The 72,089-nt window shown below is 45.8% G+C and overlaps 2 protein-coding genes across 2 annotated transcripts; one reads left to right on the forward strand and one right to left on the reverse strand.

Annotated features, from left to right (window-relative positions):
- Positions 1–17,816: 17,816 nt before the first annotated feature.
- On the forward strand, positions 17,817–22,121 carry LOC125516186 (testis-expressed protein 2-like). The gene is made up of 7 exons (XM_048681668.1): positions 17,817–18,104; positions 18,423–18,673; positions 18,985–19,654; positions 19,735–20,047; positions 20,421–20,503; positions 20,859–21,053; positions 21,142–22,121. Exons 1-7 carry the CDS (start codon positions 17,922–17,924, stop codon positions 21,784–21,786), a joined length of 2,340 nt encoding a protein of 779 aa, XP_048537625.1. The 5' UTR covers positions 17,817–17,921; the 3' UTR covers positions 21,787–22,121.
- A 68-nt stretch (positions 22,122–22,189) lies between these two features.
- Positions 22,190–24,098, reverse strand: LOC125516648 (patatin-like protein 2). Its single transcript, XM_048682010.1, has 3 exons — positions 23,892–24,098; positions 23,311–23,670; positions 22,190–23,195 (listed from the first exon to the last, which is right to left on the reverse strand). Exons 1-3 carry the CDS (start codon positions 24,096–24,098, stop codon positions 22,485–22,487), a joined length of 1,278 nt encoding a protein of 425 aa, XP_048537967.1. The 3' UTR covers positions 22,190–22,484.
- Positions 24,099–72,089: the final 47,991 nt, after the last annotated feature.

Raw genomic sequence — 72,089 nt, forward strand, 5'->3', positions numbered from 1 at the left:
TTGGGGCACTCTTTGAGGTTCTATGTGTTGGTTGAATAGATGAATTGAGATTGTGTGATGCATATCATATAATCATGCCCACGGATACTTGAGGTGACAATGGAGTATCTAGGTGACATTAGGGTTTTGGTTGATTTGTGTCTTAAGGTGTTACTCTAGTACGAACTCTAGGGCTGTTTGTGACACTTATAGGAATAGCCCAACGGATTGATTGGAAAGAATAACTTTGAGGTGGTTTCGTACCCTACCATAATATCTTAGTTCGTTCTCCGCTATTAGTGACTTTAGAGTGACTCTTTGTTGCATGTTGAGGGATAGTTATGTGATCCAATTATGTTAGTATTGTTGAGGGAACTTACACTAGCGAAAGTATGAACCCTAGGCCTTGTTTCAACACATTGCAATACCGTTTACGCTCACTTTTATCACTTGCTACCTTGCTGTTTTTATATTTTCATATTACAAATACCCGTATCTACTATCAATATACCACTTGTATCACCATCTCTTCGCCGAACTAGTGCACCTATACAATTTACCATTGTATTGGGTGTGTTGGGGACACAAGAGACTCTTTGTTATTTGGTTGCAGGGTTGCTTGAGAGAGACCATCTTCATCCTACGCCTCCTACGGATTGATAAACCTTAGGTCATCCACTTGAGGGAAATTTGCTACTGTCCTACAAACCTCTGCACTTGGAGGCCCAACAACGTCTACAAGAAGAAGGTTGTGTAGTAGACATCAAGCTCTTTTCTGGCGCCGTTGCCGGGGAGGTGAGTGCTTGAAGGTATATCTTTAGATCTTGCAATCGAGTCTTTTAGTTTCTTGTTTTTATCACTAGTTTAGTTTATAAAAGAAAATTACAAAAAATGGAATTGAGTTTGTCTCATACACTTCACCTTTTTAATATCTTTCGTGAGTATGATGGAAAGGAAAATTGTGCTCAAATACTAGAAGAAGAATTACATAGAATTCTTGGCACCAAATATTTGAATGATGAGCATGATTGCAATGTTGTTAGTATGAATTCCTTGAATATCTATGATGCTAATGATATGCAAAGCCACAAGCTTGGGGAAGCTATGTTTGATGAAGATGATATTTTTTGTCCCCCAAGTTTTGATGAGAAAATTTATTATGATGAAAGCATGCCTCCTATCTATGATGATTATTGTGATGACACGTATGCTTTAAAGAATAATGATAACAATGAAACTTGTCATCTTGATTTCAATTTTCAATCCCATGATAGTTTGCTCCCACTATTATTCATGAGAAGAATTTTGCTTATCTGGAGAGTAGTAAATTTTCTATGCTTGTAGATCATGAAAGGAATGCTTTAGGTGCTGGTTATATTGTTGAATTCATTCATGATGCTACTGAAAATTATTATGAGGGAGGAACATATGCTTGTAGGAATTGTAATAATATCAAGTTTCCTCTCTATGTGCTTAAAATATTGAAGTTATGCTTGTTTTGCCCTCCTATGCTAATTGATTATTGTTCCCATAAGTTATTTGCTCACAAAATCCCTATGCATAGGAAGTGGGTTAGACTTAAATGTTCTAGTCATATTCTTCATGATGCTCCCTTTATGTTTCAATTCTTATCCTTTATGTGAGCATCCTTGAAATCATCATGCCTAGCTAGGGGCATTAAACGATAGCGCTTGTTGGGAGGCAACCCAATTTTATTTTAGTTCCTTGCTTTTTGTTACTGTTTAGTAATAAATAATTCATCTAGCCTCTTTTTAGATGTGGTTTTATGCTTTTAATTAATGTTTGTGCCAAGTAGAACCTTTGGGAAGACTTGGGGAAAGTCTTGTTGATCATGCTGTAAAAAACAGAAACTTTAGCGCTCACGAGAACTGATGCCATTTTTATTTCGAGAGTGCTATTTAGTTAATTCTTTCTGAAGATGATTAATAAATAAATTCCTCAGGTCCAGAAATTTATTTGAAAATTTTATGAGTTCCAGAAGTATATGTTTGATCCATATTACTACAGACTGTTCTGTTTTTGACAGATTCTGTTTTTCATGTGTTGTTTACTTATTTTGATGAATCTATGGCTAGTAAAATAATTTATAAACCATAGAGAAGTTGGAATATAGTAGGTTTAATACCAATATAAATAAAGAATGAGTTCATTGCAGTACTTTGAAGTGGTGATTTATTTTCTTATACTAACGGGGCTTACGAGTTTTCTGTTAAGTTTTGTGTTGTGAAGTTTTCAAGTTTTGGGTAAGGATTCGATGGACTATGGAATGAGGAGTGGCAAGAGCCTAAGCTTGGGGATGGACAAGGCACCCAAGGTAATATTCATGGATAGCCAAGAGCCTAAGCTTGGGGATGCCCCGGAAGGCATCCCCTCTTTCGTCTTCGTTCATCGGTAACTTTACTTGAAGCTATATTTTTATTCGCCACATGATATGTGTTTTTCTTGGAGCATCAATTTATTTTGTTAGGATTTTCTTTCTGTTATTTAGAACAATGTTTTGCATCTTTTATTTCAATAAAAGCGGCATTGATAGCCTTTACTATGCCTATGTTACAAGTATACATGTTGATGTTTGAAAACAGAAAGTTTACCGCTGTTGCAATAATTCCCTAGAAAAGTCAGAATGTGATAAAATGTTGAAACATTTTGCATATTAAGCTCTGATAAATTTACTACAGTGGGAATTTTCTTTCATAAGTTTTGGAGCTAGGAAGTATGGATGTTGCAGCATTCTTTACAGACTATCCTGTTTAGGCAGGTTGCTGTTATGTTTGCATTGTTTGCATATGTTTGTTTCTTTAATGATTCTATTTGAGGATGGGACTATTAAATATGCATAGGTATTTAGTATTCAATGTTGAATAATAATTTTAGTGATTTGCTACAGTAGAGTATGATAAGGTTTTCATCAAGAAGCTTCTTGAGCTATTTTAGCTTGCAAAGATAGATATGAACTCAAAAGGTTATTAGCTAAATGGAATAAGCAATCTCTAAATGCTAGGATGAGACCTGACCCTACTTTTGCTACTTCACCTATCTGTGTTACTGATAAGGATGATGAATTCTCTATTGATCCTGATATAATTACTTTGGTTGAATCTGATCCTTTTCATGGTTATGAATCTGAAACTGTTGTGGCACATCCTATTAAACTGAATGATATAGCTACCCTGTTCACTAAAGATGAGAGATCTCGCTACTTTTATATCCTTAAAATATTTCCGTTCTCATTAAATGGTGATGCTAAAATATGGTTTAATTCTCTTGATCCTGGTTGTGTGCGTAGTCCCTAGGATATGATTTATTACTTCTCTACTAAATATTTTCCTGCTCATAAGAAACAAGCTGCTTTAAAGGAAATATACAACTTTGTGCAAATTAAAGAAGAAAGTCTCCCACAAGCTTGGGGGAGGCTTCTCAAGTTACTTAATGCTTTGCCTGATCATCCTCTTAAGAAAAATGAAATACTTGATATCTTTTATAATGGACTAACTGATGCTTCCAGAGATTACCTGGATAGTTGTGCTGGTTCTCTTTTCAGGGAAAGAACACCGGATGAAGCTGAAATCTTATTGAATAATATGTTGACAACTGAAAATAATTGAGCACCTCCTGAGCCAGCTCCTGCTCCAATTAATGATCCTATTCCTAAACCAACTCCGAAGAAGAGAGGTATTCTATTTCTCAGTCCCGAAGATATGCAAGAGGCAAAGAAATCTATGAAAGAAAAAGGTATTAAAGTTGAAGATGTTAAGAATTTACCTCCTATTGAAGAAATACATGGTCTTAATTTACCCCCTATTGAAGAAACATATCATCTTAATCCTTTATTTATTGAAGAACCTCCAGACCTCGACAACCCGACACAGGTAGTAAAGGTAAATTCTCTCTATAGATATGATAAAGCTGTAATCCCATTTACTAAAATTGCTAGCCCATGCTTAGATGAGTTTGATAAATTTATGGCTAAGCAAGAAGACTTTAATGCTTATTTTGGTAGACAATTAAAATACAATTCAAATATGCTTGGACATTTGGGTGATTATATGGCTAATGTCAAAGGTGAACTTAAACTTATTAGTAAACATGCTTCCATGGTTACCACTCAAGTAGAACAAGTACTTAAAGCCCAAAAGGAATTGCTCAATGAGATGAATAGTAAGGAAAATAATTATGCTGTTAAAGTGGCTACTAGAACTGGTAGAATGACTTAGGAACCTTTGTATCCTGAAGGCCATCCTAAGAGAATCGAGCAAGATTCTCAGAGAAATAATATTGATGCACCTAGTTCTTCTAAAAGGAAGAAAAAGAAAAATGATAGAACTGTGCAAACTTCTAGTGAACCTATTGCTGAACCACCTGATAATCCAAATGATATATCTATGTCTGATGCTGAAACACAATCTGGCAATGAACAAGAACCTAATGAAAATGTTAATGATAATGTACATAATGATGCTCAACCTAGTAATGATAATGATATAGAAATTGAACCTGCTGTTGATCTTGATAACCCACAATCAAAGAATCAACGTTATGGTAAGAAAGATTTTGTTGCTAGGAAACATGGTAAAGAAAGAGAGCCTTGGGTTCAGAAACCCATGCCTTTTCCTCCCAAACCATCCAAGAAAAAGGATGATGAGGATTTTGAGCGCTTTGCTGAAATGATTAGACCTATCTTTTTGCGTATGCGATTAACTGATATGCTCAAAACAAATCCTTATGCTAAGTATATGAAAGATATTATTACAAATAAAAGAAATATACCAGAAGCTGAAATTTCCACCATGCTTGCTAATTATACTTTTAAGGGTGGAATACCAAAGAAACTTGGAGATCCAGGAGTACCTACTATACCATGCTCCATTAAAAGAAACTATGTTAAAACTGCTTTATGTGATCTTGGAGCCAGTGTTAGTGTTATGACTCTCTCTTTATATCGTAGACTTGATTTGAATAAGTTGACACCTACTGAAATATCTTTGCAAATGCCTGATAAATCAACTGCTATACCTGTCGGTATTTGTGAGGATGTGCCTGTTGTAGTTGCAAATGTTACTATTTTAACGGACTTTATTATTCTCGATATTCCCGAGACAATAGTATGTCTAATATTCTTGGAATACCCTTTTTGAATACTGCAGGGGCTGTTATTGATTGCACTAAAGGCAATGTCACTTTTCATGTTAATGGTAATGAGCACACGGTACACTTTCCGAGGAAACAACCTCAAGTTCATAGTATCAACTCTATTGGAAAAATTCCATCAATTATATTTGGAGGTTTTGAATTTCCTCTTCCTACTGTTAAGAAGAAATATGATATTCTTATTATTGGGGATGTGCATATCCCCGTTGAGGTAACATAGTGTTATTCGAAATTTCTCCGATTCCATGTTATTCGGAATGAGTTCGTTAACAAGACTTGATCAACCTTGTTAGTGGATTCCTTTTGATGAGCATGAGATGGATGAAACTAGAAGCACAACCTTCTGTACCCCACTTTTACTTTCTGTTATTTACATTAAATAAAATAAAAATAAATATTTTTCTGTCTGTAATCTAATTATCAGTGCAATATAAAAATACCTCAAAAATAAAAGTTCTCCAAATGCCCTGAAAATTAAATATGATTTTTTCTAGAATATTTGAGCATTTATGGAACAGAGTACACACTGGGGGGCCAACCACCTTGCCACGAGGGTGGAGGGCGCGCCCCCTGCCTCGTGGGCCCATGGTGGCCCTCCTCCACTTATTCCTGCACCCATCCTCTTCTTCTTCCTCCCACAAACACGAAAAACCAACTCAAGCATGAGTTCCAGCCCTCTTTGCTGCCATTTTCGATCTCCTTGCTCAAAGCACCTCTCACAAAACTGCTTGGGGAGATTGTTCCTTGGTATGTGACTCCTCCATTGGTCCAATTAGTTTTTGTTCTAGTGCTTTATTCATTGCAATTTTTGCTGCTTAGGTGACCCTGTTCTTGAGCTTGCATGTCAAATTTATATGGTCAAAAGTAGTTTTGATGCATGATATAGGCCCTAGGCACTTGTAGGAGTAGTTGCTATCAATATTATTGAGTTTGGTTTACTTTTATTTTGAAGTTACTAATAATTTTTAGAAATTTTCAGAGAAAGAAAAATGCTTAGGAAAATGTTCCAAGGTGGTTCCTCAAGGAAGCAAGGACCCAGGCTTGCAATGCGTGATGCTAATGAAGAGCCACCAAGAGACGCTCTAGTGCGTCCTTGTGAGTGGCCTTCTGAAAATTTTATGGATCGAGCGGGAATTAAAGAAGAATTTAACGCATATTTGCATAATGCTGGTCTTGAGGACTTTGAGGCAGACAAATGCCCCCAGTATCATGATCTCACAAGTTCCTTTGTGAGGAGGTTTGAATTTTCAACTTCGCGTAATTCTCCTTCAGTCATGTTTGATCTTTATGACAAAACTTATACCATGGACTTAGAGGATTTCACTTTTGCTTGCAAACTTCCACAATGGGGTAGTGTTAGGGATCCCCCTAAATCTGAATTTAGAAACTTTCTTGCTAGTATAACTGTAGGGGAATCTAGAGATATAACGCAAGCTACCATAGGGAGCATTCACTTTCCTGCTATACATTATTTTGCTCTCTTCATAGGTAGGTGCATAAATGCTAAGGATGAAGCATGTCACATGTGTGTCCCTGACCTTAGCATTCTCAGGAGTGCTGTGTCAGGAGACCAATCTTATCATATGGGAGCCATTGTAGCTCGTAGGTTGCATCTAGGGCTGGAAAAAAAGCTCGAAGCTCGCGAGCTAAACGAGTAGCTCGTGACTTGGCTCGAATCGACTCGAACTCGAAGAATAACGAGCCGAGCCGCGATTCAGTTTAAGATCGTTTACATACCAAGTTAAACGAGCCGATCTCACGAGTACTCGGGTAACTCGTTAAGCTCGGTAAAAAATCAATGTTTTTTAGGGGTAGTAAAATACAACCACTAAACACCTTGCGTCCCAGCACAAGGCCCAGCCGCTCAAGGCCGAGCCACCCAGGAGACTCACACGTACAAGACCACATATGCACATGCTAAGTTCTCAGTTAATATTTTTATCGTATTTGTAAGGTCTAATGTTCATATCTTTAACGAGCTTAACAAGCTAAACGAGCCAGCTCGCGAGTTATACGAGTCGAGCCAATCTTGGATTTGAGCTCGTTATAGTAACAAGTCGAGTCGAGCTAGCTCGTTAATGAAACTAGCTTTAGCGAGTCGAGCGGCTCGAATTCCACCCCTAGTTGCATCATAATAGATATAATGGAGATTTCTTTGGAGGAATTTATGCAACCCGCTTAGCTAAATTTCTTGAGATAGACGTTCATGAAGGAGACATGGAGTTGCCTCCTGCTTATTTAGATTTTGATTCTATGGTCTCTCACTGTTTTGTCGAGAGGAACTAATCACCTCTCCAGTACCGACTAATCTTTGACAGACGCCGTGCTGTCCATATTACTCTCCCTGCTCCTGCTTTCTTTGATTATCAGGCAAAATGAGGATATACTATTACCAGAGAGGAGGCAGATGAGTATGAGAGGAGAGCAGAGGCCGTTCGTCGCCACGCTGTAGCTCAGGAGGCGATAGCCGCTGCATCACAATACGACCCCAACAACTATTATTATGGATATCAGCCAAGCCAGCCGTGGTCATAAACCAACTTAGGCCAAAAGCCTAAGCTTGGGGAGTATGTATTTCTCACCGACATTACATTTATGTTCACACACACTCATTGCTAGATGTCGGTGCTCATACTTTTTCATTGTATCATCCATGCTAGTTTATTTCCTTTTATGCTTTCTTCTTGTGTGTTTAATAAACCTTAAGAAAAAACCAAAAAAATTAGTAGTAGTTTACTTTTCTTGCTGTAGTAATAATTAAAAGGAAAACCCAAAAATATTTCCTGTTCTTGTTTTGCTTGTTGGGAGCTTTCCCGTGTAAATAGTTTTATTTCTTTTCTTTCTTTGGGGGTCGATAGGAGAAGACCATAATTAAATTATTGAAGTGGCTCTTATATGCTTTATTGTTGATTTAACCAAGAGCCCATATTGCTTTGTCTTCTCCTGTTTATTAAATGCTCGCAGATTCCAGCTTAGTCCAATGCACGTGCACTCTTATTATTATTCACATCATTCGGTCGTGCAAGTGAAAGGTAATTATGATGATATAGGATGGACTGACTGAGATGAGAAAAGCTGGTACGAACTCAACCTCTTTTGTTTTTGTAAATATGATGAGTTCATCGTTCTTGATTCGGCCTGTTATGAATAAACATGTTTGCAATGACAATTAGAGATCATAGTTGCTTGTGCCATGCTTGATAAGCTATGAGTTATAATGGTTTACCTTGCGTGCCAACATGCTATTAAAATGGTTATGATGTGGTATGATGAGGTGGTATCCTCCTTTGAATGATTTAAGTGACTTGACTTGGCACATGTTCACGCATGAAGTTGAAACAAATCAACATAGCCTTCACGATATTTATGTTCATGGTGGATTATATCCTACTCATGCTTGCATCCAATGTTTATTAATTTTAATGCATGTACATGGCTGTTGTCGCTCTCTAGTTGGTCGCTTCCCAGTCTTTTGCTAGCCTTCACCTGTACTAAGCAGGAATACTGCTTGTGCATCCAATCCCTTAAACCCCAAAGTTATTCCACATGAGTCCACTATACCTACCTATATACGGTATCTACCTACCGTTCCAAGTAAATTTGTATGTGCCAAACTCTAAACCTTCAAATAATCATCCTGTTTTGTATGCTCGAATAGCTCATGTATCAACTAGGGTTGCCTATATCTTCCATGCTAGGCGGGTTATTCTCAAGAGGAGTGGACTCCGCTCCTCACTCACGAGAAAATGGCTGGTTACCGGGATGCCCAGTCCCATGCTTTATGCAAACTAAATCAAAAATAATTGCAAAACAAAACTCCCCCTGGGACCTGATGTATGTTGGAGGCACTCGTTGTTTAGAGCAAGCCATGGATTGATGTTTGTTGGTGGAGGGGGAGTATAAACTTTACCATTCTATTTGGGAACCGCCTATAATGTGTGTAGCATGGAAGATATCGCCATCTCTTGGTTGTTATGTTGACAATGAAAGTATACCGCTCAAAATATTATTCACCTATATTTCAAAACCGAGCTCTGGCACCTCTACAAATCCCTGCTTCCCTGTGCGAAGGGCCTATCTATTTACTTTTATGCTGAGTCATCATCCTCTTATTAAAAAGCACCAGTTTGAGAGCACCGCTGTCATTTGCATTCATTACTGTTAATTTATATTGGGTGTGACTATGATTGGATCTCTTTTACCATGAATTACAATGTCTAGTCAGTCCTTGATCTTTAAAGGTGCTCTACATTTATGTTTTGCGGTCTCAGAAAGGGCTAGCGAGATACCATCTTATTATATCATATTATGATTGTTTTGAGAAAGTGTTGTCATCCGAGATTTATTATTATGGCTTGCTAGTTGATTATGCTATTGATATGGGTAATCATGAGACCTGAGAATTATTGCAAATATGGTTAGTTATAATCTTTGCTGAAAACTTGAATGCTAGCTTGACATATTTACAACAATAAGAGCAAACATAGTTTGTAAAAGTTTTTCTTTATTTATTTCAGTTTGTCAACTGAATTGCTTGAGGACAAGCAAGGGTTTAAGTTTGGGGAAGTTGATACGTCTCCGTCGTATCTACTTTTCCAAACACTTTTGCCCTTGTTTTGGACTCTAACTTGTATGATTTGAATGGAACTAACCCGGACTGACGTTGTTTTCAGCAGAATTGCCATGATGTTGTTTTATGTGCAGAAAACAAAAGTTCTCGGAATGACCTGAAACTCCACCGAATATCTTACAATAAATAATAATAAAATCCTCGCCAAAGATGAGGACCAGGGGGCCCACACCCTTGCCACGAGGGTGGGGGGCGCACCCCCTACCTCGTGGGCCCCCTGGAGACCTCCCGACTCCAACTCCAACTCTATATAACTGCTTTCGGGGAGAAAAAAATAAGAGAGAAGATTTCATCGCGTTTTACGATACGGAGCCGCTGCCAAGCCCTAAAACCTCTCGGGAGGGCTGATCTGGAGTCCGTTCGGGGCTCCGGAGAGGGGGATTCGTCGCCATCGTCATCATGAACCATCCTCCATCACCAATTTCATGATGCTCACCGCCATGCGTGAGTAATTCCATCGTAGACTTGCTAGACGGTGATGGGTTGGATGAGATTTATCATGTAAATCGAGTTAGTTTTGTTAGGGTTTGATCCCTAGTATCCACTATGTTCTGATATTGATGTTGCTATGACTTTGCTATGCTTAATGCTTGTCACTAGGGCCCGAGTGCCATGATTTCAGATCTGAACCTATTATGTTTTCATGAATATATGAGAGTTCTTGATCCTATCTTGCAAGTCTATAGTCACCTATTATGTGTTATGATCCGTTAACCCCGAAGTGACAATAATCGGGATACTTACCGGTGATGACCGTAGTTTGAGGAGTTCATGTATTCACTATGTGTTAATGCTTTGTTCCGGTTCTCTATTAAAAGGAGACCTTAATATCCTTAGTTTCCATTAGGACCCCGCTGCCACGGGAGGGTAGGACAAAAGATGTCATGTAAGTTCTTTTCCATTAGCACGTATGACTATATTCGGAATACATGCCTACATTACATTGACAAATTGGAGCTAGTTCTGTGTCACCCTATGTTATGACTGTTACATGATGAACCGCATCCGGCATAATTATCCATCATTGATCCGATGCCTGCGAACTTTCCATATACTGGTTTACGCTTATTTACTTTCCCGTTGCTATTGTTACAATCACTACAAAATACCAAAAACATTACTTTGCTTTCGTTACTCTTTTGTTACCGTTACCATCACTATCATATTACTTTGCTACTAAACACTTTGCTGCAGATACTAAGTTTCCAGGTGTGGTTGAATTGACAACTCAGCTGCTAATACTTGAGAATATTCTTTGGCTGCCCTTGTGTCGAATCAATAAATTTGGGTTGAATACTCTACCCTCGAAAGCTGTTGCGATCCCCTATACTTGTGGGTCATCAGGTATCTACATGCCGTTCCAAGTAAATTTGCATGTGCCAAACTCTAAACCTTCAAATAAACATTATGTTTTGTATGCTCGAATAGCTCATGTATCAACTAGGGCTGTCTGTATCTTCCATGCTAGGCGTGTTATTCTCAAGAGGAGTGGACTCCGCTCCTCACTCACGAGAAAGTGGCTGGTCACCAGGATGCCCAGTCCCATGCTTTATGCAAATCAAATCAAAATAACTGCAAACAAAACTCCCCCGGGACTCTTTTAGTTGGAGGCACTCGTTGTTTTGAGCAAGCCATGGGTTGATGCTTGTTGGTGGAGGGGGAGTATAAACTTTACCATTCTGTTTGGGAACCGCATATAATGTGTGTAGCATGGAAGATATCGAGATCTCTCGGTTGTTATGTTGACAATGAAAGTATACCGCTCAAACTATTATTCATATCTATTTCAAAACCGAGCTCTGACACCTCTACAAATCCCTGCTTACCTCTGCGAAGGGCCTATCCATTTACTTTTATGTTGAGTCATCATCCTCTTATTAAAAAGCACCAGTTGGAGAGCACCGTTGTCATTTGCATCCATTACTGTTAGTTTACATTGAGTATGACTTGACTGGATCTCTTTTACCATGAATTACAATGTCTAGTCAGTCCTTGATCTTTAAAGGTGCTCTGCATTTATTTTTTGTGGTCTCGGAAAGGGCAAGCGAGATACCATCTTGTTATATCATATCATGATTGTTTTGAGAAAGTGTTGTCATCCGAGATTTATTATTATTGCTCGCTAGTTGATTATGCCATTGATATGAGTAAACATGAGACCTACTCCCTCCATTCCGAATTACTTGTCTTAGATTTGTCTAGATACGGAGGTATCTAGCACTAAAATAAGTCTAGATACATCCGTATCTAGACAAATCCAAGACAAGTAATTCAGAACGGAGGGAGTAAATGTTATTGTGAATATGGTTAGTTCATAATCTTTGCTGAAAACTTGAATGTTGGCTTTACATATTTACAACAACAAGAGCAAACAGAGTTTGTAAAAGTTTTTCTTTATCACTTTCAGTTTATCAACTGAATTGCTTGAGGACAAGTAAAGGTTTAAGCTTGGGGGAGTTGATATGTCTCCATCGTATCTACTTTTCCAAACACGTTTGCCCTTGTTTTGGACTCTAACTTGCATGATTTGAATGGAACTAACCCGGACTGACGATGTTTTCAGCAGAATTGTCATGGTGTTATTTTTGTGCAGAAATAAAAGTTTTCAGAATGACCTGAAAATCAAGGGAGGATTATTTTGGAATATATAAAAAAATACTGGAAGAAGAATCCACGTTAGGGGGGCCTCCACCTGTCCATGAGGGTGGGGGCGCGCCCCCTGCCTCATGGGCCCCCTGATGCTCCACCGACCTCAACCTTGACTCCATATATTCATTTTTGGGGAGAAAACAAATCAGAAAGAAGGATTCATCGCGTTTTACGATACGGAGCCGCCGCCAAGCCCTAAACTCTCTCGGGAGGGCTGATCTGGAGTCCGTTCGGGGCTCCGGAGAGGGGAATCCGTCGCCATCGTCATCATCAACCTTCCTCCATCACTAATTTCATGATGCTCACAGCCGTGCATAAGTAATTCCATCGTAGGCTTGCTGGACGGTGATGGGTTGGATGAGATTTATCATGTAATCGAGTTAGTTTTGTTAGGGTTTGATCCCTAGTATCCACTATGTTCTGAGATTGATGTTGCTATGACTTTGCTATGCTTAATGCTTGTCACTAGGGCCCGAGTGCCATGATTTCAGATCTGAACTTATTATGTTTTCATCAATATATGAGAGTTCTTGATCCTATCTTGCAAGTCTATAGTCACCTACTATGTGTTATGATCCGGCAACCCCGAAGTGACAATAGTCAGGACCACTCCCGGTGATGACCGTAGTTTGAGGAGTTCATGTATTCACTATGTGTTAATGCTTTGGTCCGGTACTCTATTAAAAGGAGGCCTTAATATCCCTTAGTTTCCAATAGGACCCCGCTGCCACGGGAGGGTAGGACAAAAGATGCCATGCAAGTTCTTTTCCATAAGCACGTATGACTATATTCGGAATACATGCCTACATTACATTGATGAACTGGAGCTAGTTCTGTGTCACCCTAGGTTATGAATGTTACATGATCGATCGCATCCGGCATAATTCTCCATCACCGATCCATTGCCTACGAGCTTTCCATATATTGTCCTTCGCTTATTTACTTTTCCGTTCCTATTGTTATCATCACTATAAAACACCAAAAATATTACTTTTGCTACCGTTACTTCTGCTACCGTTACCACTACTATCATATTATTTAGCTACTAAATACTTTGCTGCAGATATTAAGTTATCCAGGTGTGGTTGAATTAACAACTCAACTGCTAATACTTGAGAATATTCTTTGGTTCCCCTTGTGTCGAATCAATAAATTTGGGTTGAATACTCTACTCTCGAAAACTGTTGCGATCCCCTATACTTGTGGGTTATCAAGAATCTTCTCTTCTTTTGTAAGGAGTCGCACACTCATTGGAGTAGTGTCCGGGTCTTCCACAATTGTAGCAATCTCATTCATGACTTGAAGATCTCTTGTCATTGTAGGACCTTGACTTGGAGCTTCTTTCCTTGCTTCTACTCTTGTAGAACTTGTTGAAGTTCTTCACCATTAGGCTCAATTCTTCATTGAAGGTTTGTTTCTCACTTGATGATGTGGGAGCTTCACATAAGGCTTTGTAAGCACCACTTGACTTGTTGTGGAGCTCTTCCTTATCCTTAAGTGACATCTCATGAGCAACAATTCTTCCAATGACTTCCGTTGGCTTGAGATCTTTGTAATTGGGCATCATTTGGATCAATGTGCACACGGTATCATATTTTCCATCCAAGGCTCTTAGGATCTTCTTGATGATGAATCTATCGGTCATCTCTTCACTTCCTAAGCCGGCAATCTCATTTGTGATGAGAGCAAGTCTAGAGTACATTTCAGCGACACCTTCACCATCCTTCATTTTGAACTTGTCAAGTTGACTTTGAAGCACATCCAATTTGGATCCTTGACGGAGTCGGTACCTTCGTGCATATCAATCAAAGTATCCCAAATTTCCTTTGCATTCTCAAGACGGATGATTTTGTTGAATTCTTTGGGGCATAATCCGTTGAAGAGAATATCACAAGCTTGAGCATTGTATTGCAGCATCTTCAACTCTTCCGCAGTAGCTTCATGGTTCGGTTCTCTCCCATCAAAGAATTCACCTTGCAAGCCAATACACACAATAGCCCAAACGGCGGGGTTATGTCCAAGAATATGCATTTTCATCTTATGCTTCCAACTAGCAAAATTTGTACAATCAAAGTAAGGACCTCTACGGTGGTAATTTCCCTCGCTAGACACCATACTCTCCTAGGTTGTGAAACCAAGGCTATGATCACCAAAGGCTATGGAAATCAAGGCAAATGGAGACTAAAGCTCTGATACCACTTGTAGGATCGAAAGTATGCCTAGAGGGGGGTGATTAGACTACTTGACCAAATAAAAATCTAGCCTTTTCTCAATTTTAAGTCTTGGCAGATTTTAGCAACTTAGCACAAATCAAGTAATCAACCTACACATGCAATTATAAGAGTATAGCAGCGGAATGTAAAACAATTGCATATGAAGGTAAAGGGAGGAGTTTGGAGGGAGCAAACCCAATGTAGACACGGAGATTTTTTATCCGTGGTTCCGATAGGTGGTGCTATCGTACATCCACGTTGATGGAGACTTCAACTCATGAAGGGTAACGGTTGCGCGAGTCCATGGAGGGCTCCACCCACGAAGGGTCCGCGAAGAAGAAACCTTGTCTATCCCACCATGGCCATCGCCCACGAAGGACTTGCCTCACTAGGGTAGATCTTCACGAAGTAGGCAATCTCCTTGCCCGTACAAACTCCTTGGTTCAACTCCACAATCTTAACGGAGGCTCCCAAGTGACACCTAGCCAATCTAGGAGACACCACTCTCCAAAAGATAATAGATGGTGTGTTGATGATGAACTCCTTGCTGTTGTGCTTCAAATGATAGTCTCTCCAACACTCAATTCTCTCTCATAGGATTGGATTTGGTAGAAAGATGATTTGAGTGTAAAGCAACTTGGGGAACGCTAGAGATCAAGATATATGTGGTTGGAATGGAATATCTTAACCTCAACACAAGTGTAGGTGGTTCTCTCTCAGAAAATGTATGTTGGAAGTATAGGCATGTTCTGATGGCTCTCTCCACGAATGAAGAGTGGGTGGATGGGTATATATGGCCTCCACACAAAATCTAACCGTTACACACAAATCACCAAACTCGATGGGACCGAATTATAAAACTCGATCAGACCGATTTAGTTCAAAATGTGAACGTTAGGATTTTTGGTGGGACCAACATGTCAACTCGGTGGGACCGATTCCATTAGGGTTAGGGCATAACATAATCTCGGTGAGACCGATTACACAAACTCGGTGGGACCAATTTTGGTAATAGACAAACAGAGAGTTGGTCAGGCAAACTCGGTGGGACCGATTCGCTCATCTCGGTTAGACCGAAATGTTACGAAGGGGAAACAAAGAGTTTGCATTGCAATCTCGGTGGGACCGATCGCTCATCTCGGTTGGACCGAAATGTTACGAAGGGAAACAGAGAGGTTGCAATCCCATCTCGGTGAGACCGAGATCCCTATCGGTGAGACCAAAGTGACTAGGGTTTGTGGCAGTGGCTATGTCAAGTGAATTCGGTGGCACTGGATAGAAGATTTCGGTGGGGCCGAGTTTGACTTTTGGTTTGGGACATATGTGGATATGAGAAAGTAGTTGAGGGTTTTTGGAGCATATCACTAAGCATTTTGAGCAAGTAACTCATTAAGCAACACCTCACCCCCTTTTAATAATATTGGCTTTTCCTATGGACTTAGTGTGATCTTGGATCACTAAAAGTAAAATGTAGAGTCTTGTGCTTTGAGCTTGAGCCAATCTTTTGTTCTTAGCATTTTGAGGGGTCCACTTTCTAATCCATGCCATGCCAATCATTGAGCTTTCCTGAAATATTTATCTTGAAATAGCATTAGCTCAATGAGCTATATGTTGTTAGGAATTACCAAAACCACCCAGGGATAGTTACACTTTCACTTCCCTGCAGCTACACCCCCCGCCCGGTCGAGCCACCTCAGTCAACGATGTAGGTGGACTGAGCTCTCGCGGTTGTACGGAAGTGCCAGCACGCTGAGGATGGGCAGATCAACCACTACGCCTTGACAGATGGGCACATGTGGCGCCATAGTGTTGTGTATGGGAGGATGCGCCAACGCACCACCGCGAATGGGAAGTTCTGCCACTACACTGCTGTAGATGGGTGGATATGGCACCGTGTTGCCGTGGATGGGCAGGTGGGCCAACGCGGCACCGCGTATGGCCGGATGTGCCACCGCATTGCCGCGGATTGGTGAACGTGGCACCGCATTGTCTTGGATGGGCGGATGGGCCAACACGGCACCTCAGGTGGCCGGATGCGCCGCTGGTCGCCGCGGATGGGAAGACCTGCCACCACGCCGCCACGGATGGTGGATGTGGCATCGCGTCACCACAAATGGCCTGATGTGCCATCTCGTCGCCGCGGATGGGAAGATATGTCACCACTCCGCCGCGGATGGGTGTACGTGGCATCACGTCACCGCAAATGGGCAAATCTTCCGTCGCGCCACGACCGATGGGTAGATCTATCACTAAGAGTGGACCGGTCTAACACCGAAGTACGGGGTCGACGGTGGTCACCGACGAAAAAGCGCACAAGAGTCGGCGGTTTGGCTATGGTTTGGTTGTGGAATAGGGAAGGTGAAGGGAAAAAACGAACATAAACTGAAGGAAAAGACCGTGCGCCCAGGTACTCACCACATGCGGGTAGTTCCTAGAGCCAGACCGTCCGTGCTAGTTAGAGGATTTAGGTTGTTGAGCAAACCGTCTCCAAAATTTATTACAGACGGTTTCGACTATCCAACCACCTTGGAGGTGATTATTAGAGGCAGCTTTGTCCTGCTTGGTCACAACGGCTTTCGAGGGCCGCTTCTAATGCCCCCTTTTTTACTAGTGCATGTTGGTGTAGAGATCGGGTGGATCTTTTATATATCCGTATATTATTTTTATTAAAAAACTGCTATGAGAGAAGTAGACTCAAGCCCCCCTCACGTTAATTTGTACCTAAAAACCACGACAACAAACTATTTTAAGATCTCTTTGCAAAGAACAAGTAGTGAAAATAGATTTTTATCTGGACTAGTGATTTAGAAAAAATGCATTTTAAATTTTACTCCCTCCGTACATTATTATAAGATGTTTGGACATTTTAATACCGATTACATACGCATTGAAACGAGTGAACAAACACATTAGAACGTGTCTACACAAGTACAGTTTAGAACACAAAGTATTAGAACATCCTTTAGTAGTGGATGAAGGGAGTAGAAAATAAGTTTACACAGATACAATTATTTTGTATGCCATGACAATGACTTCCAAATCATTGTGTGTACGCCGTGAAGTGAGAAGCGCGTTCACCGTTTAGCATCTCGGCACAAAAAGATCCTCCTCCTTTCACAAAAGGTCATAAAGCAGCAGGGACCGTGACAGGTGGGCCCCTGCACGTCCGCCCCTCCATTGACAATGCTGACTTCTTCTCCGCCTCTTCTTCTCTCCTATGTTCTCTTGTGCGCTGCAGAGCAGCCTCGCCTGGCAAGGTCTCCTCGTCATCGTCGTCGCCCATGGCGGTGGCGATCTTCCTCTCGGGCTTCCTCCTCGGCCTCCTCGCGCTCGCCCTCGCGGAGGGGGCGGCGCTTCTCTGGGCCGTCCGCGCCCTGCGCCGCCGCGGGCCAAGGCCTCCTCCGCCTCCGGAGGCCGCCGCCGCCGAGCTCTCCGGCGACCGGCCGTTCCCCGCCGAGAAGCAGGTCAATAAACTTGAAACTGCCCCGCGTAGCCTCCCATTTCTACCGATTTCCTTCTCCTGTTTTCCTGCGTCGCAATTGCAATCCTGTGGAGTAGGCAGGTCAAGCAAATGGGGGTCTATCAATAGCTTGCAGGAAAGAAAGTTCGTTTGCTTTATGCAGAAAATTTCTTGGAACCAGATTCTGTCGTCTTTCTCTAGTTGTTGTGACTGAATTCCTGGTGCTGATTGGAGAAGCAATCTGTTCACCTGAATTTGCACCTTCTCTCTGTTCTGTTGTATATAATGCAAAGCAATAACCTTACGGCTATACTTGTTGCAGGGTTTTCTCTGGATGTTAGAGCCAGGAAAGGTGCCAAAAGTTAGAAACGGCAACCGCTTACCACCAACTGGGGTTCAGAAAGGCGTGAAGGATAAAAAGAACATCGTCGAGGTTTCTCCGATAAGGATGCGGGCTAAAATTCAAGGCCACTCGCTTGTCTTGACAGGTTCCGATGGTTCTCAGATAACTATTGGGCTTCTGGATTGCACTGTTCTTGCTGTTTCTGCTTCTAACCTACCGTCGCGTAAATGGTTTGTGCATATAAAATTTGTTATCATACACTGATCTTCAACGTTTTTGTGCCGCATTAACTCATATTTATGTTCAGTGTGTGACCGGTATTACCAACATCATAGCCTTGATATATGGTAGGGTAGATAAGCATGCTTATATTTTTGGATTCAGCTAAAGACTAAGAATGCTTTATTTTTCAAGTTAGATGTTCTTAAAAGTTGACATTATTTTCCTACTTTGCCTATTTAATGTGGATGCTGCAATACACTTTGCATATGCACTCTAGTTTCAATGTAACTACCATTTATATTTATCCATTTTCTTTCAGGTCTAAGAGGTATCCGATAAAACTAGAAAGCAAGGGATCTGAGATTTGCAAGCGGAGCAAGGTATGCTATCTTTATGTGGACACCTCTTGGGAGAAAGAATCATGGTGTAAAGCACTTCGTCTTGCATCTTCTACAGACAAGGAGAAACTGAAATTGCATACCAGGTTGAGTGAAGAGTTCAGAAGTTACATATCCTCTTTACACGCTGGATACCCTTGTTTCCTGAAATCAACTGCACTTTCTGCTGAGGATCGTGAAATTATGGACAAGGCAGTAAAGTCTGATGGGTCGTCAAAAATGCGCCTTTTCCTTAAGAAGTTGGCTAGGAAGGCATCTATAAAAGCTCCCCAGTTGACTAGAACAAGCTCAACCTCAGCACAAGCAGAAAGAAAGACGCTCCAAAAAACACGCAGCTACAATGGTGCCGCACTGATTGATGCACAAGAAGAAAGGTCAAGCAGTAGTTCATCATTACTAGACATAAAGCAACCCAGTATACCTAGTTCTGATTTCAGTTACAGCAACAGGTTCTCAGATTCTCCTGAAACAAATGTAGATGAAAAGTTTACTGACGAAGGCACACTTTGTTGGAACCTCCTAATCTCTCGGTTGTTTTTTGATGCTAAAATGAGTGATGATATAAGTAAATCCATTAAAACACGCCTTCAGGTTAGATAATGCTTACATTTAAAACAAGTAAACTCATCCTTCAAACATGTTTGCTAATGGTTAGTTTTCTTGTTTTTCAGCGAAAATTGTCAAACATGAGAACTGCCTCCTATATTGGTGAAATTACACTTACTGATTTCAGTCTTGGGGAACTTCCACCATATTTGCGTAGGATGAGAGTCGTCCCAAGGGATCTCAATGAACTGTGGGCTTTCGAATTTGATTTTGAATATTGTAGTGAAATAATACTGAATGCTGAAGCAAGACTTGAGGTTCAGGAACCAGAGCTGAAAAAAGACATAATGAGAGCTACTCCCGAAGCGGATACTAATGGCAACCAATTTGAACCTTCGCAACTTTTGGCTTCTGTAGTGGAAGATGAAGATGAGGCAGGTTTGTTTGAATTTTCCATATATTTTCTTTCTATTGCTTATTATTTCTCAGAATGATCATTTCGTTTTCTATGCAAATAACTAAGCTCATAGTAAATGATGTATCAAACTCCTCCCAAAACTAGTGTTTGAATTGTTATGTTCACATATTTCGGCTCATGTTCATGTGCTTCTTGACTTCCTTTCATCATAACTGCATGCTGTGCATAATCATATCCTAATTGCTTATGTTCTTTCCTTTGACCCGTCGAAAGCAAGTTTCTTCATTCAGTACTTATAACTCAAAACTTACTGCAATGAGTGAAACTTGTGAATTTGCAGTCGTCTTGATGCGTAATCAGTGACTCAGAGTGCTTGTTTATCTTTTGTACCAGATGTGTTAAGGCGCTCAAAAAGCACTGGGAGGACATCAAGGTGGAAAACTATCTTGCATTCAATCACTGACCATGTCTCTCAGGTTAGTTCTTGTTCTACTTTCTTATTACACAGACTGCAGTACTGTACTGTTTACGCTTTAGACATCCAATTGGTAGTGAACACTGAACTAAGGGTTGCACATCAAAATCTAGTCTGGCTATTTTTAGTGAAGAGTTTTTCCTGTCCCTCCATTCATATGTTGCCTAGTTTTACCACAATACTTTCCTTTGCCTCTTTGTGAGGTACACTATTAGGAAAAGGTATGCCTGGCATGTTCAAACACTTCAAATCAGAGATCAAACTTTAGATAAAAAAGCTGTAGAAAGTTAAATGTATGTTACTAGTACAGCCAGGAAGTTCTGAGACATGTAATCTGTTCTTTATTCTTGCAAAAGGTGCCGTTTTCGTTGGCAATTAAAGTAACTTCTATTCGTGGGACAATGCGCATGCATATAAAGCCTCCTCCCTCAGATCAAATCTGGTATGGATTTACATCAATGCCAGAGCTTGTGTGGGAATTGGAGTCTTCAGTTGGGGACAGGAAGATCACCAACAGCCACATCGCTTCGCTTATCAGCAACAGAATCAAGGTGTCCCTTCAACTTACTTGATCTGATCACCGTGTTACTTATTTGTGAAACCTGTATGCTTAATTCCGGAACGTGCCCTACCCTACAGGCTTCGCTTCACCAAAGCTTGGTACTGCCGAATTGTGAAAGTATTCCCATGTCATGGATGATATCAGAGAAGGATGATTGGGTGCCTCGCAGAGCTGCACCTTTTATATGGCTGAATCGTGAACACGGCGAGGCAGCAAGCAATCATAGTTCAGACATGGGTAAGCTCCAGCCTGATGATGTTGCCGCACTAAAGGTCAGTTCCAACAGCGAAGCTAGCAAATCAAGTCCACCTGCTCCTTCAACTAGAAGCGACGACGAAGCGCTGAAGAAGGTGACATCCACTCGTTGGCCTAACCAAGAATCCACAACAGAAGCATCAACCAGCTCTGGTTCTTCCGTACCTTCAGAAGCTGAACCTTCTAACCAGTTGATGGCGCCGCTGCTGAGCACCAGGGAATTCGAGGAAGATGCTTCTGAAAATCCAGCAGCGGGCTCTTCTCTTCAGTTAGTAGCGGTGGTACCTGCTGGGCATCGGCGGCCGCCATTGTCATCCTCTGCTTCTCCTGGGGAGTATGACCTAAAGAGGAAAGGCAGCAAGCGAGCTGCGGTGATCGGTTTGGGGAGGAAGATGAGCGGCAAATTGGAAGAAAAGACGCGGCATATTGTCGAGAAGATTAAGGAGAGTTCTGGAAAGGAGCAATAGCTTGGAGATAAGCACCCACTTAGTTAGAAGTATATATTTCCCAAAATTTATATCCTTGCTTATTCCTCTGCTGGAAATGGAAATTTGGAATGTCCACTGTTAAGATGTTGTACAGTCTGGGAATTGTGCTCATGGTTTTAGGGAGCCATTGCTGCCCCAGCATAGTTTACAGTATATATATCTATACGTGGCAATTACTCCTAGAAAGAAATTGGAGAGCTTGCAGTTACATAAATGTATTAGTTTGTGGGGGAAATGACAAAGTTGTGTGTATCATTTATACTGATGAAATACAAAAGGAGACTCCATATGTGAAAAGTTGCAGTGGAAACTAAGCATTTGTTTACGATGCAGGGATAGTTAGTTAAACTGAACACCGACGCCTCTTTCATCACTGATTCTGGTCAAGGTTTCAGAAATGAATTGCTCAGTGCTTGCAAACTAGCTGAACCTTGTGAGCTCATGCATTCTGAATGTAATGCACATATTGACTAGTTTTCTACTCGTTTTTCTCAAAAAGTAAATTCATCATCAAGTTGCATATGGATAAATGTAAAAGAATATCCAGACACACCTTCTCTGTCTCGGTACATGTATATATACATGGGGAAGATCAGTACATACCACACCAACAGTTCATATCATTTGGCATGCATGTACATCCTAGCTAGCCTCAAATCCTAGATCCCAGCCAAGGTTTACTTTGCAGCGCTGCTCTGCTTCTTTTGGAGCCTGGATTTGCGTTCATGCGACAGCATTCGGGCGAAATGGATCAGCTCTTCCTCGTTGGTGCCCCTCTTCAAGTCCGGCACGCTTTTTCCGGTCTCGACGTCCACTCTGCACACCTGTTTCTTCAGTAGTGCCTTGCCGACGTCGACAAGCATGTTCAAGTTCTCTGGCGTGGCCACGTCGACGGAGCAGGTGTTCCCCTTGAGATCGTCATCCTGGATGCGAAGGTAGCGCCTCTCGCAATGCAGCGCCTGAAAGAGCACGGATGCGTGGATGTCCACAAGGTGAGCGCTTGCCTGACAAAAGCTATCGATGAGCGGCGACACACCTTTGTTGTAGAGCCACCCGAAGATGCCCCACTTGCTGCACTGGGCTGCATCGAACTTGTCCGCGAGCTTGGCCGACCCGGTGCCGAGGGAGAGGATGAGGAACTTCCCATAGTCGGCCGGCTTGATGGGGAAGAAATCATTGTTGCCCATGAGGATCTGCTTGCTGACGTGGGTCATGGCCAGCAGCGTCGGGTTGTTTGCCGCGACGCCGCCGTCGATCAGATTGAATGCGCGTGGCTTGCTGTGCTTGTCCGTGGTCTCGAAGTGGTGGCCGGGCAGGTAGGTGGGCGCGGCGGACGTGCTGATGCACACGTCGGAGAGGAGGGCGTCTTTGGAGACGTCGCTTTGAGCCTGCACACACAAGATGTAGTGATCGACGTTACTGCGACGTACTCAGGCAACACACATACATGTAATACATGAACGAGGGAACACGTTTATTTGGAGTGGAGGGGGAAGAACTTACGTCGTATCTGGAGAAGATGATTGGCTGCAGCAGCTTGATGTCGAAGGTAGGGACGACGATGTTCTGCAACGCTTGACTCACGCGTGTCTTCCCGAGCAGCTTTCGCACGACGGAGTGCAGATATTTGCCGTTGTACTTGGGCCCCTTGATGCTCTTCAGCAAGCCGAGAGGCCCGCGCTTGACGCGAGGGAAGATCTTTGGGCAGTGCTCCAGGTAGAAGGCGTTGATGTCTTTGGCGGCGAAGAGCGGGCGGCCGTCGGCATTAGGGGCGGTGAGCATGGCGGTCACCAGCCCGCCGGTGCTCGTCCCTGCAATCACGTCGAAGTAGTCGGCCACCCTGGCCTCGGGCCCATCAAGTTCCTGAAATCAGTTGCACACGCCAACAGTTAGAACCAAGGACGTGGAATGGATGAAGCAAACGCAGGCAAAGAAAACAGCAACAGTCAGAACAGAACCAACGGCGTGTAATGGATGAGGCAAACGCAGGCAGGAAACAGCAAGAGTGAGAACGGAGCCAGTGCCGTGAAATGGATGAAACAAACGCAACCAGGGAAACATAAAAAAGTTGATCAAATTCTCACCTGGAGCTTCTCTTCGAGGAAACCGAGGATGGTGCCCGGGATGATGCCGCGTACGGCCCCGCCGTCGATGCTGAGGACGGTGACGATGCTTCCATACGACGGCGTCGGGGTTCGTGGCGTCGGGAGCAGGCGGCTGGACTCTGGGGACTCGGCCGCCGCCGGGTTGACGGTGAGTGACTTGAGACTCTTCAGCTTGGGACAAGGCATTGCTACGGGATCAGTGCAGTGGATGAGGTGAAAATGGGGAACAGAGGAGAGCAGAACTTCAGAACGGGAACAGAGAGAGAAAGAGAGGTTGCTTGTGAATTGGATGTGATGTGTGCGCCTATATATAAGGCAGGGTGCGCAACCGCCGGGTCGAAATCGGACTGGATACGGCGCGTCTATTTGGCAAGGCTGGAAACTGATTTGGGGTGAAGCTCGGACTGGACACTACCACGCGTGAGGGAAGTGAGGAAAAGGAAAGCGATTTGGTTCCGAGCCACGCTCGACGCGTCAATCATTAATCAGTGTCTCGAACCACACCTGGCTCGGGTGATGTCGGTTTGGGGTGGCGCTTGCCGTTTGTAGCCATTTTATCTCGGGCTTCGCTAGAGTAGATAATAACGATAATAAAGAGCAACTCCAACGCGCTTTATGCTTTTTATTAGGGTCCGAATAACTGCCACATATGTGGCATGGACGGGAACCCGCCCGTATGCCTCGTGTGGCATGGACGGGAACCGGCCCGCACGACCACGTCCGCGCGCACAAAAGCACGGCCCGCATGTCCGGTGTGTGGCAACCCCGCCCGCACTGCCCCGTCCGGGCCAGACGACCCGCTGCCCGCACGACCCAGCCGTTCCCGGCCTCCGATCCATCCCCTCTCTCGTCTGCCGCCATCGTCCCCCACCTCTCGAACCCCGACCCCCGTCGTCGGCCATCTCTGGTTGCCATGGCAACCAGGGCAGATCCGTAGGGCGCTCCCACCGCAAACCACACCCCAACCCTCCCCACCCCCAGCCCCCACTCCAACCCAGCCCTCCAGAGACGATCATCTAAAACCAGGTGAAATCTCCCAATCTCATCCTTCTCATCCTTAAGGCTGAAAATCTCCCGATCTTGTACTGGGTCCATGCTATAGGGGTAGAACACTGCATGGTTCAATGTATATTCGCAATTGCCGGGCAGAATACATCAGATCTGCCATGTACTACGTTTGACATTAACTTCAGTTCATAGTTTAATTGACGCAAATAGTTGGGTATGAAATGGATGAGTAGGAATCTCTAAAAAAGGGCAGGAAGGACAATATTTGGAATGAAGGGGGTGGGAAAAATTAATTGCCACTTGTGTATAACGACAGTTGCCACCTTTCGTTGTCAGTAGCTGCCACCTATTTTGACCTGTTGCTTGCCATCCCTATCTTCTATGTGCACGCAACAGAAGAATACAATTCTTGTGGATTGTTGATGCCTTCTTGTTCATCCAGTGATTGAGAACACATCGGAAAGAAGCGAGACACGGAAAGAATGAATCACGAAGATGGCGTTGATGTTTGGGGTTCTCAAAGGCCAGAAACACCCCCTTGGAATGCATCAGAGTACAGTCAACTCATCTCTGCAGGGCCGTTGCTGCCACTACTAGAACAGTATGCAGGCGTAGGTATGATGCATGATAACAAAAGAAGAGAACAGTTGCCATCTTCGCAACGATGAAGATGACATTCTACTTATGTCATACACTGTCATTTTTTCACAGGTTCTTATGACCAAAACACTCATAGGGGGCCCCCGTGGCAAGTTCAGTCACAAGGCGCTAGCACTGACAAATGTACGGGTAGCCAACTTCAACTAGGTAGTATGGCTAATCAAGGTAATGCAAAACGAAAAAAGAGCACATACTGCTGTGGACATGAAAAATGAACATGCAAAAAAACTGGCAAAAGGACTCACGAGTTATCACGGGTGAAAATGCAGAGCCTTCATGCAGCACGTGGCATCAGGCAGCACCCATGTATCTGCCATCGACGTCATACACATGTGAGTCCATAAAAAAAGTGAAGTTGCAGATGCTCAATTAGCAGAAGGAGCATAGTTGACAACTACAATTGCCATGACTGGACATCTACAGTTGCCATGAATTAAAAACTACACTTCTCATCCCTGAACAACTGTTGTTGCCATCCCTGGACACCTGTAGTTGCCATGGAGGAACAACTGCAGTTGCCATGCCAGTGCAACTACATTTGCCATGCCATGGCAACTGCAGTTGCCATGAAGGAACAACTGCGGTTGCCATACTGATGCAACTACAGTTGCCATGCCAGTAAAACTGCAGTTGCCACATCAGGGGCAACTGCAGTTGCCGTGCTAGCACAAAACTGCATTTGCCATGAATTGACCAACCACTACTATGCTTACAGGTTATTACGCTGGTGGTAACCCGGCAAACGTCTCGTGGCAAGCTTCACAAATTGCAGGTGGAGCACGTCATTATGGTGTCACAGACCACACAAGATGGTCAAATGCAGCACAACAATGTAAGGAAAAAAACTAAACCACAAAAAACAGCGCTACATTTGTTATTTGTAGGCAAAACAAATAGTTGCCATGTTTGTTGAACAGTAGCTGCCATGGCTGGACAGCTACAGCTGCCATACATGTCCACGCGCAGACTCACGGCTTGCTGTTTGAAATGATGTCATGCCAAATCACTCGAAGATGGTGTGATCCGTTGCGATACATATGTTATCCAAACAAAAATCTTACTCTCCTACCTATTTTTTCTATTACAGGGCCTACAACTACACCGAACAGCGGCGTGGGGACATCTACGACGGGGAGCTCTGAGCGCACGGAAGACGCGTTTCACCAGCCAGCAGACAATCATGCCGCAAACAATTTCGAGTCAGAGTCGGGAATGGCAATCATTCCAGCAATGCCGACAAGCACCCCTTTGAACACAAGCACTGGCAACACTCAAGTAGATGGAACTGCCGCCGATACTGAAGTGAATGATGAAACTGACGACGACGCACAAGGGGATGAAGATGGTGGGCAATCAGAGATCGTGGTACCTCAGCCACCATACATTGGGCAGAGATTTGAATCGTTCGAACAAGCAAAGGAATACTACCATACATATGCAAAGTTCCATGGATTTGCGGTCAACATCGAGTACCATAGGAAAATTAAGAAAACTAACGAGTACAGCAGAGGTGAGATGAGGTGCCACAAGGCACGGAGGAACAAGAAGGGGAAAGGTGTTGCGCCTGTCATTCCAGAATGAAAGAGAGGTATCATTCTCAAGACCGAGTGCCCTGTCCGGTGTAAGCTAAACGTAGATGGAGCACAGTGGGTGGTCAATGAATATTTTGACGAGCACAACCACCAACTCATAAAGAAGTTCGACCTGGTAAAATTTCTGACAGCCCACAGAGGGTTCACCCCCGTCGAAAGGCAATTCGTAAAGCTGCTACATGATTGTAACGTCGGTCCATCAAGAATGGTACAGATACTATCTCTCATCCACAGCAAAAAGGGGACTCTGAGTAGCATGCCGTACATACCAGCTGACATCACAAACCTACAGGCCAAGTACCATAGAGAGAGCAAGTTGGCAGACATAGAGGCCACAATGGCCTACTTCGATGAAAAAGCGAAGGAAGATCCAGATTTCTTCTACAGGATAAGGTTGGAGGATGAGGACCGTGTCAGGAACATGTATTGGGTGGATGGTGCTGCAAGGAGAGCCTACAAACATTTCCGAGATTGCATTTCATTCGACGTGACGTACCTCACCAATATGTACAAGATGCCATGCGCTCCGTTCATAGGAATAAATAACCACAATCAGTCGTTGCAGTTCGGCTGCGGACTCGTCCGGAACGAAGACACGGATGGGTATGTTTGGCTGTTCAAGACCTTCTTGGAGTGCATGGATGGACTTGCTCCGATGAACATAATAACAGACCAAGATTTCAGCATGCGTGCAGGCATAGAGGAGGTCTTTCCGTTGGCAGTGCACAGGCACTGCAGGTGGCACATTATAAAGAAGGCTGAGGAGACGCTAGGACCGTTCTTTGCTGACCGTCCAGAGCTGCACAAGGCATTCGAGCTGTGCGTGGACCACAGCTTGACGGTGGAGGAGTTTGAAAGGAGCTGGATGGCCATGACTGAAGCACATCAAGTCCAAGACAACGAGACTCTTGTTAGCCTGTGGGAGAAGCGAATGTACTGGGTGCCGGCCTACTTCATGCAGTGCTTCTTCCCCTTTCTGCAGACTACGCAGCGCAGCGAGGGGTTCAATGCTGTTTTGAAGCGGTACGTCAGCCCTAGCAACTCATTGCTACAGTTTGCCAAGCAGTACACAGCTTTGCAACAAAAAATTCTGGGATCTGAGCTACAGCAAGAAGCGACCATGGCACTAAAGCAGCCAAAATTGCTAACGTATTTACCGATAGAGAGGCAAATGAGCAAGATATACACCAACAAGATCTTTAACAAGTAAGTCAGTTGCGTTACAGTTTTATTTGCAGAAAAAGCACCAAGTCAGTAGGTGCCTTATAGAGTGCAATGCAGTTGCCATGATGTGCAGTTGCCATGTTTAATGAAATACTGTTTGCCATGCTTACTCAGCTGCATGATGCCATGTTCAATGAAAATTCTGTTTTGCCATGCTTGCTCGGGTGCATTTTCCTTGGTGAATGAAGTTCAGTTGCCATGTTTAATGCACTGTGCTTCCATTGGGGCATGTTGGCATGCAAATGCCAATGTCAACTGGAAAAAATGTTATATTGGCGACACATATGCCGAAATGCAGTTGCCATGTTTAATAAAATGCATCTGCCATGTTTGTTGAAATGCAATTGACATGTTTACTCAACTGTAGATGCCATGTTTAAATAAAAGGGCAGTTGCCATGTTTTATGCAATGTGCTTCCATTGGGGAATGTTGGTGTGGAAAAATGACGAAGTCCAATTGAAAATGTACTACAGTTGCCATGTCTAGTGTATTGTATTTGCCATGTCTAGTGTACTGCATTTGCCATGTTCAACGTACTATATTTGACATGTTCAATGAACTATGTTTGCCATCTTCAAACAAAATGTATTTCTATTTCCATGACAACATAAGGTGGTACAAGAAAAGAGCGCACGATAGTTTAACAGAAAACACACAAAACTTGCAGATTCCAGGAAGAAATAAAGCGTGCCAGCATGTTCACGGCTTTCCAGGTGGACGAACATACGTTCAAGGTGTGTTCTATTTTGGGCATGTCAGATTCAGAACCTGAAGACCCGGACAAAGGAAGGAACTACTTCGTCAAAGCCTCGATAGGCGAAGGCGAGTACTACTGCCAATGCTGCAAGTTCGAACGGGACGGCATTGTGTACTGTCACATACTAAAAGTAATGGATATGAACGCTGTGACACGGATGCCCCACCATTTCATAAGGCGGCGATGGACTTGGGACGCTGACGACGCATTGGCGCCGCAGACAACACACGCAGTTCTGGCTGTGCATGACGAGAGACCTAAGTCAACCATGGAAGCCGTGAGGCACGTTGTGCTGACAAAGAACTATGCTGAGCTAATTGATGAAGCGTGCAAGAGTGATGAGACAGCGAGAGTCGCAGAAAAACACAGGAAGGCACTAAAAAGAGAGCTTGATGAGATCAAGAAGAGGAAAGCTGAGGAAGCCTTACACCGGTTCCCCCGCATATCAAGTGTGCCTTCATCCACGGGGCCATCTGAAGGAAATATGCCCTAGAGGCAATAATAAAGTTATTATTTATTTCCTTATAATCATGATAAATGTTTATTATTCATGTTAGAATTGTATTAACCGGAAACATAATACATGTGTGAATACATAGACAAACAAAGTGTCACTAGTATGCCTCTACTTGACTAGCTCGTTAATCAAAGATGGTTATGTTTCCTAACCATGAACAATGAGTTGTTATTTGATTAACGAGGTCACATCATTAGTTGAATGATCTGATTGACATGACCCATTCCATTAGCTTAGCACACGATCGTTTAGTATGTTGCTATTGCTTTCTTCATGACTTATACATGTTCCTATAACTATGAGATTATGCAACTCCCGTTTACCGGAGGAACACTTTGGGTGCTACCAAACGTCACAACGTAACTGGGTGACTATAAAGGAGTACTACAGGTGTCTCCAAAGATAGATGTTGGGTTGGCGTATTTCGAGATTAGGATTTGTCACTCCAATTGTCGGAGAGGTATCTCTGGGCCCTCTCGGTAATGCACATCACTTAAAAGCCTTGCAAGCATTGCAACTAATGAGTTAGTTGCGGGATGATGAATTACGGAACGAGTAAAGAGACTTGCCGGTAACGAGATTGAACTAGGTATTGGATACCAACGATCGAATCTCGGGCAAGTAACATACCGATGACGAAGGGAACAACGTATGTTGTTATGCGGTCTGACCGATAAAGATCTTCGTAGAATATGTAGGAGCCAATATGGGCATCCAGGTCCCGCTATTGGTTATTGACCGGAGACGTGTCTCGGTCATGTCTACATTGTTCTCGAACCGTAGGGTCCGCACGCTTAACGTTACGATGACAGTTATTATGAGTTTATGCATTTTGATGTACCGAAGGTTGTTCAGAGTCCCGGATGTGATCACGGACATGACGAGGAGTCTCGAAATGGTTGAGACATAAAGATTGATATATTGGAAGCCTATGTTTGGACATCGGAAGTGTTCCGGGTGAAATCGGGATTTTACCGGAGTACCGGGAGGTTACCGGAACCCCCCGGGAATCATATGGGCCTTAGTGGGCTTAGTGGAAAGGTGAAAGGGCTGCCCATAAGGGCTGCGCGCCTCCCCCCTCCCCTAGTCCTATTAGGACTAGGAGAGGTGGCCGGCCACCCCTCTCCCTCTTTCCCCCTTGGGAATCCTAGTTGGAATAGGATTGGGGGGGGGAGTCCAGGAGTCCTACTCCCGGTAGGAGTAGGACTCCTCCCGCCCTCCTCCTGGCCGGCGGCCCCCTCCCCCTTGGCTCCTTTATATACTGAGGCAGAGGCACCCCAGAAACACACAAGTTGATCCACGTGATCTATTCCTTAGCCGTGTGCGGTGCCCCCAGCCACCATATTCCACTCGATATATCTGTAGCGGTAGTGTTAGGCGAAGCCCTGCTCCGTAACATCAAGATCGTCACCACGCCGTCGTGCTGACGGAACTCCTCCCCGAAGCTTTGCTGGATCGGAGCCCGGGGATCGTCATCGAGCTGTACGTGTGCTAAGAACTCGGAGGTGCCGGAGTAACGGTGCTTGGATCGGTCGGATCGGGAAGAAGACGTACGACTACTTCCTCTACGTTGTGTCAACGCTTCCGTTGCGATCTACAAGGGTATGTAGATCAGACTCTCCCCCTCGTTGCTATGCATCACCATGACTTGCGTGTGCGTAGGAAATTTTTTGAAATTACTGCGAAACCCAACAGTGCTTCCGAGCCAGGTTATTTATGTTGATGTTATATGCACGAGTAGAACACAAGTGAGTTGTGGGCGATATAAGTCATACTGCCTACCAGCATGTCATACTTTGGTTCGGCGGTATTGTTGGATGAGATGACCCGGACCAACCTTACGCGTACGCTTAGGCGAGACCGGTTCCCCCGACGTGCTTTGCACACAGGTGGCTTGCGGGCGACTGTCTCTCCAACTTTAGTTGAACCAAGTATGGCTACGCCCGGTCCTTGCGAAGGTTAAAACGGAGTCTATTTGACAAACTATCGTTGTGGTTTTGATGCGTAGGTGAGATTGGTTCTTGCTTAAGCCCGTAGCAGCCACGTAAAACTTGCAACAACAAAGTAGAGGACGTCTAACTTGTTTTTGCAGGGCATGTTGTGATGTGATATGGTCAAGACATGATGCTGAATTTTATTGTATGAGATGATCATGTTTTGTAACCGAGTTATCGGCAACTGGCAGGAGCCATATGGTTGTCGCTTTATTGTATGCAATGCAATCGCGATGTAATGCTTTACTTTATCACTAAGCGGTAGCGATAGTCGTGGAAGCATAAGATTGGCGAGACGACAACGATGCTACGATGGAGATCAAGGTGTCGCGCCGGTGACGATGGTGATCATGACGGTGCTTCGGAGATGGAGATCACAAGCACAAGATGATGATGGCCATATCATATCACTTATATTGATTGCATGTGATGTTTATCTTTTATGCATTTATCTTGCTTTGATTGACGGTAGCATTATAAGATGATCTCTCACTAAATTATCAAGAAGTGTTCTCCCTGAGTATGCACCGTTGCCAAAGTTCGTCGTGCCCAGACACCACGTGATGATCGGGTGTGATAAGCTCTACGTCCATCTACAACGGGTGCAAGCCAGTTTTGCACACGCAGAATACTCAGGTTAAACTTGACGAGCCTAGCATATGCAGATATGGCCTCGGAACACGGAGACCGAAAGGTCGAGCGTGAATCATATAGTAGATATGATCAACATAACGATGTTCACCATTGAAAACTACTCCATCTCACGTGATGATCGGTTATGGTTTAGTTGATTTGGATCACGTGATCACTTAGAGGATTAGAGGGATGTCTATCTAAGTGGGAGTTCTTAAGTATTTGATTAATTGAACTTAAACTTATCATGAACTTAGTACCTGATAGTATCTTGCTTGTTTATGTTGATTGTAGATAGATGGCTCGTGCTGTTGTTCCGTTGAATTTTAATGCGTTCCTTGAGAAAGCAAAGTTGAAAGATGATGGTAGCAATTACACGGACTGGGTCCGTAACTTGAGGATTATCCTCATTGCTGCACAGAAGAATTAAGCACCGCTGGGTGCCAGGCCTGCTGCTGGAGCAACACCAGATGTTATGAACGTCTGGCAGAGCAAAGCTGATGACTACTCAATAGTTCAGTGTGCCATGCTTTACGGCTTAGAATCGGGACTTCAACGACGTTTTGAACGTCATGGAGCATATGAGATGTTCCAGGAGTTGAAGTTAATATTTCAAGCAAATGCCCGGATTGAGAGATGTGAAGTCTCCAATAAGTTCTATAGCTGCAAGATGGAAGAGAACAGTTCTGTCAGTGAGCATATACTCAAAATGTCTGGGTATAATAATCACTTGATTCAATTGGGAGTTAATCTTCCAGATGATTGCGTCATTGACAGAACTCTCCAATCACTGCCACCAAGCTACAAGAGCTTCGTGATGAACTATAATATGCAAGGGATGAACAAGACTATTCCCGAGCTCTTCGCAATGCTGAAAGCTGCGGAGGTAGAAATCAAGAAGGAGCATCAAGTGTTGATGGTTAACAAGAACACTAGTTTCATGAAAAAGGGCAAAGGGAAGAAAAAGGGGAACTTCAAGAAGAACAGCAAGCAAGTTGCTGCTCAGGAGAAGAAACCCAAGTCTGGACCTAAGCCTGAAACTGAGTGCTTCTACTGCAAGCAGACTGGTCACTGGAAGCGGAACTGCCCCAAGTATTTGGCGGATAAGAAGGATGGCAAGGTGAACAAAGGTATATGTGATATACATGTTATTGATGTGTACCTTACTAGAGCTCGCAGTAGCACCTGGGTATTTGATACTGGTTCTGTTGCTAATATTTGCAACTCGAAACAGGGACTACGGAATAAGCGGGCACTGGCAAAGGACGAGGTGACGATGCGCGTGGGAAACGGTTCCAAAGTCGATGTGATCGCGGTCGGCACGCAACCTCTACATCTACCTTCGGGATTAATATTAGACCTAAATAATTGTTATTTGGTGCCAGCGTTGAGCATGAACATTATATCTGGATCTTGTTTAATGCGAGACGGTTATTCATTTAAATCAGAGAATAATGGTTGTTCTATTTATATGAGTAATATCTTTTATGGTCATGCACCCTTGAAGAGTGGTCTATTCTTATTGAATCTCGATAGTAGTAATACACATATTCATAATGTTGAAGCCAAAAGATGCAGAGTTGATAATGATGGTACAACTTATTTGTGGCACTGCCGTTTAGGTCATATCGGTGTAAAGCGCATGAAGAAACTCCATACTGATGGACTTTTGAAACCACTTGATTATGAATCACTTGGTACTTGCGAACCGTGCCTCATGGGCAAGATGACTAAAACACCGTTCTCCGGTACTATGGAGAGAGCAACAGATTTGTTGGAAATCATACATACAGATTTATGTGGTCCGATGAATATTGAGGCTCGTGGCGGATATCGTTATTTTCTCACCTTCACAGATGATTTAAGCAGATATGGTTATATCTACTTAATGAAACATAAGTCTGAAACATTTGAAAAGTTCAAAGAATTTCAGAGTGAAGTGGAAAATCATCGTAACAAGAAAATAAAGTTTCTACGATCTGATCGTGGAGGAGAATATTTGAGTTACGAGTTTGGTGTACATTTGAAAAATTGTGGAATAGTTTCGCAACTCACACCACCCGGAACACCACAGCGTAATGGTGTGTCCGAACGTCGTAATCGTACTTTACTAGATATGGTACGATCTATGATGTCTCTTACTAATTTGCCGCTATCGTTTTGGGGATACGCTCTAGAGACGGCCGCATTCACGTTAAATAGGGCACCATCAAAATCCGTTGAGACGACGCCTTATGAACTGTGGTTTGGCAAGAAACCAAAGTTGTCGTTTCTGAAAGTTTGGGGCTGCGATGCTTATGTGAAAAAGCTTCAACCTGATAAGCTCGAACCCAAATCGGAGAAATGTGTCTTCATAGGATACCCAAAGGAGACTGTTGGGTACACCTTCTATCACAGATCCGAAGGCAAGACATTCGTTGCTAAGAATGGATCCTTTCTAGAGAAGGAGTTTCTCTCGAAAGAAGTGAGTGGGAGGAAAGTAGAACTTGACGAGGTAACTGTACCTGCTCCCTTATTGGAAAGTAGTACATCACAGAAAACTGTTTCAGTGAAACCTACACCAGTTAGTGAGGAAGCTAATGATAATGATCATGAAACTTCAGATCAAGATACTACTGAACCTCGTAGATCAACCAGAGTAAGATCCGCACCAGAGTGGTACGGTAATCCTGTTCTGGACGTCATGCTACTAGATCATGATGAACCTACGAACTATGAAGAAGCGATGGTGAGCCCAGATTCCACAAAGTGGCTTGAAGCCATGAAATCTGAGATGGGATCCATGTATGAGAACAAAGTATGGACTTTGGTTGACTTGCCCGATAATCGACAAGAAATTGAGAATAAATGGATCTTCAAGAAGAAGACTGACGCTGATGGTAATGTTACTGTCTACAAAGCTCGACTTGTCGCGAAAGGTTTTCGACAAGTTCAAGGGGTTGACTACGATGAGACTTTCTCACCTGTAGCGATGCTTAAGTCTGTCCGAATCATGTTAGCAATTGCCGCATTTTATGATTATGAAATTTGGCAGATGGATGTCAAAACTGCATTCCTGAATGGATTTCTGGAAGAAGAGTTGTATATGATGCAACCAGAAGGTTTTGTTGATCCAAAGGGAGCTAACAAAGTGTGCAAGCTCCAGCGATCCATTTATGGACTGGTGCAAGCCTCTCGGAGTTGGAATAAACGCTTTGATAGTGTGATCAAAGCATTTGGGTTTATACAGACTTTCGAAGAAGCCTGTATTTACAAGAAAGTGAGTGGGAGCTCTGTAGCATTTCTGATATTATATGTGGATGACATATTATTGATTGGAAATGATATAGAATTTCTAGATAGCATAAAGGGATACTTGAATAAGAGTTTTTCAATGAAAGACCTCGGTGAAGCTGCTTACATATTAGGCATAAAGATCTATAGAGATAGATCAAGACGCTTAATTGGACTTTCACAAAGCACATACCTTGACAAGATTTTGAAGAAGTTCAAAATGGATCAAGCAAAGAAAGGGTTCTTGCCTGTGTTACAAGGTGTGAAGTTGAGTCAGACTCAATGCCCGACCACTGCAGAAGATAGAGAGAAAATGAAAGATGTTCCCTATGCTTCAGCCATAGGCTCTATCATGTATGCAATGCTGTGTACCAGACCTGATGTGTGCCTTGCTATAAGTTTAGCAGGGAGGTACCAAAGTAATCCAGGAGTGGATCACTGGACAGCGGTCAAGAACATCCTGAAATACCTGAAAAGGACTAAGGATATGTTTCTCGTATATGGAGGTGACAAAGAGCTCACCGTAAAAGGTTACGTTGATGCAAGCTTTGACACTGATCCGGACGATTCTAAATCGCAAACCGGATACGTGTTTACATTGAACGGTGGAGCTGTCAGTTGGTGCAGTTCTAAACAAAGCGTCGTAGCGGGATCTACATGTGAAGCGGAGTACATAGCTGCTTCGGAAGCAGCGAACGAAGGAGTCTGGATGAAGGAGTTCATATCCGATCTAGGTGTCATACCTAGTGCATCGGGTCCAATGAAAATCTTTTGTGACAATACTGGTGCAATTGCCTTGGCAAAGGAATCCAGATTTCACAAAAGGACCAAGCACATCAAGAGACGCTTCAACTCCATCCAGGATCTAGTCCAGATGGGAGACATAGAGATTTGCAAGATACATACGTATCTGAATGTTGCAGACCCGTTGACTAAGCCTCTTCCACAAGCAAAACATGATCAGCACCAAGGCTCCATGGGTGTTAGAATCATTATAGTGTAATCTAGATTATTGACTCTAGTGCAAGTGGGAGACTGAAGGAAATATGCCCTAGAGGCAATAATAAATTTATTATTTATTTCCTTATAATCATGATAAATGTTTATTATTCATGTTAGAATTGTATTAACCGGAAACATAATACATGTGTGAATACATAGACAAACAAAGTGTCACTAGTATGCCTCTACTTGACTAGCTCGTTAATCAAAGATGGTTATGTTTCCTAACCATGAACAATGAGTTGTTATTTGATTAACGAGGTCACATCATTAGTTGAATGATCTGATTGACATGACCCATTCCATTAGCTTAGCACACGATCGTTTAGTATGTTGTTATTGCTTTCTTCATGACTTATACATGTTCCTATAACTATGAGATTATGCAACTCCCGTTTACCGGAGGAACACTTTGGGTGCTACCAAACGTCACAACGTAACTGGGTGACTATAAAGGAGTACTACAGGTGTCTCCAAAGATAGATGTTGGGTTGGCGTATTTCGAGATTAGGATTTGTCACTCCAATTGTCGGAGAGGTATCTCTGGGCCCTCTCGGTAATGCACATCACTTAAAAGCCTTGCAAGCATTGCAACTAATGAGTTAGTTGCGGGATGATGAATTACGGAACGAGTAAAGAGACTTGCCAGTAACGAGATTGAACTAGGTATTGGATACCGACGACCGAATCTCGGGCAAGTAACATACCGATGACAAAGGGAACAACGTATGTTGTTATGCGGTCTGACCGATAAAGATCTTCATAGAATATGTAGGAGCCAATATGGGCATCCAGGTCCCACTATTGGTTATTGACCGGAGACGTGTCTCGGTCATGTCTACATTGTTATCGAACCGTAGGGTCCGCACGCTTAACGTTACGATGACAGTTATTATGAGTTTATGCATTTTGATGTACCGAAGGTTGTTCAGAGTCCCGGATGTGATCACAGACATGACGAGGAGTCTCAAAATGGTCGAGACATAAAGATTGATATATTGGAAGCCTATGTTTGGACATCGGAAGTGTTCCGGGTGAAATCGGGATTTTACCGGAGTACGGGGAGGTTACCGGAACCCCCCGGAAATCATATGGGCCTTAGTGGGCCTTAGTGGAAAGGTGAAAGGGCTGCCCATAAGGGCTGCGCGCCACCCCCTCCCCTAGTCCTATTAGGACTAGGAGAGGTGGCCGGCCACCCCTCTCCCTCTTTCCCCCTTGGGAATCCTAGTTGGAATAGGATTGGGGGGGGGAGTCCTACTCCCGGTAGGAGTAGGACTCCTCCTGCGCCCTCCTCCTGGCCGGCGCACCTCTCCCCCTTGGCTCCTTTATATACGGAGGCAGGGGGCACCTCTAGACACACAAGTTGATCATTGAGATCGTTCCTTAGCCGTGTGCGGTGCCCCCTGCCACCATATTCCACCTCGATCATATCGTTGTAGTGCTTAGGCGAAGCCCTGCGTCGGTAATACATCAAGATCGTCACCACGCCGTCGTGCTGACGGAACTCCTCCCCGAAGCTTTGCTGGATCGGAGCCCGGGGATCGTCATCGAGTTGTACGTGTGCTAAGAACTCGGAGGTGCCAGAGTAACGGTGCTTGGATCGGTCGGATCGGGAAAAAGACGTACGACTACTTCCTCTACGTTGTGTCAACGCTTCCGTTGCGATCTACAAGGGTATGTAGATCAGACTCTCCCCCTCGTTGCTATGCATCACCATGATCTTGCGTGTGCGTAGGAATTTTTTTGAAATTACTACGTTCCCCAACACCATCATCTGAAAACTCGGAGATAGGATCTGGAACAGCAAGCACACAGACCCAGGTCAGGAACCCACCCCGTTCTATCACAAAGGGTCGTCCAAGAGAGATAAGGTACAAGTCGGGATTGGAGATCCAAGCAAAACACAAGAAAACGAAGAAAGGGGCGGGCAATCCATGAGCAAAAATTGGGGCGATGTAACATGGTCCTTGTGGACATTTTGTTTTGTACCCTAGATGATGAGAATTTTTTTAAAAAAAATTGGGAGAATGACTCTTGAGGGGCATCAGAAGTGGAAGGAAAATTCACTGAATGGATAAATGCAGTTGCCATGTTATGGGTACTTAATCTGCCATGTTATGTGTAGTTAATCTGCCATGTTATGTGTAGTTGGTATGCCATGCTATTTTATACTAAATATGCCATGTTATTTTATACTAAATATGACATGCTATTTTATACTAAATATGCCATGCTAGTTGTACTGGATCTGCCATTTTAGTTGTACTAGATCTGCCATGTTAATTATGCTGGATCTGCCATGTTGTTTGTACTGTATCTGCCATGTTAGCTGTACTGAAAATATGTCATGGTATTTGTAATGACTCTGCATGGCATATATTTCCATGACAATACGACGCGGTTTAGAGACACATAGTGTGTTGTGTGCAAATGTATGGGAAACAAGTTGGAAAAATCGTAACGTGCATAAACTGCAGTAAAGGTTGTGGCTACATGATCAACCTACCCATGCTAGCCGGTGCAGTTAGCGATGAAAAAGAAGAAGCAAAACAGCCAAAATGAAAAACGACGATGACTTTCACTACCCATGTCTGATGAACTACATTTGCCATCTTTTTTAAAACATCGTAGACGCATTCGAAACAGCAAACCAGTGCTAGAAACGATGAAACCATTGTAATAATGATAAACATAAAAACATATCTGATGTAACGCCTAAAATAGGTTCACGTCCACACATATATTACAAAAACTATTCAAATGTCGTTCACACACCACCACTACATAGTTAGGCTACGCGGGGTTGCAGTCATAACATAGCACACAAACATAGTTTTCAACGAGAAACAAAGAGATAGTACCTTAGATTCCTCGGCAACAGAATGTAAGGTATGCGTCCGGTATGTAACGCCACGTGATCACTTGTACTTCTTGATGACTTTCTTGACAGCTTCCTCCACGAACTCACGTGCTCCGGACCGCTTGTTGAAATCTTCATTCGTCAACCAGTTCCATGTGTAGATTTTCCGGAGCTCAACGACCGTTGCAGCTGTGATAGGGGGGACAATTCTGCCTTCCCACTTTGCAAAGTATTCCAGCGCGTGAAAGCAACAGTCCGTCCTGCACGAGGAAAAGAGTCAGGTGAACACACAAAAAGGACAGTCGTAACAAAGATAGACTTCAATTCAGATGTGACAACAAAAGAGGGGTTGGATTGATGTAAATGGCACATGAAGGAAGGAAGAAATTACGTGTTCCCTTGCTTCGCAGTCACCACATACTCAGTCAGGAAATGCCTGATCTGGACCTTTGAATGTTCGTAGTGACGGTTCCATGTCTCTCTGAGGTTGTTAATAAAGAATTCGGCATGCGTAGTAAGGTCTGCATCAGCTTCCGAACGGATTGAATCAAGCACCTCAAAACGTTGGTTCTTCAGGTCAAGACAGAGCGCATAGTGGTGACCACACTTGTCGTGTGGGTCATGTGGTGCAAGCTCCTGGAACATGGGGAACATGACCTGCATTTAAAAGTGAAGAAATGAGAAGCAGAGTTCACATAAAGAACAGCAGAGGGACAAAAAAATTAGAATCACGTAGAATGTTTGGTTATGGGTGGGGGTAGTTGAAAGAAAGTTGCCGTTCATGTATGAACAAAATGTGCCGTGTATTTTACTATCAAGTTGCCACATAGTTTGCACGGGATGCAAAAATCAAGAAGTCAGTGTGCACGGCAGCTGTTGCCACATGAAAACATCTGCCACATAAACACAAGTGCAGATGATGGCAAAAAACCACACCATGTGAAAAAACATTGCAGACAGGGAAGGAGTACTCACATATTTCTTCAGTGTGAGCTTGAATTCACCGTGTTGAGCAAAATTCTTCCTTGGGATTTTGTGGTGGAAGTCACCATCCCATATTTTGCAGGTCACACTGTAATGCATGATTATCTTGTCGGCACACACATCGGTGTGATTGTTGATGTAGTCGATCCCGCATGCAACTACATTCGTCGACATTTTACCGTTTGGCCTCACGGACTCGGCAAGATCACCCAGCTCGACGTATGTCACTCCGCATTGAATGACTTTGGTTCTGTCCAAACATAAGCTGTATGAAAACGATATGACATGGAATAATCATGCCTACTAAGTAAAAAAAATATGAAAGAACTAAAACGTAAGCAGATCGTGTATAGAAAGTACGAAGAAGATGAATGGTAAAAAAGGAGCAAAGCAAAATGAGAGATTATGGGGTGTGGTCATTTATGCTTTCAGCTCCTTCATGTGCTTGCTGCTGGCCCTCGCATTTCCAAACCGCTTGACGATATCGTACAGCTGGGTCTGTTCCTTAGTGGCCCTGAATTCGGTCTCGTAGTCTTCCGCAGGAGGTGGGTGAACTACCCTCCGCTGCCTCACAGAACCAGGAGTGGCACTCCTAATGGTATCCTCAGATACCGTATCTGCAGGCACGTTGGAACTTGATTGCCCTTGCCCTCGTGAGGACCTCCTCTGCAATGCTTCCTCCTCAATCATGCGGTAAGCTTTGTCAAGTGACGGTGAAATCTCCTCAGGGGTGGCTGCAATGATAAAAAAAGTGGGTTAGGATACCTAGAAAATCAAAAACATATGGATTGTGAGAAGATAGGGTGCATGATGTGAGATGTAGGTAGAAAAAGTGGGGCAGTTGCCATGTGTTGTCCAACTACAGTGGCCATGTCGTAGCAACTACAATTGCCATGTAGTTGCACTGTAGTTGCCATCTAGTTGGACTGTAGTTGCCATGTCACAGCAACTACATTTGCCATGTTGTGTCAACTCCATTTGCCATGTGATTGCCGTATGAAAAAATGCAGCATGGAAACAAAAAATGCAGGCGACATGGTGTGGAAAATCCAGTTGCCATGTGTAATGCACTGTATTTGCCATGTGACAGCAACTACAGTTGCCATGTTGAATCAACTTCAGTTGCCATGTGGTTGCCCAAATGTCAAATGCAGCATGGCAGCAAAAAAATGTAGGTGACATGGTGCATCAAATCCAGTTGCCATGTCATCACATGTCAGTTGCCATCACAAGTGAGAACCCCCAAAATATATGATTGGGACAAAAGTCAAACTACAAAGATGTATACAAGAAAAATCATAAGGACATGACAAGTGTACCTTGCACAATCGGCTCTACGAACTTGACAGCCTTCCTGCCCTCGACCATTGGCTGCGCCATCATTGCGGGCATGCCTCCTAGGAAAGCAAAGGCAACTAGCATAGGATCTTGCACCACCGTTTGATCTTGACTGATGCCAAGGCTGAAGCTCGGTGGGGTAAAGGCCATCGGGTGCCTCTCATTCCTACTGGCCGGACCACGAACGACTTGCGGGGCAGAATCCAAGGGTGAAAGATCGACAAACATATCTGAATCGGCCGCTATAGAATGATCAGCCTTATTTGCAGGGCGGGGCGTGTTGTCAGCGGTATCAGCCGCAGCTTTCATGACAATCTTCTTGTTTGGGCTGTAGGGGACACCGACATTGACTAGGAGCCTGGAAGTGCGTAGATTTATGCTGGGGATTTCCACTGCAGGTAAAGGCGCAGTCTGCTCCGGTTTTTCACCTGCGTCACTCGTGCCTGGCTTGACACCTACATCAGTTGTGCTTCGGTCTTCCGGTTTCTCCATCACATTGCTTTTGGTAGGTGGCGGGAACAGTGTGGACGCAGGAACATAACCAGACTCGTCTCTCCTGCTCCTAGCTACAGCCGGTGCGTTGGGTATGTCTGTTGGTTGCTTGCGGGGGCTACGACGCCTAGGTGGAAGACCAGCACGCGAAACAGTCGCCTTAGCAGTATCTGCACCGACAGGAGCTGGAGCTGTTGTGGCCAGGACTCTCACCTGTAGATGGCATATCCTTGTGAACTGCCGCCTCAGCCGCTTCTGTCATGGACACAGGAGTGCCACCACGCACGCGCTTGGAATCAGTGTCAGATGAGCGGGAATCTTCCTTGCTTAGGTTTGTCTCGGGAGCGTCCACTTCAATGCTTGCTGATGGGGTGGCATGGCTCACAGCAGCATCCTTCATTGCCAGAAGAGTTGGCAATATTTCAGCTGTCCTGGGAGATACCGACTCGTCACTCCCCGATGTATGGATGCCTGTTGTTCTAGCCTGCACATCTGCAGCCGGCGGAGATGGTCGGCCACTTGCATCAGAGTTGGTGGGAGCGGTCAACGGTGCAGTAGCAGTATTGTCGCCTGGTGCCTCATGTACATCTGAGTTGCCCCCTGTTGACAACTTTGAATGCAGGCGTTCGAGCGGGTCCTTACTAATATGCTTGGCCCCGCGCGTAGTAGTCTTCTTCACCCTGCAAAAAAAAATAAAGCACATGAAAAAGGTATTAAAAATGAACAGAAATATGTTTGCCTTGGTAAGAATCTTAAAAAATGAAAAACAAGTGGAAAAGCTGGTAGTTGCCATGTAAGGGGAACGTGAGTTGCCATGTGTCATAATTAGCAGTTGCCATCCAGCAGCAGTTGCCATGTTAGCCAAATTGAAGAATGATAAAAATGTCTGATCTGCCATGAATGCAATTTCAAACCTAGGTGTGGGATGAGCTCACAAGCCAACGGTAAAGATGGCAGTTGCCATTAGGTACATTAAAGTTACCATTTGGCCTAGATTCCAGTTGCCATGTAAAAAACAATAGGAGTTGCCATACACTTAAAAAGGAAGGAAAAAATCATTTGGAGAACAGCAGTTGCCACGTGGGGGCGATGATAGAAGACAATGTGACAAGCTAAACGGATGCATTGGAAAATCAAGAAAATATAGCGCTATGTCAATGAAAGCGGATGAAAAAACCCACTTTTTGACTGCCTTCCTCATGTGTGGCAACACGACAGGATCCCCGGTGTTGGTCGTCGTCGTGCGAGGAGATGACCTGGTGGAAGGGGTGTCACCGGCAATGTGGGCGCCTTTGTTCAACCGAGCAGAAACACGGGTTGGCGTTGGCGCCTGTTTCTTCGTAACTGCTCGTCCACCAGCTGTCGGCTCGGTGCACGTATGAGATGGAGGAAAAAAAGGTGGCAATTGTCAGACAGTAAACTCGTTGCCACACTTGACAAAAACAAGTGCAAAAAAAGGATGAGTCTGTTCGAAGAAAATAGACAAAGCAAAAAACTAAAATAAAAGTCGAACCTCTTCCTGGCAGCTACGGGGTCGGTCCTAGACCTCTTGCCAGCAGAACCCTGCCCAACACCCTCTGGAGCCCTCCCCCTCTTTGATGGCAAAACCCCCTCGCCTCTCGCAGCCGTGTGTTGTTTGACTTTCTCCGGTTGGGGGACATCTGTTGCATCCTTGCCCTTGTTACCACCTGCGTGAACTTCAGCATGATCATCATCATCGGTGTCCTCTTGCACATTCTCCATGACATCGTCGTCATCCTTGCTGAGACCAGCATCTCCACCTAGTTCATCTTGTGTGTCAGCAGGCTCTTGGGAACTGTTGTAGTCATACCGGCCACGGCAACCGGTTGGCCGGTGTGTACTTTCTGGGACAAATGAAGTGAACTGCCTCGCAACCGCGTCGCTGTCGGAGCCACTGAGGGATGTCCACCCCTCAACCAACTTCCCGAGCAAGCCGGTCATTCCAGATGCAAACTGCCCTATTAGATGCTCAACAGGTGCCCTCGCCTATGCACGAAACAAAGAAGCATCAATGACCACCGTATTGCAATCACTTGCACGACATCAAAAAATATTCCACGGCAAACCATAGATGTAGATCTTTTGATTACCTCGGCAGGGCAAGACGGAGCTGAGTGCACGTCCATCCACTTTCCAAAGTTTTGAGGCCCCCCAAACTCGTTGTAGTCTATAACATGCTTGGCCATCAGCTGGAAAGAACAAAAAAAGAAAAAAAGCTAGGACGTAAGAGAGAGAATGTAAGTTTAAGCACGAATGAAAAGAGTTGCCATGTGGAATGAGACATGGATACAGTACTCAGACAGCCATGGATAACAAAGGTAGTCATCTCTTATGACCCACAGACGGTTGCCTCATGCCAATTTGTAGGCATGCCGTGTGGGCAAAGAAACCAGAACTAACCTGCAGTTTTCCATATGTGGTGTCAGTAGCCTTGTCTGCGGCAAGCACAGCCTTGACAGCGTTGATAGTCCACATAGAAACAGCAAACTTGTGCGCAGGCGGCGGGCCTCCTGTCCCAGTGAAATCCACGGTGGACAGGTCAAGATAGTCGACGTACATGAGCTGATGCAAAACAATTTTAAAAAGAAATAAATATCAGTTGCCATCATGGGTACTGTGTGGAGGAAAACAGAATAATATATGTTCCCATGATAATCAAGTTGAGGTGCATGAAAGAATAGAAGAAGAAGAAGAAGATGCCATCTACATGTGCTAATTGCCATCATAGTGTGATAGCAGTTGTCATGTTGTTATGATGGCAGTTGCCATCATAGTATGATGACAGTTGCCATACTAATATGATGGGAGTTGCCATATTGTCATTATGCCAGTTGCCATATTGTCATTATGGCAGTTGCCATCTTGATATGATCAGGTTGCCATCTTGTTATGATCAGGTTGCCATGCATGAATAAAAGTGTGTTAAAAAACAGTGTTCACAGAAAGAACTGGTAAAAAAATACCATTAAATGCAGTCGACAACCCTTTTGGTACATCTTGCTTGAGAATGCATCATGCAGGAAGTCGGCAATAAACTTACACCAATTCATGTTCTTCACATTTCCCAGATCCGCCTGCACCACACAAAATTTCAGGACAAAAAAGGTTGCCGCATCAGAAATCAAATGGAAAAAAACATCGGAAAACGCTGGCAGTCACTAGCTTTACACATGACATCGGAGCCAAAAAGATCAAAGGAAAATAAAGTAGTAAGAGATGGATCATTCACCAGGATGGGGAAGCATTTGTTGCTTGGGCGAAGAGAGGTGGTCGGCGCGAAAACAGCTGAGATGAGGTACATGAGTAGCTTCATCTTGAAAACATCTCCATGCGTCATCATGGCCTGCAGCGAATCTGCCACTACAGACGTGTTCGACATGGATTCAGACCCAGGAAACAAACGGGGGAACAGCGCTTCCTCGATCTCATTGTTGACCTCGTACGGGACTTTCATATGTCCACGAGGCACACCCAAAGTGCAGAACACGGATTCCTCGTTCAACGGTAGTCTTCCACGTCCCGGAATCACGAATTCCCTGGAGGCGGGGTCGTAGATCTCACCAAGCCAGTCGCATACAGGGTTGACAAGGTTCGTGCACCGGACATCCATCATAGACTGCATACCCATCTCAGCAGCAGCCCCCTTCTGATCGTCGGTGAATTTGTCAGTCAACGCAGTCAGTCGTTCTTGGGAGGCTCTGTTGCGAATACGTTTCTTCTTCTGCAAAAAACAGACAAAAATTGATCAGTTGTTGCCATGTTTTTGCAAAAAGTGATCAGTTGTTGCCATGTTTTGCAATCTCATGAAATTTTAGTTCGTGTCAGACGACTACAAGCTCGAGGTGTCAACCAGTAACATAAATCAGGAGGAAGGGGGATGTGTGAACATTTATCTCATCACCCTCTTTTCTCCGTCCAGTTGCCCAATTACGCTGTGGTGGATCCATGAAATCATCATCATCGTTTTGATGATCGCCACGAGCCATTCTGCTGAGATAGGAACAGACCAAATTGTCATGGTGGAAATGTAAATGCAAGAGGTAGGCAGTTGCCACCTAACAGAAAATGTCAACTAGTGAATGCAGAAAAAATAACATGAACACACACGCACCCCTCCTATGATTGTCGGAAACATAAACGTGGCAAGTAAGCACGTTGGTTGCATTATCAAGTAAAAAAAGTGTACATATGGTAAATGCACTTGAAAACAAAAAATGTTGAAGTTGCCATGTTAGCCCAAGATAGTACGATAGAAAGTCACAGAATCCTCCACATCAGAAAAACTAAGATGTGGCAGCTCACACACTGTCCTAAAAATACACCAATCAAATGCCACTTGTTCAGCGGCAGAAATGTGCTAGGGTGAAATTGCCGTGCTGAAATGCAACACATACTACAACAAATTGATGAAACCACATCTAATTCAAGAACCTGAAAAATTGCCACAGTGTGATCAGATATCACAAAGTCGTTGTGGCAAAACAAAAAAAATGCGCCTACAGTACAATGAATTTGCCATATTGTACTGACTGCGGCATGGCAACAGACATGATGTGGTCAGCCAAAAACTTGCCACATGCAAAGCATATGTATGGCATCTGACACAATTGATATGCAAATTTGGTTGCCACATTATGCAGCCAATTTGCCACACTGTCTTATCTGCAGAATGGCAACAGACAGTGTGTTCACATTCTATTCGCCACATGAATATACTATGCAAGTGGCAACAGGCACACTTGATGTGCACATTAGTTGCCGTCCAGTGCAGTTGGCTCCTGAAACTGCATTGACTACCGATTTTGGAAACTATCACAGTGTGGTAACTATCACAAATCATTTAGAAAAATTAGATGCCACAACGAAAAAGCATGTTTGTGGCTACTATCACAGTAATTCAGCAAATTTAGTTGCCACATGGAAGAGCGTGTGTGTGGCAACTATCACAGTCATTCAATAAAAATAGTTGCCCCATGCGAAAGCTTATATGTGGCAACTAACACAGCCATTTCAGTTATTTGTTGCCGCAAGGGGAAACACGTTTGTGGCAACTATCACATTTGTTCAGGGAGTTAGTTGCCACACAATCATGATAGTTAATGAAACTATCAAGTTCGTCTCATACTACAGTTTCAAAACCCAACTAACTAGATCTAGGGTTCAATGGCAACTACCGCGACTTCAAATTCACCCTCAAAATTCTCCCACGAACTGACTGCAAACACAAATTCGAACCAATGCGCATCAAACAAACCGGGAGACACCTGCCCAATCCATAGGAAAGACTAGTGCGTGCCTCCGAACAGGCATAACCACACCGACGATGCCGCAGCCGCGGCCGCGACGAAACTGCCCAGTGCCACCAAAAACGGCTAGCAGACGACTTCGGCGCTGGCGGGAACGCCGACGCATCGCCGAATCGCCTGAATCTCTACGAATATCGATCGAGGAATCGAACAGGGAGGGAAGGGGGAAAATGTTGGGGAACGTTGCAGAAAACAAAAATTTTCCTACGGTTTCACCAAGATCCATCTATGAGTTCATCTAGCAACGAGTGATCGGATTGCATCTACATACCTTTGTAGATCACGCGTGGAAGCGTTCAAAGAACGGGGATGAGGAAGTTGTACTCGACGTGATCCAAATCACCGGAGATCCTAGCGCCAAACGGACGGCACCTCCGCGTTCAACACACGTACGGTCAGCGTGACGTCTCCTCCTTCTTGACGGCATGGTGGTGGATGCAGGGGTCACCGCAGCAGGGCTTCGCCGTTCTACTACGAGAGGGAAAGGTGTAGCAGGGGAGAGGGAGGCGCCGAGACTCAAGGGTGCGGCTGCCCCCTCCCTCCCCCCCTTTATATAGGCCCCCTAGGGGGTGCGCCGGCCCTAGGAGATGGGATCTCCTAGGGGGGCGGCGGCCAAGGGGTGGAGTGCCCCCCAAGCCAGGTGGGGCGCCCCCCCCACCCTAGGGTTCCCAACCCTAGGCGCATGGGGTGGGCCAAGGGGTGCGCACCAACCCACTATGGGCTGGTTCCCCTCCCCCTCCCCACTTTAGCCCATGGGGCCCTCCGGGATGGGTGGCCCCACCCGGTGGACCCCCAGGACCCTTTCGGTGGTCCCGGTACAATACCGGTGACCCCCGAAACTCTCCTGATGGCCGAAACTGCACTTCCTATATATAATTCTTCACCTCCGGACCATTACGGAACTCCTCGTGATGTCCGGGATCTCATCCGGGACTCCAAACAACTTTCGGGTTACTGCATATTCATATCTCTACAACCCTAGCGTCAACGAACCTTAAGTGTGTAGACCCTACGGGTTCGGGAGACATGTAGACATGACCGAGATGGCTCTCTGGTCAATAACCAACAGCGGGATCTGGATACCCATGTTGGCTCCCACATGCTCCTCGATGATCTCATCGGATGAACCACGATGTCGAGGATTCAAGCAACCCCGTATACAATTCCCTTTGTCAATCGGTACGTTACTTGCCCGAGATTCGATCGTCGGTATCCCAATACCTCGTTCAATCTCGTTACCGGCAAGTCACTTTACTCGTACCGTAATGCATGATCCCGTGACCAGACACTTGGTTACTTTGAGCTCATTATGATGATGCATTACGGAGTGGGCCCAGAGATACCTCTCCGTTATACGGAGTGACAAATCCCAGTCTTGATCCGTGTCAACACAACAGACACTTTCGGAGATACCCATAGTATACCTTTATAGTCACCCAATTACGTTGTGACGTTTGGTACACCCAAAGCACACGGTATCCGGGAGTTACACGATCTCATGGTCTAAGGAAATGATACTTGACATTGGAAAAGCTCTAGCAAACGAACTACACGATCTTGTGCTATGCTTAGGGTTGGGTCTTGTCCATCACATCATTCTCCTAATGATGTGATCCCGTTATCAATGACATCTAATGTCCATAGTCAGGAAACCATGACTATCTGTTGATCAACGAGCTAGTCAACTAGAGGCTCACTAGGGACATGTTGTGGTCTATGTGTTCACACATGTATTATGATTTCCGGATAACACAATTATAGCATGAACAATAGACAATTATCATGAACAAAGAAATATAATAATAACCATTTTATTATTGCCTCTAGGGCATATTTCCAACAGTCTCCCACTTGCACTAGAGTCAATAATCTAGTTACATTGTGATGAATCAAACACCCATAGAATTCTGGTGTTGATCATGTTTTGCTCTAGGGAGAGGTTTAGTCAACGGATCTGCTACATTCAGGTCCGTATGTACTTTACAAATATCTATATCTCCATCTTGAACATTTTCACGAATGGAGTTGAAGCGACGCTTGATGTGCCTGGTCTTCTTGTGAAACCTGGGCTGCTTGGCAAGTGCAATAGCTCCAGTGTTGTCACAGAAGAGTTTGATCGGCCCCGACGCATTGGGTATGACTCCTAGGTCGGTGATGAACTCCTTCACCCAAATTGCTTCATGCGCTGCCTCCGAGGCTGCCATGTACTCCGCTTCACATGTAGAGTCCGCCACGACGCTCTGCTTGCAACTGCACCAGCTTACTGCCCCACCATTCAAAATATACACGTATCTGGTTTGTGACTTAGAGTCATCCAGATCTGTGTCGAAGCTAGCGTCGACGTAACCCTTTACGACGAGCTCTTCGTCACCTCCATAAACGAGAAACATTTCCTTAGTCCTTTTCAGGTACTTTAGGATATTCTTAACCGCTGTCCAGTGTTCCTTGCCAGGATTACTTTGGTACCTACCTACCAAACTTACGGCAAGGTTTACATCAGGTCTGGTACATAGCATGGCATACATAATAGAACCTATGGCTGAGGCATAGGGGATGACACTCATCTCTTCTATATCTTCTGCCGTGGTCGAACATTGAGCTGAGCTCAATTTCACACCTTGCAACACGGGCAAGAACCCCTTCTTAGACTGATCCATATTGAACTTCTTCAATATCTTATCAAGGTATGTGCTTTGTGAAAGACCTATGAGGCGTCTTGATCTATCTCTATAGATCTTGATGCCTAATATATAAGCAGCTTCTCCAAGGTCCTTCATTGAAAAACTCTTATTCAAGTAGGCCTTAATGCTGTCCAAAAGCTCTATATCATTTCCCATAAAAAGTATGTTATCTACATATAATATGAGAAATGCTACAGAGCTCCCACTCACTTTCTTGTAAACGCAGGCTTCTCCATAAGTCTGCATAAACCCAAATGCTTTGATCATCTCATCAAAGCGAATGTTCCAACTCCGAGATGCTTGCACTAGCCCATAAATCGAGCGTTGGAGCTTGCACACCATGTCAGCATTCTTAGGATCGACAAAACCTTCCGGCTGCATCATATACAATTCTTCCTTAAGGAAACCATTAAGGAATGCCGTTTTGACGTCCATTTGCCATATCTCATAATCATAGAATGCGGCAATTGCTAACATGATTCGGACGGACTTCAGCTTCGCTACCGGTGAGAAAGTCTCATCGTAGTCAACCCCTTGAACTTGCCGATAACCCTTAGCGACAAGTCGAGCTTTATAGATGGTAACATTACCATCCGCGTCTGTCTTCTTATTAAAGATCCATTTATTTTCTATGGCTCGCCGCTCAACGGGCAAGTCAGTCAAATTCCATACTTCGTTTTCATACATGGATCCTATCTCGGATTTCATGGCTTCCAGCCATTTGTCGGAATCCGGGCCCGCCATCGCTTCTTCATAGTTCGAAGGTTCACCGTTGTCTAACAACATGATTTCCAAGACAGGGTTGCCATACCACTCTGGTGCGGAACGTGTCCTTGTGGACCTACAAAGTTCAGTAGCAACTTGATCTGAAGTTTCATGATCATCATCATTAACTTCCTCTCTAGTCGGTGCAGGCACCTCAGGAACATTTTCTTGAGTTGTGCCATTTTCCGGTTCAAGAGGTAATACTTCATCAAGTTCTACTTTCCTCCCACTTACTTCTTTCGAGAGAAACTCCTTCTCTAGAAAGGATCCATTCTTGGCAACAAAGATCTTGCCTTCGGATCTGAGGTAGAAGGTATACCCAATAGTTTCTTTAGGGTATCCTATGAAGACGCATTTTTCCGACTTGGGTTCGAGCTTTTCAGGTTGAAGTTTCTTGACATAAGCATCGCATCCCCAAACTTTTAGAAACGACAGCTTAGGTTTCTTCCCAAACCATAATTCATACGGTGTCGTCTCAACGGATTTCGACGGAGCCCTATTTAAAGTGAATGCGGCAGTCTCTAAAGCATAGCCCCAAAAAGATAGTGGTAAATCGGTAAGAGACATCATAGATCGCACCATATCTAATAGAGCGCGATTACGACGTTCGGACACACCATTACGCTGAGGTGTTCCAGCCGGCGTCAGTTGTGAAACTATTCCACATTTTCTTAAGTGTGTGCCAAACTCATGACTCAAGTATTCTCCTCCACGATCTGATCGCAAGAACTTGATTTTCCTGTCACGTTGATTCTCAACCTCACTCTGAAATTCCTTGAACTTTTCAAAGGTCTCAGACTTGTGTTTCGTTAAATAGACATACCCATATCTACTCAAGTCATCAGTGAGGGTGAGAACATAACGATAGCCACCGCGAGCCTCAACACTCATTGGACCGCACACATCAATATGTATGATTTCCAATAAGTTGGTTGCTCGCTCCATTGTTCCTGAGAACGGAGTCTTGGTCATTTTACCCATGAGGCATGGTTCGCACATGTCAAATGATTCGTAATCAAGAGACTCTAAAAGTCCATCTGCATGGAGCTTCTTCATGCGTTTGACACCTATGTGACCAAGGCGGCAGTGCCACAAGTATGTGGGACTATCATTATCAACCTTACATCTTTTGGTACTCACACTATGAATATGTGTAGCATTACGCTCGAGATTCATTAAGAATAAACCATTCACCATCGGAGCATGACCATAAAACATATCTCTCATATAAATAGAACAACCATTATTCTCGGATTTAAATGAGTAGCCATCTCGTATTAAACGAGATCCTGATACAATGTTCATGCTCAAACTTGGCACTAAATAACAATTATTGAGGTTCAAAACTAATCCCGTAGGTAAATGTAGAGGTAGCGTGCTGACGGCGATCACATCGACCTTGGAACCGTTCCCGACGCGCATCGTCACCTCGTCCTTCGCCAGTCTCCGCTTATTCCGCAGCTCCTGCTTTGAGTTACAAATGTGAGCAATTGCACCGGTATCAAATACCCAGGAGCTACTACGAGTACTGGTAAGGTACACATCAATTACATGTATATCATATATACCTTTCGTTTTGCCGGCCTTCTTGTCCGCTAAGTATTTGGGGCAGTTCCGCTTCCAGTGACCACTTTCCTTGCAAGAAAAGCACTCAGTCTCGGGCTTGGGTCCATTCTTTGGCTTCTTCCCGGCAGCTTGCTTGCCGGGCGCGGCAACTCCCTTGCCGTCCTTCTTGAAGTTCTTCTTACCCTTGCCTTTCTTGAACTTAGTGGTTTTATTCACCATCAACACTTGATGTTCCTTTTTGACTTCTACCTCTGCTGATTTCAGCATTGCAAATACTTCAGGAATGGTCTTTTCCATCCCCTGCATATTGAAGTTCATCACAAAGCTCTTGTAGCTCGGTGGAAGCGACTGAAGGATTCTGTCAATGACCGCGTCATCCGGGAGATTAACTCCCAGCTGAGTCAAGCGGTTAGGTAACCCAGACATAGTGAGTATGTGCTCACTGACAGAACTGTTTTCCTCCATCTTACAGCTGAAGAACTTGTCGGAGACTTCATATCTCTCGACCCGGGGAGCTTGAAAAACCATTTTCAGCTCTTCGAACATCTCATATGCTCCGTGTCTCTCAAAACGCTTTTGGAGCCCCGGTTCTAAGCTGTAAAGCATGCCGCACTGAATGAGGGAGTAATCATCGGTACGTGTCTGCCAAGCGTTCATAACGTCTTGTTCTGCAGGGAGAACAGGTGCTTCACCTAGCGATGCTTGTAGGACATAATCTTTCTTGGCAGCTATGAGGATGATCCTCAGGTTCCGGACCCATTCCGTATAGTTGCTGCCATCGTCTTTCAGCTTGGTTTTCTCTAGGAACGCGTTGAAGTTGAGGACAACATTGGCCATTTGATCTACAATACATGTTGGAAAGATTTTAGACTAAGTTCATGATAATTAAGTTCATCTAAATCAAATTATTCAATGAACTCCCACTCAGATAGACATCCCTCCAGTCATCTAAGTATAACATGATCCGAGTTAACTAGGCCGTGTCTGATCATCACGTGAGACAGACTAGTCAACATCGGTGAACATCTTCATGTTGATCGTATCTTCTATACGACTCATGCTCGACCTTTCGGTCTATTGTGTTCCGAGGCCATGTCTGTACATGCTAGGCTCGTCAAGTCAACCTAAGTGTTTGCATGTGTAAATCTGTCTTACACCCGTTGTATGTGAACGTTGGAATCTATCACACCCGATCGTCACGTGGTGCTTCGAAACAACGAACTGTCGCAACGGTGCACAGTTAGGGGGAACACTTTCTTGAAATTATTATGAGGGATCATCTTATTTACTACCGTCGTTCTAAGTAAACAAGATGCAAAAACATGATAAACGTCACATGCAATCAAATAATAATAGTGACATGATATGGCCAATATCACATAGCTCCTTTGATCTCCATCTTGGGGCTCCATGATCATCTTGTCACCGGCATGACACCATGATCTCCATCATCGCGTCTCCATGAAGTTGCTCGCCAAATATTACTTCTATTACTATGGCTAACATGTTTAGCAATAAAGTAAAGTAATTTACATGGCGTTTCTCAATGACACGCAGGTCATACAAAAAATAAAGACAACTCCTATGGCTCCTGCCGGTTGTCATACTCATCGACATGCAAGTCGTGATTCCTATTACAATAGCATGAACATCTCATACATCACATATATAGCATTCATCATTCATCACAACTTTGGCCATATCACATCACAAAACACTTGCTGCAAAAACAAGTTAGACGCCCTCTAATTGTTGTTGCAAGTTTTACGTGGCTGCAACAGGGTTCTAGCAAGAACGTTTTCTTACCTACGTGAAAGCCACAACGTGATTTGTCAACTTCTATTTACCCTTCATAAGGACCCTTTTCATCGAATCCGCTCCAACTAAAGTGGGAGAGACAGACACCCGCCAGCCACCTTATGCAACTAGTGCATGTCAGTCGGTGGAACCGGTCTCACGTAAGCGTACGTGTAAGGTTGGTCCGGGCCGCTTCATCCCACAATACTGCTGAAGCAAAATAAGACTAGTAGCGGCAAGAAAGTTAAAAAAACATCTACGCCCACAACAAATTGTGTTCTACTCGTGCAAAGAGAACTATGCATAGACCTAGCTCATGATGCCACTGTTGGGGAACGTTGCAGAAAACAAAAAATTTCCTACGGTTTCACCAAGATCCATCTATGAGTTCATCTAGCAACGAGTGATCGGATTGCATCTACATACCTTTGTAGATCACGCGCGGAAGCGTTCAAAGAACGGGGATGAGGAAGTCGTACTCGACGTGATCCAAATCACCGGAGATCCTAGCGCCGAACGGACGGCACCTCCGCGTTCAACACACCTATGGTCAGCGTGACGTCTCCTCCTTCTTGATCCAGCAAGGGGAAGGAGAGGTTGATGAAGATCCAGCAGCACGACGGCGTGGTGGTGGATGCAGGGGTCACCGCAGCAGGGCTTCGCCGTTCTACTATGAGAGGGAGAGGTGTAGCAGGGGAGAGGGAGGCGCCAAGACTCAAGGGTGCGGCTGCCCCTCCCTCCCCCCCTTTATATAGGCCCCCTAGGGGGTGCGCCGGCCCTAGGAGATGGGATCTCCTAGGGGGGCGGCGGCCAAGGGGTGGAGTGCCCCCCAAGCCAGGTGGGGCGCCCCCCCCACCCTAGGGTTCCCAACCCTAGGCGCATGGGATGGGCCAAGGGGGGCGCACCAGCCCACTATGGGCTGGTTCCCCTCCCCACTTTAGCCCATGGGGCCCTCCGGGATGGGTGGCCCCACCCGGTGGACCCCCGGGACCCTTCCGGTGGTCCCGGTACAATACCGGTGACCCCCGAAACTCTCCCGATGGCCGAAACTGCACTTCCTATATATAATTCTTCACCTCCGGACCATTCCGGAACTCCTCGTGACGTCCGGGATCTCATCCGGGACTCCGAACAACTTTCGGGTTACTGCATATTCATATCTCTACAACCCTAGCGTCACCGAACTTTAAGTGTGTAGACCCTACGGGTTCAGAAGACATGTAGACATGACCGAGATGGCTCTCCGGTCAATAACCAACAGTGGGATCTGGATACCCATGTTGGCTCCCACATGCTCCTCGATGATCTCATCGGATGAACCACGATGTCGAGGATTCAAGCAACCCCGTATACAATTCCCTTTGTCAATTGGTGCGTTACTTGCCCGAGATTCGATCGTCGGTATCCCAATACCTCGTTCAATCTCGTTACCGGCAAGTCACTTTACTCGTACCGTAATGCATGATCCCGTGACCAGACACTTGGTCACTTTGAGCTCATTATGATGATGCATTACCGAGTGGGCCCAGAGATACCTCTCCGTTATACGGAGTGACAAATCCCAGTCTTGATCCGTGTCAACCCAACAGACACTTTCGGAGATACCCGTAGTATACCTTTATAGTCACCCAGTTACGTTGTGACGTTTGGTACACCCAAAGCACTCCTACGGTATCCGGGAGTTACACGATCTCATGGTCTAAGGAAATGATACTTGACATTGGAAAAGCTCTAGCAAACGAACTACACGATCTTGTGCTATGCTTAGGATTGGGTCTTGTCCATCACATCATTCTCCTAATGATGTGATCCCGTTATCAATGACATCTAATGTCCATAGTCAGAAAACCATGACTATCTGTTGATCAACGAGCTAGTCAACTAGAGGCTCACTAGGGACATGTTGTGGTCTATGTGTTCACACATGTATTATGATTTCCGGATAACACAATTATAGCATGAACAATAGACAATTATCATGAACAAAGAAATATAATAATAACCATTTTATTATTGCCTCTAGGGCATATTTCCAACAGAAAAATGCAGGAAGGGATTGCGAGAGTTGTAGCGAGCATTACCTTCAAACCGCAGGCGCTCCTGCGAAGCCGCTCCGTTTCGGCGAGCCCCACCGACGGCCGCGAACACCGTCGATTCTTCCGCCTCCGTCGTCGCCTTCTCCTCCAATTGTTTGAAATGCGAGTGGGTTGTGCCAGTAACTGCGGTGCGGGTGAGTAAATGGAACCATGAGGGAGAGGGGGCAGAGGTGTGCGACGTGTTTGACGTCAACCGCGATCGGAGCGTGGCGTGCGGGCGCATAGCAGTTCCACCGCACGCCTCCGAGTGGCAACCGCTGACCGCGGGATGGCAACCAACGTGTGGGCGAACTGACTCGCACACCACACACGCGCCTCGTCCTACGTGGCGCAGAAAACCGGCCGGTTTGTTCCAAGATTCATGCACACAGTTGCCAACGGAGATGCTTGCGTGTGGTCGGGATGGTGAACGCCCACACGTGTGGGCGTTAACATTTCCGTTTTATTATCCGTTTGGTTTAGCGTTTCGGGCGGCGTCCGACCGCCCAAGGGACCGGCGCATTTTGCGTCCGCGGGCATTTTTTGCACCCTTTTTCATACATCTAAAACATTGCCCAAAGTTCGCATATGTCTCGTAACCAAATAAAAATATCACAGTTTTACAACCAAATAACAAGTCCATAGTTTACAAGCTGAATGAAATTTAAATTTTCACAAATGTGGGTTTTTCTAATCACGCGTTTCATTATAAAATTAGATAAACTGTGTAAATGTTTCCGCTCTTCCATGCTCAGGCACAACATTTTTACCTTGAAATTGAAACCCTTGGTCATAGATTTCATCCGGGCACCCATCCTCTACGATCATATTGTGCATGATCACACAAGCAGTCATCACATCCCATAACTTCTTGGTGCTCCAAGTTCTAACAGGATTCGAATGATGCCCCATCGAGTTTGAAGGACACCAAAAGCACGGTCCACATTCTTCCTAAAACTCTCTTGTGCTTGGGCAAATCTCTGCCTCTTCTCTCCTACCGGGCCGGGGATTGTCTTCATAAAGGTAGTCCACTGAAGATCGATACCATCAGCTAGGTAGTATCCTTTTTTGTAGTGGTGGTCATTGATCTCACCACTGACCTCTGGGAAGTTGTCTTCTGCAAGCCTTCCGAGCACCGGAGAACGCTGGAGCACGTTGATGTTGTTCTGAGAGCGGCCATGACAAAGAGTGCCAAATCCAGAAATCTTGTGACGCCATGGCCTCAAGAATGACAGTGCAAACTTTCACATGGCCCATATACTGCCCTTGCCAAGCAAATGGACAGTTCTCCACTTTCAGTTCATACAATCTACGCTACCAAGCATACCCGCAAAGCCTCTAGCTGCATCGATCTTCAACAACTGGGTTGTATCTGCAGCAGTTAGCTCTCTCAAGTACTCCAGTCAAACACTGCCATCACGGCCTTGTAGAACTTGTACATGGAATCTAGGCAAGTGAACTCACTCATGCGGACGTACTCATCAATAAGATCACTGGGTATTCCATATGCAAGCATCTAAATAGCTGCGGTGCATTTCTGAAAAGAGGAGAAGCCAACTTTCTCAAGTGCATCCGACTTGCATTCGAAATAATCATCGTAGGCCACAAACCCCTCCCGGATACAACTGAACACATATCTAGCCATCCAGAAGCGACACCGGAATAACTTGTGTTTGAACAGTTGATCACCGGACGCAAAGTAGTCATTCCAAAGTAGGCAATGGCCCCTCTCTCTATTGCGATTCAACATCGGAGCATGGCCCGGGATCGAGCCCCTAAACATCGGCCGCTGCCTAGCAATATGGTCATGGACAACCAATGCAGCAACCACCGTCCCCTCATCGTCCAACGATGAATCGTCCGAATCACAAATGAAGTTGTTGAAAAAAAATACTCATTTCCACTATCCATTTGTACCTTGCGGGCGAAAAGTTGAACACCTTGCGGGCGTGGTGGAAGAAGCCAGTCGGCGAAGAGCACCGCCCGTCGCCCTGCCCAGGCAGCGGGCCTGTTGGCGTGGAGGCGACAATGGGGGCGGAGGCACCGGGCTCGGAGCATTTCCGGCAGCGGCGGAGGACGGGGTTGGCGCGGTCGTGGCAGGTGCTACGGCGGCGGCTGCAGAGGCCACCGACGCCGGCAAGTTCGACCGCCGGGGGGTGCGGCGTGTTGCTGGGGAGATGTCTGGGCAAGGGTGATGGGCTGACGGCCTGGGCAGTGTCCACACCAGTCGGAACTGGGAGACGGCGGGGGTGGCCGGGTGTCGGCTGCAGATGGGAGGAGGGGGAATGGTCAACGTGCCATCGACTGCCGGGCCAAAGGAAGGACAAGGGCCGGTGTTGCGCATGTCCGCGATGATGCAAACTGGGCTCAAATTTGGGCTCGAAATGGGTCACGCGCGGACAACGGACACTCGTTCGTTTGGGTCGGCGTGTGGGCCACGGTGGATAGAATGCGTCGGGACGTTAGAGTTGCTCTGATGCATTAAGAATAAAGCCTGTGCCTGCTTGTTCGACCGCGAATACGTATGCTAGTACAAACGAATTCAGTATAAACCAAGTCCTCACCATCTGTTACACAAGGCTGCACTCACTCTGCAATCCCAAGAGACCAAGCACAACAGCTACATGAAACATTCACAAAGACTAGGAGCAACAAGCAGATCCTCTTGAGTGAAACCTAGCCAACAACGCAACGAAATGCTGCAGACACGCACTATCAAACAGAAAGCAAAACTCTCTCCCCATCTATGTATCCGTATATGTATGGGTTACTCCGGGGTTCGTTGCTTCTGCGGCTGGATGAGGGTTTAGAGCCCGGCCCCTGTTCAAAAAAATTGAAGAAATTGAAGCTCCAGTCGAAACTGTCACTGGGGGGCGGGGGGTCGAGGTTCAGCTCTTCCTCCTCGGATTTCTTGTCCGCGTCCACGTCGTCGCGACTGCGCCAACATGGCGCGGGCACGGGCCACTTGTATGTTTTTTTTTTAGAAAAGGAGAATGACTCCTGGCCTCTGTATCTGGGCGATGCATACGGTCATTTTATTAATTATTAACACAAAACCTTACAAAGCCATATAACAGTAAGACTAAAGCCACCGTCTTAGCAACAATTGTCGCTACACCTATCCAATTGATGAAGGGGCGCAGATAGTCTGGGCCTAATATCAAACAGACATCGCAGCCAAACCTAAACATCTAAGACCTAAGGTCCCAACCAGGATGCCTGCCGGGTATGGGGCACCTACCAGTCCGGCGCACTCCTCAACCTATGAGGCCGCCGCAGCCACCTGCCACAAATCCATCTTCAGAGCTATACTGTTGTATGTACCGTGCCAGGTCTCTCTGCCATCGACGCCACCACGACGCCCGACAGCGTCGTCCTCCTGCGCGAATCCATCCTCCCACAGCGAACTCCGAATCTGCACTGCGCCACGCCATCAAGATCCGTCGCCATCAGTGTGTAGGATGAAGCACCGCTCCACCAAAGAATCCGTCCTCTGGTCTCTCGATCACGTGTGTACCTCCAAAAATGACGCCCCCAAGGAAGGAACGACACCAGAGCGCCGCCGTCATCCGATCATCCGATTTAGGGTTTCCCCCGGAGGTAGCAGAGAGTGGCCTTGAACTTCTCCATGGCGATGCCTTCAAGAAGGGAACGACGCAGATAGCGCCGCCATCGCCGGCCTTAGCAGAAGCCGAAGGCAAGTTTTCACCCAGATCAGTTCGAAGGAATCCAACTCTCGTGCACGGGCCACCGTCACAACCAGCACCACCAGGCAGACCCTGGAGTACCGGCAGATCAGCGAGCCACCGGCACCACCGCATCCAGATCGCCGGCCACGCAGGGCCGCCGCCATCCCCCGCGCAGTCCGGGTCAGAGACGGAGCCGCCGACCGCGCACAGGGACCGCCGCCGCCTGCACACGCCGGAGCGCCGCCGAGGTCCCAGCGCCCGCCACCGCTTGCCAACGCCAACCTCCACCCGAGCACTGGCGCCACCGTGGAGCCATCAGATCGGGGAGGGAGACGTTGCGCGCCGACCACCCTCGCGGACCCCGCCGCACGCCCGAGCGCCGGCGCCACCGCGACGCCATCAGACCGGGAGGAGGAGGAGCCCGCGCCTCGCCGCCCCGCGCAGACCACGCCGCCGCCATCGTCGCAGCGCCACCAAAGGGGAGCCCCGCAGATCCACCGGCGACCCGACCTGCCGCTGAGCCGAGCGCCGCCGCGAGGGCCGGCCGTCCCGCGCCGCCCAGGAGCCTCGCGAGGAGGGAGGAAGCCCCGCCGCCGCCGATGCACGCGCGGGCTTTGCCCGGCGGCGTCCCCTGGCGACGGCGAGGGAGAAGGACGGCGAAGGAAGGGAGCGGCGGCGGCGATCTAGGGTTCCGCCCGGGCCGCTCGCGGGAGCGGCACGGGGGACCTTTCGGCCACCTGTATGTATGTGGTGACAATCTCATTATTGTTTATCCAAAGAAAAGAGCACATTGAAACCATAGCTTATTAGTGTCAACTGTATCGGATAACAACACATGCCTGTTTAGCCTGTCGCTGGGATCCCCATCCAATTTCCAGAAAGCCTCACCACTGTCACTCCCAACTTCTCCAGCCTTACTGTCAGCCAAAACATACCGATAAACAGATTTAGTTGTAATAGAATTCACTCATTCATGATGCTTCACTGAACCTGCTTGGTTCAGCAAGCTTCTTAAAACATTCGGCCAAGGTAAGTAAGTAAGTAAGTAAGTAAACACCCTTTAAACCTCATTAAAAAACTTAACATGTATGACAAGCGCCTGAATGCCCAGAAAGGAAAGCTAGCCAGGCATACCTCTTTTCACAAAAATGTTCCAGAATGCATTGAACATGATCCCACATCACGATAGGGGTTCCGATCCTCGTGTCGTAGAAGTCCATGCCGACAACTTCCCCGTCCAAATTAACAAGGGGTCCTCCCATACCAGCCTAGCAAGGTGACATGGAGTACATGCTGTAATTTCTAATCCAAATAGATACTACTGTACTACCTTGGATTATAGCAACAGCATATAATTTCCAATTGTACTCCATGTCCTAATCACCAAGTATTCCTAATCCATGAAATAGTATTAATACTGCTATCAGGTTTAGGACAAGGAGTACAATTTACTTCCACCTAGGCAGGAAATAGCAACAGCATGCGCACCTTGGTGATTCTACGTGAGATTCGTTCAATGCAAACGCACTCAAGCGTGCCTGTCCAGGTGACCTCTTCCGCGATCACGGCCATCAGCGCGCCTGATTCGAAACAGTGCCCTACGGCTGCTATTTTAGAGCACACATACCGACGACGCTGAATAATCGCCGGACGAACAACACGGCAATCCTCGACGCTGACTAGAGCAACGTTGTAGTGTAGACTCGAGTGCTGTAGCGTGCCCTTTATGCGCCGTTTCCTGGGAAGCAACACTTCGATCTACAAATGGTCCAGTGAGACTCAAGCAAGCAATGATTTGAAAGAACAGGCAATCAGTGAAAAGAATGACGAGGATGGAGTGGACCAACCCTCAAGTTTTCATCAATCTTATTCCCAGAGCATCTCCAACAGCCGCGCTAAACTAGCGCCGCGCCGCAAATTAGGCCGTTTTAGCGCGCGCGCAACGCGGCAGGTCGCTCCAGTGGACGCGCAAAAACGGCGCGCGCGCTATAACGGGTTGGGCGCGCGGTTGAAAACACTTACCCGCGCGGCGTATTTCGGGCGCCAGCTACAGCGCGCGGCACACTCGAGCGCTCGCGCCGCACTCTCTCCTCTCCTCGTCCTACGCCCCGCGCGCACCGGCGCCGGCGCCCTACCACCCACCCATGGACGCGCACACCGGCGCCCCGCTCACCCCGCTGTACAACCGCGACCCCCCCGCCGCTGCCGGAAACCCTAGCGCGGGAAGCGCTGGCGTCGCCACCGCCGGAGCTCCGCCGAGCGTCGGCCTCACGCGCAGCCTCTTCTTGCCGCCGCGGATGACCACGGCGCCGGGTGGCGTTGCGCCGGCGCCGTCCCGTGCCGCCGCCGCACCGTCGAAGAAGGTCCCCAATGCGGCGCGGACGAAGAAGGGCAAAACATCCGCGAAGAAAAACAAGGCGGCAGACGGCTCCGGCACCACGAAGGCGAGGGGAAAGAAGCTTGCAGGGCGTTCGACGGCCGCGGCGGCTACCGAAGCGCCGGCGAGCTCACTCGTTGAGCCGGCCGCCGACGCGCACCACGTGTTCGACGAAATGCCCCCAAGGTGAAAAAATTTCCAACTTTTCTTTTCTTCTTATTTTTTCAATGCATCATCATCACATATAGATAGCTTATTTGCATTGTTCAAAAAACTTTGTAGTCTCAACGATGATGCATACATGTCCACTATGGGTGTTGGGTCCAACAATTCGCATTGGTCTCAAACCAATGACATCCATTTCGAAGACCATGAGTTTGAGGTGGACGAGGAGGGTGAGGGAATTGTCGAGGCGCCGAAAGGAAGAGCGGGCAATTACTCAACCAACGATGACAAGTTACTATGCCATACTTATTTGCAAGTGTCGAGGGATCCATCCATTGGAGGTGATCAAAGTAGAGACGCGTATTGGGGGCGAATGAAAGAACACTTTGATGCTCACAACTTGAGTGGAATTGACCACTCCGAGAGATCACTTCGGTCCCGATGGTCGACAATCAACTCGGATTGTCAAAAGTGGGCAGCCATACAAAAGGCAGTTGACAAGATTAACCCAAGTGGCACAAATAAGGATGATCGAGTAAGTGGCATCTCATATATGTTCATCATACTTGTTTTTGGTGACCGAAGTGCTAACTTGTTTTGTTTTTCTTGTAGTACAACATTGCACAAAACTTGTTCAAAGAAGAGACAAGGACAACCAAGAAGGGGAAGATCAAGAAAGGCAGGGTCTTTACCTTGCCTCATTGCTATGAAGTGTTAAAGGATGATGAGAAATGGAAGAAGCGTGATGGTTTGGAGGATTTGCATTTGAGCAACAAACGGAAGCGAGCAATTGAGATGAATGATGATGATGAGGAGGATGATGCATCAAGTGATGACGGCAAGAGAAGCCCCACACCCAACTCGGTTTCATACTCGAAGCCAAAACGACCGGATGGGTGCAAGAAAGACAAAACCGAAAAGAAGAAGAGGAAAGGAGATGATGAGCTCAAAAATGCTATGGAAGCTATTGTGAAGGCAAGGGTCGAAGCCAATGAGGTGAGGAAAATGGCAAGGAACCAAGATGCCGTGGCCGAGGAGAGGAGGTTGGCGGCCGAGGAGAGAAGGGTGGCGGCCGAGGAGAGAAAGGTGGCTTTGGAGGAGAGGAAAGTGAGCAACGAGGAGCGAGCTAAGTTGTTGGAATGGGAGAAGCACTTATTCTTCTTGGACACATCTAACCTCAATGCGGCGCAAAAAGAGTATGTCAATCTTGCCCAACAAGAAGTCTTGATCCAAAAAAGAGCCTTGGTTCGTGCAATGGGTGGCGGTGGCCTCGGCGCCATGGGTGGCGGTGGCCTCGGCGCCATGGGGGGCGGTGGCCTCGACGCCATGGGAGGCATGGGTGGCTTCGGAGCCATGGGAGGCATGGGTGCACATCCGGCCGCCATGGGAGGCATGGGTGCACCTCCGGCCGCCATGGGAGGCATGGGTGGCTTTGGAGCACCCTCCGACGCTATGGCCGCCATGGGAGGCATGGGTGGCTTTGGAGCACCCTCCGACGCTATGGCCGCCATGGGAGGCATGAGTTTTGCTTCTCTTATGGGAGGCATGGGTGCACCTCCGGCCGCCATGGATGCAATGTCTTTCGATGTGCCTTCTCACACACATTCCCATGAAGATGCCATTGAAGATCTTGCCAACACCGTCGGAGCTTCACATGATGCGGTGCGTGATGCGGTGCGTGATGAGGAGAGGGAGGAAGATTCATCTTCGGAGGCGGAAGAGTCTTCTTCGGAAGATGATGACGAAGACGAAGACGAGGAAGATGAAGATTGATGTGTCTTTCATGTCTTGAACTTTAGTTTGCATTTGAACTTGATTGGATGAACTTGTGGGCATGATTTTGAACTTGTGGGCATGAACTTTTATTCATCAACTTGTTTGTGTCAAATTTCACATGTTCATTTTTGTCCAAAATATCATATATGCAAAATGCCCGGCGAGTCGCGCGCGCTGTATTTTTGCGCTCTGCTAGAGCGGCGCGCGCGCTGCATTATAGCGCGGCTGCTGGAGCCAGCGCAGGCGGGCGCGCAAAACCAGCCGCAGCGCGCGCGGTAAACAGGTTTTTTGCGCGCGGCGCTTAGCGCGGCTGTTGGAGATGCTCTCATCACTTGAACTCGAGTAAATTGCAAAAAACCATCACAATTATGGACTCTAAATCAAAAAACCACCACCATTCATTTTTTTGCAAAAACCACCAGATATTCAGTAATCCTTTTGCAAAAAACACTAACCGATCAATAAGCAGCTTTTAACACAGAATCTGACAGATGGGACCCAGTTGTAAGTGCTGACGTGGGGGTCAAATGTCACACCGTTAGCCTATACTATTAAGTCGATAGGGGCTTTGACTCGCGCGGCAGCGCCAGGCCGCCAGCCACGGTAGCTGGGTCTGCCCGCACGCGCGCCCGCCGGTGCAGCTGGGTCTCCCGAGCCCACCGCCCTCGCCCTGCGCCGCCGTCGGACATGGCGCACCGCCCGCCCGCTGCAGCTCCTGCCCGCCATGGACGCCGCTCGACAACGCTCGGCTCGTCGGAAGCCAACCAGCGCCAGCACTGGACGCGGAGTTCTTATGCTGCTCCACCTTGTGCAAGCTGTGCACGTGCGCCGCCTATATGCTCAAATGGATTAGCAGTAGGCCGGACGCCTCCTTTCCGCCATGGTCGAGCTCCCAAGAGGCCCTCCTCTATCTCCTTGCATTTGATCGAACACCTAGCAGGCAGCGTGGCAAGACGTGGCCGCGCCGCCTGGGTAGTGCGCCACTGGGTCTTCAAGGTCCTTGACAACATCCACGAGCACCCCATGCTCCTCAACCTCCCAGATAACGGGCATCGCCGTGCTGGCCGCATACTTCGGCCGAGCTGTCGCCGCCGTGGTGCGCTGTCACCGCCGCGTGGTGGCCACCACCGCGCCGCCTCTGCGTCGGTGCGTCCGAGCCGCCGTGCAGGCCCGAGACCTCGGCTCACGCCCTGGCCATCGTGCTGCTCCGGGCCGCTGCACGCGTCTGAGCGCGGGGCTCGCCGTTCGCCATGCGCACGCAGCGCCATCCGAACTCGCTGGTGCACGGGTGCTCCCGGAGGTGGTCAGTGACTCAGGTCGTTCAATCCATCCGCCGGTACATAGCTGGCTAGCCTCCGTATGAATCAATCAAGCAGCTTGTTGTACACTTGTACGTGCGTATGTATTCGCGCGCGAACGACGACGGGTTCCGGCGTTGATGTGGCTCACCTCGACGGCTTCGCTCCACGGCTCGGTGCTCGTCGTCTCCAAGCTCCGGATCTTGCCCAGCTCGGTGCGGCACCCGAGGAACCTCCTGGAGACGCGAGGAAGCAAAGAACGTGGTCCGGGGCTAACCGGAGCTGGAGATCGTGCGGCATAAGATCCACCGGCTTTGACCTCCGACCGAGCCATGGCCGCAGCTATGTGGCTTGCGGACGCGCACAGAAAGAGGAGAGGAAGAGGAAAAGAGGGTGGCGGGCGGTGGGCGCAAGGAGCAGCGGCGGCGGTGCGAGCTGCCCAGACGTGGCGGCGGGGCCGGGCGGCGCGCACGAGGGCGGCGCTGCCGTATCGACCCCATCGGCGGTGGCAACGCTAACTGTAGTAGGGTGGGTCCCAAGTCAACCTAACGGGTGATCCAAACGGTGTGACGAGCGCCGTCTTCATCAGCGCCACATGGCACCTGACAGTGAGACCTACTCATTAGGTTTTCAATCAAATTGCTCTAATTGACCTATCAGCGTTTTTCGTAAACTGTCAGCACAATAATGGTGGGTTTTTGCAAAAAAAAATGAATGATGGTGGTTTTTTGATTTAGGGTCCGCAATTGTGGTGTTTTTTTGCAATTTACTCCTTGAACTCCTGACCAAGCTCGCCGATGTCAGAATAACCATAGATCCATTCCATTCGATGAAAAAACCTGAGCATGCAAAATGCCTTTTCTCTCCTGGTGTGTGATTTTTGGTTTGTTAACAAGTGATGGCTCAAACACAAACATGACACGGTAATTGCGGCGTCACTGTAACTCACCACTGAATGAAGCAAGCGCGACAACATAGCGATCTATGTTGGAAGAGCCCTTTTTACTGAATTCACGCCAATCACCTTCAGGGTATGTGTCGCCAAAAGTCTCCTCGAAAGTATTAACCAAAAGCATATCATCTGATGGAAGATAGATGTGGTTGTTAGTTGTACAACAGACCTGTAAAAAAGGGTCAGTAATAATAACTCACCATCTGGCATGGTTATTGGTGGCTCAGGGTAACCCATGGACTCTAGATCCCCAAACTGTTCCTTGCAGCGAGCATATGTGTATACTGGTGCAACAAGGTCAAGCGATTAGCACTGTGATATTAGCTACTATACGTGCCAAGTAAATTCACATAAATCCAGCGGATAACTGATGTAGGAGTATTAAATTATATGATGACAACCTGAGCAACAACAATTCATAGCATTAGAAGTCGGTCCACATGAACATACCCAAGGACATTGTGTAACTGTGCTATCCGATAGCACTGAAACAATTAATGTGTTCTAAACTAGTTGAATAGTTATTAAGTACTCCTCACCTAGAAAATCTAAACTTGTATTTTTGGCGTTAGCTTACTTCACCCTGTTGGTATTGATCTAGAGGCCCAATGGGCCAAAACGAAAATAAAAGACCAGAAATAAAGTTACGTTAAAGAGAGAAACAGGGAGGCCACGAACCAACGTTCGTACCCCTCGATCTCAACTTACGCGCCTTGATCGGGGGCACCCTAACCAACTATGGTTTTGGTCCCCTGTCGCCAGCGCACATAAAAAGATGGGGAGCAGCCGGCACCTACGCTAGACAAGTTCTCGTACGGTTTACTCCTGCTCCCCACATCCCTAAACCCAAACCGATCTGGAGGAGCGCTGCACGACGGGAAGATCATCTCCAAGCTCTGCCTCTGTCCTAGGGCAGTGCCGGTGGCGCCCGGAGGGACGCCGCTACCTGCAACGAACAACTTCACCGAGCCTGCATCAAGCCTGCATCAAGCAGGCACGGGACTTCACACCGTCGACACCAATGGCTGCTTCCATTGGTGGTAAGAACCTAATCCATCTCTCTGATCTGTGCTATTAGGTGATCTAATGCCTGGCTTACGATCTGTTAAGTAGATCCTACGGGATTATAAACGATAACAATGGTATCTTGAGCATGGTTAAGCCTAGATTAGATCCCTAAGATGAACTGTTTAAGTTTGATGATCCTGATTACGTACTGATGATTAAGGTTAAGGATAATGGTTCATGATTAAGGCTAGATTGCCCTCTGTTGAAGTCAATGTTTAATCTCTAGGGTTATGTGGTTTCGGTTTAGATCTAATTTGCTATGGGATTAGTGTTAATGATTCAATAATGATGATTAATCCATTCGGTTAGTCTAACAACACCATGCTTCCGCATCAAGATATGTGAATTAACACTGCTTTTAGTCCCTGTTAGCAATTAGATTGAACTAGCGAAGTTAAAGTCAGCCGAACCCTAACTCTAGAAATTCCTCGATTTTGGAACCCTAGAAAGTCAAAATCATGCCTCAAATTGAAAGAAATTAAACAAAGGAGGGGCTGGATCTTACGTTTGTTGAGCATGACGGCCTTCGGGTCCGACGGCCACCGCCGTTGGGGCACGGAATGGCCGGAACGCCGCCGCCCCTCGGGACGGCGAGCGGAATGAAGCAGCAGCCGCCGCTGCTGCGCTCACGCACGCGTGCGTCGCCTGGCCTCCGTGCCTTGCACGCCGCCGTCGCCGTCGAACGCCTGCGCCGGCAGCAGCCGGCGAAATGACCTCCCTTCCGCCGCACAAGTCGCCGTGCGCGCGACGCTGGAGCTACGCTCGCCGGAGGAGCGCGCGGGACTCGGTCCGTCGCACGCTGCTCTGGCTTGGGCAGCCACCGCGCCGCCATGGCCGGCGAGCCTCGAGCTGCCGCGCGGTCGCCGCTCGTCTGGAGTGAGCGAGGAAATCGGGAGGAGATGGGGAAATGAGGGCTATGGTTTGACCCTCGCTCGTTTTTGCTCCATGCGGGACGATCACGACCATCGGCCCGATCGAATGGCCGAGAGCGACGGGTGGCTCAGGGCAGGCCTTCGGGCATACGTTCTCGCGGCTGGGCTTCGGCCCAAGTTGTCTTAGCCCGCAGAAAAGGTGTTTTTTTTGTTTATTGGGCTAGGATTTAAAGAGCTGCCGTGGGTTTTGGGCTAATATTGAAGTTTCTATGCGTTTTCTATTTATTCAGTATATTTCCGTATTATGATTATTCCCAAAATGTTCTTGCACTGTTATAAATAGAAAATTGCCAGAAAATGATTCTGAAAATTATGGTTTAGTTTTCTAAATGAAATGAAACCAACGAGAAATTTTATTTAGAAAACTTTTATGAATTAATGTTTGTGTCATTTTATGGCACATTTATGTTCATCCCATGGTAATATCAATAAATGGTGAATTATTAATGTTGGAAAATTGATATTACACATGAGATTAATGTGATCATTTTTGTAATACAGACCAACGTTGTTTTACATTTTTTGAATCACTCTGTTAATTCCTTATTATTTTCTGCCCAACGGTGATATAATTTGGAGTTAATTTTTGCATGAAAATTGATCAAACCAACGTAGGTTAATTTTTGTGCAATTTAATTTAACTATGATGTTCTTTTCCTTTACTTATGATATTTCGAAATCATGACAGCTTCCGGTTCTCGTGGCCTCGAGATTGAGCCACTTACTGGGAATAACTTCCAATCGTGGAAGGACTCGTTGCTTTTGCACCTCGGATGGCATGAGGTTGACCTCACATTGAGGGAAAGCAAACCAGTGGAACCTGCAAAGGGTGCCACTGGGTATGCTGAGCTTAAGAAAGATTATGATACTAAAGTTAAGAAGTGGGAGAGGTCAAACAGAATGGCGCTCCTAATTATGAACTTCTCCATCTCGACTGAGATTAAAGGGGCTATTCCAACCAATGAAAGTGCCGCCGAATTTTTGAAATCGGTGGAAGAACAATTTAAGGGCTCAGAGAAAGTGTATGCAGATGAGCTTTTGCACAAGCTACTTGCAAAATATGACGGGCATGAAAATGTGAGGGAGCACATCTTAAGTATGAGCAATGCCGTGACAAAGCTTAAAACCATGAAGTGTGACTTGAACGAAGAGCTTCTGGTGCTCCTAGTTTTTAGGTCACTATCCTCACAATTCAATCCATTCAAGATAAACTATAACTCTCTTGAAACCAAATGGAAACTATCTGAACTCATTGCACATTGCGTTCAGGAGGAAGAGAGAATGAAGAGTGAGCAGAAAGATCAAGCTCTCCATGTTAACTCTGCAAAGAGGAAGCATGAGAACCATGCTCATAACAATAATGTGCCCAACAAAAAGCAGTATTCCAAAAAGAATCCTCCAAAGCCTGAGCAATGTAACGAGGCAAGTTGTTCACGTCCCGCACCTTCAGCGGCTACTTCAGTTAATCTTACAAATGCCGCTGGAGAAAGACTTGGCAATTTTTGCAAGCAGCCAAATCATTTCAAGGCGGTCTGTCCAGGTTTTCTTAAGTGGCTGAATAAAATGGGTAAGGATGAGATCACTCTTGTAGATGAATCTCTATATGTTGATTTTTCTGAATCTACATGGTGGATTGACTCAGGTGCGACTGTTCATGTCGCGAATTCTTTGCAGGGATTCCATATAAGCCACACCCTAAAGGGAACAAGAAGACTTAATGTCGCGAATGGGAAGGAGGCTGAAGTTGAAGTCGTGGGCTCCCTCACCTTGAAGTTGCACACTGGTTTCCTACTTCAGCTCAAGGACATTCTTTATGTGCCTACTTTGAGTAGGAATTTGATTTCAGTTTCATGTTTAGATGATTTTGGATTTCATTGTACCTTTGGGGAGAAACAATGTTTTTTAAAGTATTGTAATAAGGATGTTGGTCTCGCCGTCCGACGAGGCAAACTTTATATGTTAAATCTTTCCGGTTATCCTATGTGTGTGAATCTCTGAGAAATGAATATGAATGAACGCAATCATAAAAAGAATGGGAGAAGTATCAATCCTTCTTCGAAATTGTGGCATCGTCGCTTGGGCCACATTTCGAGGGAGAGAATGGAACGATTGATTAAAGAAGAAATACTTCATCCGCTAGATTTCTCTGATGCGGGAAATTGTATTGACTGTATTAAGGGAAAATATGTGAAAACAATTAAGAAAGGAGCAGTAAGAGCCACATCGGTCCTTGAACTTATTCATACTGACATATGCGGACCTTTTAACGTAAAGTCTATGGATGGTTTTGATTCTTTCATTACCTTCACAGACGATTTCTCTCGCTATGGCTACATTTACCCCATATGTGATCGATCCGAAGCTTTGGACAAATTTAAGATTTATAAAGCCGAGGTTGAAAATCAACTCAACCTAAAGATCAAAGTAGTACGGTCTGACCGCGGGGGAGAATATTATGGCAGGCATGCTCCTTACGGGCAAATTCCAGGACCGTTTGCAAAATATCTTGCTGAAAATGGAATAATTTCCCAATATTCAATGCCTGGTGAACCTCAGCAAAATGGCGTAGCTGAGCGTCGCAACCGCACTCTTATGGATATGGTACGTAGCATGCTTAGTCATGCGAACTTACCAGTAAGCCTTTGGATGGAGGCATTGAAAACAGCTGCACACATCCTAAATCTTGCTCCAACTAAGTCAGCACCGAGCACACCTTACGAGATGTGGGCGGGAAAGAAACCGAGCTTGAATTACTTACGAGTGTGGGGCTGCCCGGCTGAAGCTAAAGTATTCAATCCACATATTAAGAAATTGGACCCAAAGACAGTTAGTTGTTTTTTCATTGGGTATCCTCATAGAGGAAAAGGATATCGCTTTTATTGCCCAGGTCATACCACCAAGTTTGTGGAAACTAGGCAAGCGGTGTTTTTTGAGGATAATGAAGTCACTGAGGTTAGGGCGATTGATCTTGAGGAGAAGCGGGTGTACGTTCCATCCCCGACTATCCAACAGAACTTTATCCCTATGCCTAATATGCACGAGACACCTACTGGTGATCCTGAACCTGAAGTGGATCCTCAATCCGACGAGGAGCCTCAGCATAATGAAGATCCTCAGCATGATGAGGATCCTCAGCCAAATGATGATCCTCAACCCAATGTTAATCCTCAACCTTCTCGGGCAAGAGAAAATGCACATACTAATGAGCCTACGAGAAGATCACAACGGGAAAAGAAAAAGGCCATCTCTAGCGATTATGTCACTTTCATGTGTGAGGATGAAAATGACATAGGGAAGGCACAAGATCCGACCTCATATAAAGAAGCCACTAAAAGTGAAGACTCGTCCAAATGGTTGGTAGCCATGGAAGACGA

Source organism: Triticum urartu, chromosome 6 (assembly GCF_003073215.2).
Source record: "Triticum urartu cultivar G1812 chromosome 6, Tu2.1, whole genome shotgun sequence".
Taxonomy (NCBI): domain Eukaryota; kingdom Viridiplantae; phylum Streptophyta; class Magnoliopsida; order Poales; family Poaceae; genus Triticum; species Triticum urartu.

Coding starts and splice junctions, on each gene's coding strand:
- LOC125516186 (XM_048681668.1), top strand. CDS start 17,922: ATGGCGGTGGCGATCTTCCTCTCGGGCTTCCTCCTCGGCCTCCTCGCG. Junction 20,048..20,420: donor GGAAGATGAAGATGAGGCAG/GTTTGTTTGAAT, acceptor CTTTTGTACCAG/ATGTGTTAAGGCGCTCAAAA. Junction 20,504..20,858: donor TCACTGACCATGTCTCTCAG/GTTAGTTCTTGT, acceptor TTCTTGCAAAAG/GTGCCGTTTTCGTTGGCAAT.
- LOC125516648 (XM_048682010.1), bottom strand. CDS start 24,098: ATGCCTTGTCCCAAGCTGAAGAGTCTCAAGTCACTCACCGTCAACCCG. Junction 23,671..23,891: donor TCCTCGAAGAGAAGCTCCAG/GTGAGAATTTGA, acceptor AACTGATTTCAG/GAACTTGATGGGCCCGAGGC. Junction 23,196..23,310: donor TCATCTTCTCCAGATACGAC/GTAAGTTCTTCC, acceptor TTGTGTGTGCAG/GCTCAAAGCGACGTCTCCAA.